The sequence below is a fragment of the Panthera leo genome (assembly GCF_018350215.1).
Source record: "Panthera leo isolate Ple1 chromosome Y unlocalized genomic scaffold, P.leo_Ple1_pat1.1 chrY_random_Un_scaffold_78, whole genome shotgun sequence".
In the NCBI taxonomy this organism is placed as follows: Eukaryota; Metazoa; Chordata; class Mammalia; order Carnivora; family Felidae; genus Panthera; species Panthera leo.
Window position 1 is genome coordinate 470,332 of NW_024962232.1, and position 72,089 is coordinate 542,420.

The window sequence follows — 72,089 nt, forward strand, 5'->3', positions numbered from 1 at the left end:
GGTGCCGTGAGTGTATTCCACACCCACACTTTGTCCGTACCTTGTCTTTGGGACAGGCCGGGCGGAAACGTCACCCTGGCCCCGAAGGAGGTATTGGCTGGAGATATTAACATGTGGGGGACCCTGTGTTCACCTGTCCCGTAAAGTGTTCCTGCTCGGCAAGACCTATCAAGTAACGGCCTGCTTGTGCAGAAAGATGCCCCAAAGGGCCCAGCCTCATGACCACTGAGGCCGTATTCCCACTGCACAATCACTGGCCATACTTTCTTTGGATGTTCACACCCAAAGACTCGGGTCAGCACTGGGAGCTTTTCCAGGGTACCCTGACATTTACCCATCAAGCAGCTGAGAAGACGTGCCTCTCCAGCCAGTGTGCAGACAGCAGCGAGAGAAAGGCCTGCCTTCCCTTCTAGAGAGTGCGACAGCCTCTGCCCTGGAAGAGGTAAGGCTTGGTCGCACAGATCCTCAACTCCACAGCGTGCTGACACCCCGCTGACCATGTTGTCTGCATATGATAGGGGCAAGAGGCCTCCATGCATTGGGACTGCCCACGCCTTCTCTGGAATAGACCCACTGCAGAGAAGGCTCTTGTACTGCAGAGCTGTGCAGTGGGGATCCTGGGGAGCTTGGGCAGCTTGGGAGACAGGAATATTAGTGTCGGGATGTCAGTGTCAGGCACGCTGTGCTGGGGGCCGTGTTACATGGGGATACAGAAGAGCCTGCGATGGACAAGGCTGAACTCTGTCTACTGCACTGCTCGCACGGTGGAGCTTTTGCCCCATCCCTAGCACAGACATCTCTGGCAAGCAGCCATCTGCTGTGTAAGGAGTATCCCAGCACTCACGTCTTCGCAGGTGAGGCTCGTCCCAGTCCTTTCTAAGCTCCAGGCCTGCCGGGGACCTCTGCACAGAATGCTAAGGCCTCACAAGTCCATCGTTCCCTATGTGGCTGAGGCAGCCTTTGTCCTGGCACTCAGGCAAAGGAACACAGGCTGCCTGGGACGAGGCGACCTCCCTGAGCGCCTGCTGGTGTTTGCACTTGGGAGTCTTCTCACAAGTCTCACATGGCGTGTTGGACACACGGCTTAAGCCTGTGGACACAGAGGAAGAGCATCACCCGACTCATCACGGCTGATGATGAGAGGGCAGAGGGCACACGGGAGAGGTTGGCGTGTTCGTGCCCTTGAAGAGCCCCACCTCCCCGCGACCCTCCCCTCTGTTGGCTTGCAATCTGGGCCACCCATTCGTAACCAGAGGTCTTTTCAGAAACAGCAAAGTTCACACAAGGGCATCAGCACTAGGACTCCTTCAGGAGTCTTGTGGGTGTGAGTGTGTGATCAAATTGTTTAATCAAAAAATTAGGTATTTTGTTTTGTTTACAATTTTATTTTCAACATTCATTCTCAAAATTGTTATGCTTTAATATATGATTAAAAAAAACTCCTTCAACGTATGATTTGATATTCGATCTTGCAAAAAAACCTCTTAAATTTTTATTTATTGAAAATTGGGATGACAAGTTTGATGTCAATATTTAAAAGTTTCTCAAATCATTCCATCTGACAATATTGCCGTAATTGCTGACATTGTATTTGATTTTAAAATGTCTCAACTTATCTTTCTAAAAGTGATTAATTTTGAAAGAGAGAGAGAGAGATAGAGACAGCAAGAGAGGGAGAGGGAGAAGAAAGAGGAGAGGCACAGATACGGTGAGATAGAATCTCAAACATAAATTAGTAATCCAAAAGCTCTGAAGAAACAAAAGTCCAGGACCAGATTAATTCTACTATAAACTTAAAGAAATGTTACTCCCTGTTCTTCTCAAAGGAATTCCAACTTCATTCTAGGAGACCAGCATTAACTTTATGTCAAAATCAGAATACTACTCCACTAAGAAAAAGAACTACAAGCCCATATGTTTAATGAACATAGATGCAAATATCCTCAAGAAAATACTTGCATACTGACTGTAATAATACATTATAAAAAAAGTATTCACCACAATTGAGGTAGATTTATTCCTAGTTTGCAAGTATAGTCCAATATTCACAAATCAATTAACATGTTACAGTGCACCAATAAGATAAAGGAGAAGAACCCAATTATCATTTCAATAGCTGCTGGAAAAGCATTTGAAGAAGTACAACATCGATTCATGATAAACACCCTCCACAAAATAGGTTTAGAGGAAAAATACCTCGACATAATAAAGGCCATCTATGAAAAACTCATAGCTAAAATCTTTTTTAATGGGGAAAACCTGAAAGCTTTTCCCATAAGCCTAGGAACAAGACAAGGATATCCACTCCCACCACTTTTTTATTCAGCACAGTACTAGAACTCCTAGCCACAGCAATTAGACACTAAAAAGAAGTAAAAGGCGATGGAATCAATAAAGAAGAAGAAAAATGGTCTCGATTTATAGAGGACATGATACTCTGCTGTAGAAAACCTGAAAGATTCCACGGACAAAACTGTGAGAACTGAAGAACGAATTCAGTAAAGTCATAAGATAAAATCAACATAAAGAAACCTGTTGCATTTCTATACACTAATAATGAAGCCGCAGAAAGACAAATTAAGAAAACAATCCCATTTATAATTGGACCAAAAAAATAAGATATCTAGGGGTAAACTTATACAAAGAGGTGAATAACCCATACTCTGAAACCTATTAAATAAGGTTGAAAGAAACTGAAGTCAACACAAAGAAATGGATAATTCCATGCTCATGGATTGAAAGGGCAAATAATGTTAAAATGTCTATGTTACCAAAGCAATCTACATATTTAATGTAACCCCAATGAAAACACCAACGGCATTTCTCACAGAACTAGAACAAACAGTCCTAAACTGTATATGGGACCACCAAGGAACCTGAAGAGCAAAGCAATCTTAAACAAACAAACAGACAGACCGACAGACAGACAGACAAACACTGGAGGCATCACAAACTCCAGATATCAAGTTATACTACAAAGCTGTAGTTATCAAAACTGCACGGTACTGGCACAAATTGGAACGTAGACCAATGGAACAGATAGAATACCTAGAAATATTTCGTTTAAAGCGTTTTTCAACTCCTCGTGACTGTTCCTTAGTCCCTCGATCTTTGTGGCAAGAGATTCTCTGCTGTCCTGTATACTGGTTTCAAGCCCAGCGATTAATTTTATGACTATTATTCTAAATTCACTTTCTGTTATATTATTTAAATCCTTTTTGATCAGTTCATTAGCTGTTGTTATTTCCTGGAGATTCTTCTGAGGGGAATTCTTCCGTTTGGTCATTTTGGAGAGTCCCTTGCGTGGTGAGGACCTGCAGTGCACTTCCCCTGTGCTGTGGTGTATAACTGGAGTTAGTGGGCGGGGCCGCAGTCCGACCAGATGTCTGCCCCCAGCCCACTGCTGGGGCCACAGTCAGACTGGTGTGTGCCTTCTCTTCCCCTCTCCTAGGGGCGGGATTCACTGTGGGGTGGCGTGTCCCGTCTGGGCTACTTGCACACTACCAGGCTTGTGTTGCTGGGGATCTGACGTATTAGCTGGGGTGGGTAGGCAAGGTGCACGGGGGGTGGAGGGGCAGGCTTAGCTCGCTTCTCCTTAGGTGATCCACTTCAGGAGGAGCCCTGTGGCAGCGGGAGGGAGTCAGATCCACTGCCGGAGGTTTGGCTCCGCAGAAGCACAGAGTTGGGTGTTTGCGCGGAGCTAGCAAGTTCCCTGGCAGGAACTGGTTCCCTTTGGGATTTTGGCTGGGGGATGGGCGGGGGAGATGGCGCTGGCAACTTTGTTCCCCGCCAAGCTGAGCTCTGCCTTCCGGGGGCTCAGCAGCTCTCCCTCCCTTTGTCCTCCAGCCTTCCCGCTTTCCGAGCAGAGCTGTTAACTTATGACCTCCCAGACGCTAAGTCGCGCTTGCTGTCGGAACACAGTCTGTCCGGCCCCTCCGCTTTTGCAAGCCAGACTCGGGGGCTCTGCTTGGCCGGCAAGCCGCCCCTCCGCCCCGGCTCCCTCCCGCCAGTCCGTGGAGCGCGCACCGCCTCGCCGCCCTTCCTACCCTCTTCCGTGGGCCTCTAGTCTGCTCTTGACTCCGGAGACTCCCTTCTGCTAATCCTCTGGCGGTTTTCTGGGTTCTGTAGGCAGGTGTAGGTAGAATCTAAGTGATCGGCAGGACACGCTGTGAGCCCCGCTTCCTCCTACGCCACCATCTTCCGGAACCCCCCTAGAAATAAACCCACAACTATCTGGTCTATTAATCTTTGACAGAGGAAGAAAGCATATAAAATGGGAAAAAGGTATTCTTTTCAGCAAATGGTGTTGGAAACCTGGACAGAAATATGGAAAAGAACGAAACTGGACCACTTTCTTACAAAACACATTAAAATAAGTCCAAAATGGATTAGAGACATAAATGCTGACCCTGATACCATAACAATTCTAGAAGAGAACACAGGCAGTAATTGTTTGACATTAGCCAAAGAAACGTTTTCTAGGTATATCTCCTGAGACAAGGGAAACAAAAGCAAAAATAACTATTGGGATTGCATCCACACAAAAAGCTTCTGCACAGCTAAGGAAAAAATCCACAAAAATGAACGGCAACCTACAGAACGGGACAAGATATTTGCAAATGACATATCCAGTAATGGATTAGTATCCACTACATAAAGAACTTACAAAACTCAATACTGAAAAACGAAATTATCCAATTAAATAATGGGCAGAAGACCTTAACAGACACTCCTCCATGAAGACATGCAGATGGCCAACAGACACGTGAAAAGATGTTTATCATCACTTACCATCAGGAAATTGCAAGTCAAAAGGACAATGAGATACCACCTCACTCTTGTTGGAATAGCTAAACTCAGCAACACAATGAACAACAGGTGTTGATGAGGATATGGAAAAAGAACTTTTGCACTGTTGATAGGAATGCAAAGTGGTGCAGTCAGTGTGGAAAACATAGTAGGTTCCTCAGAACGTGAAAAATACAACTGCAGCAATCACACTACTGTGTGTTTAGCCAAAGGATACAGAAACGATAATTCAAAGAGATACAAGAACCCTGATAATTTTGGCAGCATTATCTAAAATAGCAAAGATAAGGAACAGCCACGCGTCCATCAAATGATGAATGGATAAAGATTTAGTATGTATATATGATGTGGTATTATAATGTGGTATTATACACACATAATTATATGATGTGGTATATTATGTATAATACCCACACACAGTGGAATAGCACTCAGCCATGTAAAATAATGAAATCTTGCCATCTGCAACAGCATGAATGGAGCTAGAGAGTATAATGCTAGGCAAAAGAAGTCAGTCAGAGAAAGACAGATACCATATGATTTCATTCATAGGTGAAATTTAAGAAACTAAACAAATGATCAAAAGTTGGGGAAAAAGAGTAATAGACAAATCAAGAAACATACACTTAATTATAGATAACAAACTGATGGTTACCAGTGTTGGGGGGGGGGTGCAGATGTAGTGAGTGAAATATGTGATGGGGATTAAGGAGTGCACTTGTTGCCATGAGTACTGGGTATTGTAAGGGATTGCTGAATTAGTATATTGTACATCTGAAACTAATATAACACTATATGTGAAAAAAATAGGGGCTTCTAGGTGGCTCAGTTGGTTGACCATCCAACTTTGGCTCAGGTCATGATCTCGCAGTTCGTGGGTTCAAGCCCTACATTGGGTCACTGGTGTAGGCATCACGCCCACTTCAGATATGCTATTCCTCTCTCTCTGACCCTGCTTGCATTCTCTCAAAAATAAATAAGATATTGTTTAAAAAACGTAAAATATTTAAAAATAAATTCAATTTATAAGAAAAGAAAAAAAAAAACTTTAGAGCACCTAAATAAATTACTGGATTTTCTGATATTTTATGTATCAGGAAATTCATTTGTTTGCATATGTGTTATTATGTCTTTTTAGGTATTCTCTGTCCTGTCCTGTTTTAATAATAATAGCAGTAATAATAGGATTCTATATAAGGGGTGTTTGCTATGTTTCAGATATTGTTCTAAACTCTTTATATGATTATTATATTCATCTCTTGGTCTTACATATATGAGAACTAAAGCACAAAAGCATTAAAAAAAAACTGTGCCGATGATCATACACCTAGTACTGGTGAGACAGGATGTAAACTTGGGTACGCTGGCACTAGAGGACACTATTTCATGCCACCTCTCAGTTCCATCACATGCCACCTGTGTTGACCTTGGGAGCAGACAAGTTCCTTAACCTCTGAACTTCTTCAATTTGCTGATGTGTAAAAGGAGGTTAATAGTAACCCCTCCCTCCTAGGGCCCTTAGGAGAATGACATGAATTACTTGTGAAATGTTCAGAACCTCCCCTGGTATGAGTAAGAACTAAGTAAGTGTTGGCAAGAAACATCTCAGCCAGGCTAGCTGGTCCCCAAGTCTTACGCATTTGCTCCAGTGTTAGACTTATGGGGTTATTCTAGTTTTTCAAAGAAATGACTCGCATCGCTTTCATTCTCTTGCTGCTTTTTCTTAAACCAGTGTAGTCATTTACATTGCCTCCAAAACATTCATTGTCTATTTTATTGGCATATGTACATAGGATTTTTTCATAACAAAAAGCTCTATAATGTTACCATGTTTTACTTTAATAATTTGGTTTCCTTGAATTTTCTGTTTAAAAGAAAAATGCTTTAATTTTACTGATTTTATCTTGGGTAACTTTATAATTTCTTGGTTAAATACAAAAGTTTTTGTATTTAAGGAAAACATCTAACACTTTAAAGTGGCCCTTGTACAGCTTTGATCATATCTGACAATTACTGATTGGTGCTATTCCTAATCAACCTGCTTTTGGGGGGTTATCCCAATCACATTGTTCAGTGAGCTCCTCTCTGGGTCACATTTGTTCCCTCTCCAATTGCTCTCTCAGGCTACTCTCACCTCAGGGGCTTCTCTTCTAAGACTGAAATTCTCTTGACTCTGTTTATCTCCTTCCAACAAATGTCAATTATACATAACTGCGATGAAGGAAGGGAGATCAGATTTTTCATGAGTCTTCCTGATGAAGTTACATGATCCAGGCTCACAAGGTAAACAATTTATCATTCTCCCATACGAACAAGAAATAATTAGAATTATAGTCAGAGAATTGGCACCATTTGCCATAACAGAAGTAAAAGGAGAAGGAGGTGGAAGGGGGGAAGGAAGGACGGAAGGAAAGAAGGAAGGAAGGAAGGAAGGAAGGAAGGAAGGAAGGAAGGAAGGAAGGAAGGAAGGAAGGAAGGAAGGAAGGAAGGAAGGAGGAGGGAGGGAGGGAAGGAGGGAGGGAAGGAAGGAAGGAGGGAATTTAACAAGAAACATGAAAGAAATATGTGAATAAGCCATTCAGAAAACTTTAAACTCTTCTGAGAGATATTTTAAAAAAAGCTTGGGGCACCTGGGTGGCTCAGTTGGTTAAGCGTCTGACTTCAGCTCAGGTCACGATCTCGCGGTCCATGAGTTCAAGCCCCGCGTAAGGCTCTGGGCTGATGGCTCAGAGCCTGGAGCCTGCTTCCGATTCTGTGTCTCCCTCTCTCTCTGCCCCTCCCCCATTCATGCTCTGTCTCTCTCTGTCTCAAAAATAAATAAACGTTAAAAAAATTTTTTAAATAAAAAAAATTAAAAAAAGCTTAAATATAAACATTCCTTGTGTTGGAATAGGAAAAGTTATTATTGTAAGAATGCCAACCATCTCTAAATTACTATGTAAATTTGTTGCAAGCCCAATAAAATATGGATTTTTTAAATCAGATCAGCTGGTTCTAAGATTTTGTATAAATATCAAAATTCAAGCTGATCCAGAAAACATTTTCTGAAAAGGAAGCATATGAATTAGGTGAGTTCTACCAGATGATAAATTATGTTAGAAAGCAAATGTGGCTAAGCCCAATGAATGAATCGTCATAGAGAATCCAGAACTAGGTTCAAAGCATATGCAAATTTAGTATATAGCTAAGTGAACCTTTGAAAGCAAATGCATTATTCGAATAATAGTAACAATGATACTATTCATGAAGTTTCAGTACTTTTCTTATACGTGTCTTAATTTGTATAATTTCATATTATTATATGTTATAATATTGTTACCAATGTTATATGTTTTCTTATAAAAATGCATCTATAAAATCCTAGGAGAAAAGAAGAAAGTTATTTTTCTATTCTCTATTGGGATAAGCCTTCTTAATATTTACTGAGCACTTGTTGCTAAGATTTTTTAAGCACTTACGTATTTATTTATTTACTTATTTAATTTCCACACTGTGGTAATGTCCGTTTCACAAAAGAGAAAGCAAAGAACAAAAAAGGTAAGGGGACTTTATTTGTTTCCCTATAGCTCAAGATGGAAGTACATAGTCAGATAGTTTTACTCTAGAGCGTGTGTTCTCAACCGTGATGATCACAACTGACAAACACCAGAGAGAGCAGAAACAATGGTGGAGCCCAGTGGAAGGCCCTGGGCTCAATACCTCCTTGGCCTTAAAAGGTAGGCAGTATCTGCCTGCACTTGTCCACAGATGGGCCATTGGTAGCATAGGCATAAAAATGTCTTGGCATCATTACTTAACCTGTGAACAAGTGGCAGTATGGTCCTGGTTGCAGAGAAAGAAATGTTGCCTACTACCAGGAAGCGATGTGTGAGAGGCAGTCTTACAAACTGTAAATTAGTTAGGCTGTACCTGGCAGCACCTTAACCTGGAAATACAAAATTCCATTATAAACAACCGATGCGTTTCCCCCCAAGAGTAAAAAAAAAAATAAAAAAAATAAAATAAAATAAAAAAAAAAGCCCGGGAGGCAAGCTTACCCCATACCTGCAAGGAGGATGGCTTCCCACATGCTTTGTTTAAGAAGTATCTATTATGTGGATCAAAGGAAACTATAACTTTCTTAGGTAAGATTTATGTGTCAAAGCGTTCATTTTTGCCAACGCTCCAACACAGTCATCTGCAGAATCACTTTAAATCTCATCTCACTGCCTCCCCCAGTTTTATTACAAATGGAGAAGATATTTTTTTTTATGTAAGTCAATCTATGAAGACCTAGGAGAAAACATGGGGGAATTATTCTTATAATACAGAATGACAACGATCTTTCTAAAATAGGGGTGGATATTAAGCTCAGATGTAATGATAGTAGAGAAGGATCATTTTTATTATATTGAATATATATATTTTTTTAATTTTGTAAAGAAAAAATAAAGCCAAAAAAAAAAAAAAAGGGAAAAAGAAAAAATAAAGTGAGGTGCCTGGGTGGCTTGGTAGGTTAAGCGTCCAAATTCAACTCAGGTCACGATCTCATGGTTTGTGGGTTTGAGCCCTGCATCTAGCTCTTTGCTGACAGCTCAGAGTCTGGAGGCTGTTTCAGATTCTGTGTCTCCCTCTCTCTCTTCTCCTTCCCTGTTTGCACTCTCTCTCTCTCAAAAAATAAATAAACATTAACTTTAAAAAAAGAAAAAAAAAAAGAAAAGAAAGGCAAATGAAAATTGGTGGAAATATTTGCACCACCAATAGAAACACAGAAGACAAATTCCCATAATGCTTGTATTGCTTTTTTTTTTAAGCCACACTGTAAAACAAAACAAAAATCCAATAGAAGGAATAGAGGAAAGAAAAAGGAAGTTCACCAGAAAACAAGCATAAATGACTTTTAAACAATGTCAAGATGTACAACCACAATTTTAGAAAGCAATTGTAAATAAAAATGAAATACTACTACTCATCTATTGGACAAAAACTTTGGTAATGCACACTATAGATAAGGGAAGAGGAAAAAGGCATTTCAGAAATGTAATTGGCTAACTGGTACCTCTTGTTTGGAAGACAGTTAAACATGATAATGGTAAAAATAACAGTAATAACATTCATTGAGTGTTTGGCATGTTGGACAGACACTGACCTCTTTCACATATTTTAATTTAATTATTCCTCATAACAACCAAATGGAGTGCTTTATATTACTACCCCTCTGAGAAATCAGAGGCACAAGAAGATTAAGTCATGTGTTGTGAATGGAGTAGCTGAATTCAAAGTCAGTATTAAAAATTCAGTTCAAAATACCAAACTTGACAAAACCCATACAAATTCAAACTATTTATACCTGTTATCTGTATACCTTCATGAGGGTTAGGTTTTTCCCTACAACACAGAACAAGGAAGAACTATGATTTCAATAGGGTAAAAGTGGATTTCTCTCCAAAATAAGTGAAATTTGGAGGTATACAGCTCAAGTCTGACTGGGCAGCTATATTCTATGAAGTGCAAAGAAATCTAGTTCCTACCAGCTCTTGCTGGAAGAATCTCAGTTCACTTTCCATCCAAATGGTTTGGCCCTAGAGTTCAGGATCCAAGGCCGCATGTGAATGACATCAAAGAAAAAATAAAGGACACCAGGCACACAGCTGTCTCAACTTTCTCAGAAAAGCTGCCACATGACACTTCCTCTTATATTGCTTTGGCTGCAAGGGAAGCTGGGGTATGTAGTCCTAATTCCGAGTGCCCGTAGGCACAGCTAAGCGCTGGTAATAACCAGCAAACGAAGGAGGTGGAGGAATGGATGTGGAAGAGGTTCTTTCTGTCCTACTGATACCACAATTCCAGTTCTAGGAAATTTCCCAAGATTTTTCCATTACAAATCATCCTTGATTTAGGATGGAGTCACCTCTAGATAAAACCATTGTGAGTTGAAATTATGCTAAGTCAAAAATACATTTAACACACATAATGTGCTGAATATCATAGTTTAGTCTAGCCTCTATTATGTGTGTTCAGAATAGTTGCATTAGCTGAAACTATGAGACATCATCTAACACACAGCCTATGTTACATTAAAGTTTAACTGTCTCATGTATTTCAGTGAATACTGTGTTGAAAGCATAAACACAACGGTTGTGTGAGTACAGAATGGCTGTAAGCATATAGATTGTTCACTACCATGATCATGTGGTGGACTGGGAGCTGTGGCTGGTTGCTCTGCCAGGCATCACAGGAGAGGGTCGTATCGCGTCTCATTAGCAGTGGGAGAGGTCAAAAATTTAAACTTGAAGTACAATTTATCTTTTAAAACGTTTAATGTTTATTCAAGTTTTGGAGACAAAGAGAGACAGAAAGAGTGCGAGCAGGGGAGGGGCAGAGAGACAGAGAGAGACACAGAATCTCAAGTCAGCCCCAGGATGCAAGTTGTCAGCATAGCCTGAGGCAGGCTTGAACTCATGAACCGTGAGATCTTGACATGAACTAAAGTCAGATGCTTACACCACTGAGCCAGCCAGATGCTCTTGAAAGTACAATTTGTAAACAATGCTATCATTTTCACACCATTGTGAAGTCCAATAACTATAAGTCAAACAATATTAAGCCAGCGACTGCTAATCCTCCATTCATCCTTGCAGATATATTTTTGATCATCTTATGCCTGCCAGTAAGCTGACCTCCATGGACTGCATCGTTTAGGCTTTCTTGTCCTCTGGCTTCCATCCATCGTTGGCAGGTATACTAATAGGTAGCCAGAGAGCAAAAGAAAAGCAGTCATTATATGTACTGTGAACTCTGGAATTTTGGCAGTGGCTTATTCCTCAGTCTATGGCCACATCTCCTGTTAGGTGGCTTCTCTCCCAGCTGTGGGCTCATTGGCTTCTAGTAACACTTGTCCTTTCCTTGTCCCTTGGTGCCTGGGAGAGGTGAAGTCTTCCCTTGCTAGTCCCCAAGAACTCGACCACTTAGTTTTGAGCCCGTTTATCTCGCCAGCACCTGTGTTCACAGTTCCTCCATTAAACTCTTTCCAGGTAAGATTTTAGAGGCAACACCCACACTCTGCTGGACTCTGGCAGGCAAACATATGTACACTGCATATGTACACAAACATATGTTCACTGCAGCATATATAGTCTATAGTCGTAGACTAGAAACAAATTAAATACACATAAACAGGGGACAGATTAAATACCTCCAATGCAGCCAGGGTAGGAATACCATGAAGTATATTTAAAAAATAATGTCCCATTGGACCAGACACTTTAATTTTTAAGAGGGCAAATGGCATGTCATACCTTTTAACAATCACAAAAATCATGTATCTATAAAATGGAGAGCTGTAGATAATATCTTGGTATATATATATATATATATATATATATATATATGCCTAATATATATATATATTTTCATGTGAGGTATGCATATACCATAATATGCATATTATATACTTTGAGATTCTGGAAAAAAAACCCTACAAACTGTTAAAGGTGGTCTTCTTCTGGGGAAGGATAATGGAGGCCTAGAGAAGACATAGATTTACTTTCACTGAATAACTTTTTTTGCTACTATATGAATTTTTACCATGTGTATATTACCTTTAAAAAGCTCGTTAAAGAAAAAAAAAGTTTTCCTTAGGATACGTATAGGGAAGTTTATGAATATGACAATAACATTCCTCTGATATTTCAATATTGCAATTTGGATCCCAACTTCCTCCCCTCCCTACTCTGCCTGGTATCAGCAAGACAAGAAATAACAAGTATTGGTGAGAAGGTAAGAGAAAAAGTAACACCAATGCACTCTTGGTGGGGATGTAAATAGGTGCAGCCACTCTAGGGAACAGAATGCAGGTTCCTCAAGAAATTAAATCAGAAATACTACATCATCCAATAATTCCACTACTGGGTATTTACCCAAAGAAAAGGGAAACCCCAATTTGAAAAGACGCATGCACCTCTGTGTTTATTAAAGCATTATTTATGATAACCCAGCTATGGAAGCAGCCCCAGTGTCTGTCAACAGATGAATACATAAAGAAATGTAGTGTCCATAGAATGGAATATAATTTCATTGTAAAAAAAGGAATAAAACCTTGCCATTTGCAACAACATGTGGGAACCTAGAGGGTATTATGCTATGTGGGATTATTCCGATAAAAGGAAATACCATATAATTTCACTTTTATGTAGAAGCTAAAAGACAAAACAAAGAAAGAAACAGACAGATTCTTCAATACAGAGAACAAACTTGTGGTTACAAGAAGAGAAGTGGGTGGGGTGTGTAAGATAGGGAAAGGTGACTAAGAGTTACAAACTTCCTGTCATAAAGTACATAACTTACAGAGGTGAAAAGTACAGCACAGGAAATATAGTTCATATTATAACAACATGATATGGTGAAAAATGGTGATTACACTTACCATGGTGAGCACTGAATAATGTATAGAATTATCAAATCGCTATTTTACACACCTGAAACTAAAATAACACTGTATGTAATCTATACTTCAATAATAGAATTTTTAAAATGAAAAAAAAAAAGCATCTATTACCCTTGTTATCTGGGAAATTAAAAAAAAAAAAGAGAGAATAGGTTAGATATTTGATAGTTATTTTAGCCTGCATTAAAATATGTACCAATTAAGATGCTGCATCAAAACATACCCATGGTGATGGGGAAGACATCTAGGTATAAAACAATAGGGCATATTAAGGAATTTGCTGATAGTTGATCATGCGGGAGTCTAAGGGCATGAGCAATTGGCCCAGGACCAGTAAGGATGCAAAGGTGGGAGCAGGGTGTGGATGGGAAAGGTGTTTTCTATCATGCTGGAGTGTGGGGGAACCACAGCTTGGAAGGCAGTGATGTAATAACTTTTGCATGTTCCAAAGTCCACTCTAAGGGGAGTAGAGATATGAGCTCCATCATGAGGCTCCACTGATGCCAAGCAAAGATACAGAAGGGTGCGGCATAGAGGAAATGTGGTTGCCATAGTATCCACAGAAGTGAGTTACTAACAACTGAATCATACTGGTGAGGGAAGGAGAGGAATTACACTAGGATAAAGAATAAAAAATGCAGAAGGAAATGGTGGGAAAATGTGATCGTTTGAGGTTCTTTGTGAGATGACCTCTTTACAAAGTGTAGGACCCAGTCAAGAATCGGAATGACTCAATTTCCTATTTTTACCCTATTTATACCCTCTCCCTATATTCAGTGTGATTTTTCTCTACTGTGTAATGCCTGAACCTCTTGTGTCCTTCCTACTCCAACCTTGCCTAGTTAATACCTACTCACTCTTTAAGGATTAGTTCAAGATAGCACGCCACCTGAAAAGTCCCTTACAACACTTCATCTCCTTCCCCTGAAGGCTGAGTTACATGGATTTTCCCTTCACACTCTCCTAATGCTCCATGCATCTTGGGATCATTACACCATAATATCTGCCTCCCCTACATGATTGTAAGCTCCTTGTGATTGTAAGCGCCTTGTGAGTAGGGTCTGCCTCCTCATCTCTAATGTCCCAAGCATATAGCACAGTGCTTCGTAGGACTCAGTTGGCTCTCAGTGACTGCCGAATGAATTAATGAATCTAGAGTGGGAATAGGAACATTTTTGTCTCTCATACTGGGGTTGGGGTTGAAAGTTGTGTTGAAAGGTGTGATTATGAGGTCTGAGTGAGGGTTTGAAAGTGTCTACAATCTAAGTTCTATCTATGAAATAAGAGTCATTTCCCAGGGAAAGGTGAAAAAGATAGGTTGAGGGAAATGATGGAGGTATGGAATAGCTGCTGTGGGGAGAAGACCGCTTAAGATTGGCAAGAAGCTCTGGGGGTAGGTTGCCATCAGCAACCATAAAATCATAGTGAGTGACCCTAGTGACTGTGAGTCCCTGTAACAGTTCACTGGGCTGAGTGAGACAGAGGATTGGCTGACAGAGAGGAGGACTCATCCAAGCTTCAAGGCCACCAAAGCCGATGCAGCAGAGGACTAGGAGGTTCCAACACAAAGTGACATACTGAGGTGTATACACTGCATTAGGAAGGGAAGTGGAGCCACAAGGGATGATATACAGGGAAATGAGAGGGAGGAAGTAGGGACCACAAGTCTCTATCAGGCTGAAGAAGAGAAGTTGTGAAGTCAAGTAGTGAGACACCTGGTTAGGGGAGGTTATCTTCTGAGATATTGGCACGTTAAGTTTGACATTCTAGCAGGAGACATCTGGATGATCATAGAGCTCAGAGCACCATCACGGAAGTTAGCTACTGGAGGAAACTGACTCTTAAGGTTGTGGGAGCCAGAGAATTTAAAGAACACTGAAGCTACATTGCTAGAGCAATTTTACCAGGATTCTGAAATTGCCCACAACAGAGGCAGGAGCAACATGAGGAGAAAGAAGAGTAGGAAGGGATTCCAGAAATGTCCATGAAAAAAAGGGTGGCGCTCTGGGATTGAATAGATGGACTAAGGAGGTGAAGGCAGGAATTTCAGGGGAGTAGAAAGATCATGGCCTGGAGGTGGTAACAAGGGGCCTGAGGATCACTATCCAGCCTCTCCCTTAACCCTGAAGGAACTTTCTCTCTGCTGGAGCAATGTCTCCAACCTCTACAACCTAGACAGCATTTATCTTTGTTCCTCATTCTGGCATCTTGATTCTGCTTGCTGAGACGTCTCTTAAATGGAGTCCCCTGTCTGATTCTTTTTTTTTTTTTTTTCTCATGGGCATCACTACACGTCCCAGAATGTTATGACATCGAAACGAATATGGCCTGTTTTTCATTCCTTCATGTGACCAATAGGACCAACTCTACTGGACGTAGACGGAGTTTCACTCCAAATGATGATGGACTCAACATGCTACTTTGCCCAAGAAATATACTTGTATCTCAGAAGATCCTGCCAGAAGTAACAGTGATATCCAACCCACCCAACAGAGCTGGCAATTAAGGCAGCCTGCTAAGAACACATCAAAATGCAATCATGTTTTCTAGTGTTGCATCTTTTAGCATGTAGGCAGGTAGTCCAAAGCCAAAGAAGTAAAATATTTTAAGTTAGGGAATGAAAGGAAGGTAAACTGCCATAAACATATTTTAAACTGTTGGGAAAAAGGAGTAGAATATGAGTGTCATAAACTCACAATCATTCATACAGGACATCATACATATATTCCAGGAATTTTAAGATAATAACATGTGGTTCATATAGTAGAGAAAGCTCCACTATTGCCACTCTCTTGATGATCTGCCAATACGTGGTCACCATGAAAGCTGCCTGACACCTACTAAAAAACCCAATGAATAACAGATGATAACGGAACGCCCATGAAATACCATGGTAGACAAGTGTGGGCAGAGGTTATGAAGCCCAGAACATGGTCCCTGCCCTTAAGAAACCTGAAACTTAAGGGAAAGTGAAGTGAAACCAGTGAGAGTTATAACCTGTGTTAAAATAACTGGCTGACTTCTAGTCAGCATCAAGAATCAGACATGTGTTTTCTGTGGAACTGTCAACATTGCCTCTGTGTTAGAAAGTTCTCTTGAGTTGTATAATGTTGCGAAAAACTGGCCTTTTCTGAGCCTGGGCAATTCCCACACTGGTGCATTGTGACACAAGCCTGTCAGATCAGTGGGCTCCTTATATGCTGCTTCCTGCAGAATGAGCTGGCCGTTTTCTCTGTCTTCCACACCACCTGGCTTAGCAAATTAGATCATATTAGGGCTATTGTCTCAGAGACAAGAAGAGGCATCTGTAACTGAAAGAGACCAGGATGATATCTTCCAAAGAGACTTTGAAGAGTAGAAAGGTCAACAAGACGAGTATAACTATAATCATTTTTTTAAACCCATCCTTCTCTTCCTCTGTTATACACGCTATCCTTTAGTAAAATATATAAAATCAACACATTTCTTTAATCTTGGCACAGAGTGTTGTGAGAAAGAGTATCTTACATTATGCAGCACATTTTTATGTACAAAATCCTTCTGCATATATGAACTCTTTTGGTCCTCAACGCAAACACTATAGAAGTAAGAATTGTTGACACAATTTACAGAAGTCCATTTGGGGTTTCGGCTCCATTCACTCCACCACTACAGGTGAGTAAACAGTTACCTTTCCCACTCTCATGAGCAGGAGTTCCCCTCCTTATAGATCAGACAAGTCTTGTTCTAAATGTCACCACTCTTTCTAGGCTCTGCCCTTCCTACCTGCCAATTCCTTCTGCTAATTCTCTCCATGCAATTCAATTCAATTCAATTCAATTCAATTCAATTCAATTCAATTCAATTCAATACATTCGATTCAATTCAACTCAATTCAACTCAACTCAATTCAATTCAATTCAATTGGCAATTAACAAAGCCTAACCACAAGTCAAACTGTATACTAGGAAGTGCAATGACCAAATTGACACCCTCAAGGAGTGGCCAAATTATCTAGGGAGACAGGGACACAAATCATTACAATATGGCAAAAATTACAGTACAGGGTACTGCCCATGGTACCACAAGAGTTCCAAGAAGGGACTAATTCACTCTGCCTGGTGGGATTAAGTAAGTAATGGTTGAGGCAAATTTGAAATATGAGTGATTAGGGTAGAGAGGGCTTCTCAGGCAGATGCAAACTTACCTATGCAAAGGTAAAGAAGTGGGGAACCTCAGGGAGTTCAATCTACTTCCTACACATAGCAACATCCAATGTAATTGGAGAAAAGCAGCACAAAAGTTACTTGATGGCCACTGACCAAAGTGAGGTCAGAAGGCTACTTACTCACACCCCTAGACCTCTATTTCACAACTTCCTTCTCCGCAAACTTCCAACTGTTCCCAACCCTTCTTCACTCTGGTCTTATAACTTTGCCTATTACCGCACTGAGAAAACCAGGTCAGTGAAAAGAGAATTTGCAAAATCACCTATCGCATCTACCATTCCATCTACACCTATTCCCTTGTGCTCTGCTCTCACCAACATTAATATGAAGGATCTGTTCATTCCTCTCCGGGCCAATTATCTTTTGGACACTAGACTGAAGTCACTCTCGCCCTGTTAAGAACATTTCTGTCAGCAGTTCTCCCCCACTCTGCCATATCATCATTTCCATCAGCAATATGGAAATTACAAAAATGCTTTTATTTCTCAAATTTTAGAAAGAAAAACCAAAGCCCTCTCTTGACCCTGCTCCCTTCCCTTCCCACTGCTGCCTCATTTTTCTCCCACATTTTGTCACAATGCTCCTTGAAAGAATTGCCTTCCTCCCTGTCTACAGTCATTCTCCTCCAATTCTCTGTTGAATCCACTCCAATTCGGCTTTTCCCCGGTGCTACTGAAACGGTTCTCATCACAGGTCAATGACATCCGCTTTGCAAAACACAGTGATTATTTATATTTTAGTAGTTTTTAAAGTGTATGCATTCATTTTGAAAGAAAGGGAGAGTGAGCAGGAGAGGATATGAGACAGATGGAGGCATAGAGAGAATCCTAAGCAGACTCCACACTGTCAGCATGGAGTCCCACCTGGGGCTTGGACCCACAAATCATGAGATCATGACCTGAGGTGAAACCAAGAGTCAGACACTTAACCAAGTGACCCCCCCCCATGTGACCCTGATGATCATTTATTTGACCTCATCCTATTTGACTTGCCATCACCACTTGACCAATTTGATACCTCCTTCCTTGAAACACATTCCTTACCAGGCTTCCTGGACTCGAGACCCTCCTCATGTCTCGCCTACTCCTTCAGTGGGCACTGTGTCTAGTTTCCTTCGCTAGTTTTTCCACATCTTGCAGTACTTTAAGAGTTAGAGACCCCAGAGCTCAGTCCTTGCATGTCTTCTCTCTCATCCATTCTCACTCCCTCGCTGATCTCATGCGATCTCATACTAAGTAATCCAGCCTAGAGTCCACACGAAACTTCTTAGTTTAAACTCCAGATGCCTATATCTAACTGCATTCACAAAAATGCAGCTTGGATGTCTGATAAGCATCTCAAACTCACAATGTTAAAAAAAGCAAGTCCTGATGTTTCCCCTAAAACCCATGATCTCTAACAGACAACTTAAAACTACCACCAACCTGTGGTCCAGCCCAAAAAAACAAACAAACAAAAACAAAAACAAAAACAAAAACAAAAACAAACAAACTTGGTATCATGTTTTATATCTGTTTTTCTCATACCTTATATTCAAACCACAAGCAATCCTATTATATCCACATTTATAATATACACATGATCATAATTTTCTCACTATGTGCCCTTCTTGCATCCTTATTCAAGCTACAGTTATTTCAGGATTACTATAGTAACCTCCTTATTGTGTTGTTGTTGTTGCTTGTATGCTTGCTTCCCACTCCATCCTGCTCCCCAGACAGTAGTCAGAGTGATTTGTTTAACATATAAATTAGGGTCACCTGGGCGGCTCAGGTGGTTAGCCATCTGACTCTTGATTTTGGCTCAGGTCATGATCCAGAAATCATGAGCTCATGGGGTCAGAACGTGCATTAGGATCTGTGCTAGGCATGAATTAGGCATGAAGCCTGTTTGAGATTCCCTCTCTCACTCTCACTCTCTCTCTCTCTGTCTCTGTCTCTCTGTCTCTCTGTCTCTCTATCCCCCTGTGGGCACTCTCATTAAATAAATAAATAAATAAATAAATAAATAAATAAATAAATAAATAAATAAATAAATAAATAAATAAATAAGTAAATAAATAAGTAAGTAAGTAAGTAAATAAATAAGTAAGTAAGTAAGTAAGTAAGTAAGTAAGTAAGTAAGTAATGAATGAATGAATGAATGAATGAATGAATGAATAAATAAACAAATAAATAAAACTAAAATATGAACTTGGTCAGACTACTCAACTGACTTTCCATCTCATTGAAAATAAAAGTCAAAGTCCTTATAATGACTTTCACATTCTTCGTGATATGCACCCCACACATACCCTCTCTGACTGACTGAATAAATAAATGAGTAAATGAGTGAATGGTTGGTAGAGAAGAGGAACATAGGATGAGATTAACCTTATAGAATTAAACAGATGATGAGCAACCTTCTAACTAAGCCAAGAAGTGTCTTCAGGTTTATTTGAGTACAATGGGTAGTCATCAAAGTCATTCGGGCACAATAACTATCTCCTGTAAACTGTTTCTAGGATCCAATTCATATGTCACCTTCTACACCAATCCTCACTCTTTACCAACCTCCCATTCCCAAAAGAAATCCATCCAAAGGAAACTTTGCTACTCCTTTAATGTGTCACATTTTCAAACTTCTGTGTCTTGCTCTTTTTTTTTATTTTTATTTATTTATTTTTTTTCATGCCTGGAATGCCCTTCCTTACTCTGTCGATTTGAAATATGCCTTCTCTAGAAGACTCTCTTCAAGTGACTCTCATTTTTGCAAAGCACTCCCTGGGTGCCCCAGAGACTCATGTGTTTTCTTCTTTGCAATTCCAGGGTACATTTATCCACCTCTATTACAGATGTTATCAACTCAGTACAGTTAATTTGTTTGCACAGTGGCAAATCCCTGGATAACAAGGTCCATTATTAGTTCTAGATAAGACCTCTGTTCTTTGTATACAGTGCCTACAACCTAGTACGTGCTCAATGCATGCTTGATGAATGGAAATCAGGCAGGAAAATAGAATGAAAATTAGTAGAGGGAATATAAAAGAGAAACCAGGAGAGTCAAATGTTATCAAAAAGAAAAGAAGAGGTATTTTCAAGAAGTAAGGAGTGGCCCCTTCTTTAGAGTTTTTTGTTTTGCTTTACTTGAGTTCGAAATAAGCTACAGGTATCATTGCATTTAACTAGTAGGAGATATGTGGAAGTACAATCGTCAAATTTCAGTAGCATATGGCAGAAATTACCTTCTATCCAAGCAGTGACTTAATATGAGGAATTGTGTGTTCAAAACATCAGGAGAAGTGATAGTTAAGTGGGGTGTACACTGCACTCCCAGAATCCAAAGACAGCACTGCAGAATTGTCTTGCCAGAATAACCCCAGCAGACTCACTGGTCTGTCCAGGCAGACTCACTGGTGTTCTGAGCCTAGGATATCACTAGGTAAGAGTCAAGTGTCAGTAGGTGGGGTTCTTATCTGGAGAAATCTACTTCTGAGATTATTTGGGTTTTGGACAATTAAGTTCCTTGCAGTTATACAACTGAGGTCTTTATTTTCAGATTGTGGGATGGCCAGCCAGAGAAAACTCTCTGCTTTGCATGGGTGTATGATGCATGGGTTCATGATGATACTAGGTTGATCCAGAAAATCTCTCTCTATAATACAACACGACTATAGAAATGGTATCTCTTCATTTTCATGGGTTGTCAGCATTAAGGTATGGAACGTTGGGTGCTATTTTTTTTCTATTAGAATAATGTCTACCACATTGTGTTTGTAAACAACAACAACAAAAAACAGCTGTAGAACCAATAGATAATAGTTTTCACCTTCTGAATTAGTAAGATTCAACAGAGAAAACTTCTGTTTCTCATATATATATATATAATATATATTATAGCTTATAATATATTTATATATTTTTATTTATTTATATATTTATATTTATATTTATATTTATATATTCATATGAATATGAATTTATTAAATAAATATATATTTATATTTATGTATTTATATTTATTTGTTTGTTTGTTTGTTTATTTATTTATTTTGTTTGTTTGTTTGTTTCTTATAAGAAATTGGCTCCCATAAATGTGGACGGTGACAAGTCCCAAGATCTGCAGGATGAGTTGGCTAGCTGGAAACACACGACATCTGATGGCATAGTTCTTGTCCAATGGCTGGCAGGCTTGAATCTCAGGTAGAGCTGCTGTTTCAGTTTGAGTCTGGGGAAGAGGCCAATGTCTCAGTTTAAAGACATTCAGGCAGGCAAGAGTAATTCCCTAGTATCCATGGGAGAATCATCCTTATTCTATTCAGGCCTTCAATTGATTAGATAAGGCGCATTTACATTACGAAAATAATCTGTTTTACTCACTGTACAGACTCAAGTATTTCCCATCACAAAACACCAGAAAAATGTTTGACCAAGCATCTGGACCTCTGTGGCCCAGTAAAGTTGACACATAAAACTAGCCATCATATCTTCCAAATTTCATGCAAGCACATGAAGCGGATGAACCTAAGCCCTATCAAGAACCCAAGGTACAGAGGCACCAGGCAGCCTGATAAGGTGCATTAGCACAGCGTCTCTCAAATATTTTATCCCCAACCTACTGTAAGGAACACATATTTCACCACAACCCAGTATAAGCATACACATACATATAAATAAATGAAATAAACGACATTTCACGAATTTTGGTTATCCTTACTAAGTGTAAATGTCTTTTTATATTTTCTTATTGGTTCTATTTAATTTTAATCCATTCTTACCTTGATCCACACCTTCATGACCTTCCAAAAAACAAGGCATCATTAGTAAGGTGTACTGATTTTGAGGGTCAATCTTTGGGAAGTACTATTCCTTCAGTTATATGTTTCACAATGTCTGACATGAAATACCGTCTTTGTTAAGTTGAATTGAATACAGAAAACGGGCTTCCAATTCAGTCTTAAGACATACTAAGAAAATTCTGAATCCTTTTATAGGGGTAGGTCCATAACTATCGAACAAAATGAAACAACAGGTACCAAGAGATACCCTTTTGATGTCTCCAACCCTATTCAGGAAGGCTAAGTTTACAAGCCCACGGAAACACAGGGGACCATTTCTGTCATGGGGAAAATGACCAACAACGGAATGTTCACGTGCAAAGAGCAGACAGGATTAATTATTACCAAGAGGTGTTGAAGCATGTAGAAATTGTCCACGTCTATGCCACTTATATTTAGTGCTTGTCTCCCTTGGATTATCATGTCAATGCCTAAGGCACAGTTAGAGAACATTGTTACCCAACAATGGCAGCTCTCAGGTTTCATGTTTCTGTTATACACCCCCATAGGTTGAACTGAGTCTCTGCAATAGTTAAGGACCTAGACAAGAATTCACCCACTTTGCACCACTCACTCTCCCTGATTAAGCTGCTCTGCAGGGAAACGGCTTACTTTTTTAATGCTTGCTTTTTTTTCCTTGGATAAGCAGTAGACATATATCTGAGTGCAGCATTTCTGTTTAACTGTACTCATGCCCTAAAGAGATTATAGGGATCAGCTCAGGGAGTCAACTTGAGTTGATCTTCTTCATCTCTATTGCAACATTACTGGCAGATGTTCACAGTCAGATTTAATTCTGTCTGACTGAGAAAAACTGAGGAATTTGGCTTTCTGAACCAAGACCACATTATGGAATTGTCTGCACTCAGTTGCAAAAGACTGGGAATGAGGAGGAGACAGGGGCATTATATGATCCAGGATGAGAGGTTGTAGGGTTAGCTTATGGTGGTTATAAGGAAACCTTAATATTGTGTGAAGACTAGAAAACCTTGAAATCCCTATAATGTGATGGTCTGGGGACTCTTACCATATAGATTGTCAAAAATCTTGTTATATGTCCGATACAGAAGCAATAGAACTCATTCACTTAATAAGATGTAATGAGCATATACTATGTGATATTTAGAGCTCTACTCTTGTTGGAGAAGTGAATAAAGTACTCCAAAGATGGTCAACGGGGCTCAAACAGACTCTGGTCTCTAGCTTAGAGACCTCTCCTCTGGATTCTCCTTCCTTTGTTTGGTGCATGTGCGAAAACCCCCACAGATATGGAAGCTGACGACTATAAATTACCCTCCCCACTGGACTCCACGCCCAGACCTTTGGTGAGACAAACTTGAAATGCCCAGAGTCCAAGAGACCCCCAAAAACGAACCACCAGAGTCCAGAGTCAAAGCTAAGCAGCAAGGGTCATTTATTGCAGGTTTGAACCTGAACCTCTGTGCACTCATTGCCAGTGACGCTGAGAGGCCCCAAGAGAGGTTTTTACACCCCTTTTATAGACAGGTACAAACAAGTCATGGGGAAATCAGGAATTTTCCAGAGTTACAGAGCTGCAATTGGTTGGTGTTTAAAGTTGGACACTTAGCAGTATTCGATTGGTTCCTGCCTTTAGGTCAGACCACAACCGGGGGTACGGGTATCACAATGATTGATCACGAATACACGGATGTGCCAAGCAACAATGATTGATCAGGAATACACGGGCGCGCCAAGCAATTGTACAGAAGCGGAACAAGCTAGTTAGGCTTGGTTATTTTTCAGTTTCCCGTAACTTAAGCTTTTAAGTTTCAGTTTTCTCAGGCCTCTCAAACTCTCTGACCAAACTCTCTGAGTGCCACTTGGTTTTTCCTCCAGTGTTCCAGCCTGGTTCCGTAACATACTAGATTGCTGACTAGGAAACCCAACCGCACTGGCCCATTGTTGCCACTAGTTTGGGAGAACAGTGAGGTGGTGGCAAAGCAAAGGCTAGCAAGGGAGAAAGTGCATGCTCTGCCTGAATTTCAGCAGCCTCCTTCTCCGCTGTCTTGGGCAGGTCCTGCTCCATGGAACTGGTAAGGCCGGGGCCCCGAAGAAGCCAGGCATACCCAAAAGAGCGGAAGGGGGACATGATCAATCCCCAGAGGACTTAATAGGTGTCCCAGGTAGGAAATTTTGTGGAAGGAAATGTAATAGACTCTGGTGTGCATGTGTGTGCGTGTGTGTGTGTGTGTGTTTGTGTGTGTGTGTGTGTGTGTGTGTGTGTGTGAGAGAGAGAGAGAGAGAGAGAGAGAGAGAGAGAGAGAGAGAGAGAGATTGAGAGAGAGAGAGAGAGAGAGAGAGAGAGAGAGAGAGAGAGAGAGAGAATGTGCAGCTAAGCCAGGGTTACCAGTCGAGTTAGAGTTTGTGGCTTCATGGACGGGCACTCTTAAGGTCCCCAAGGTCTATGGAGTCTGAATGGGCTCCCCTGTGTCATTATGAGAGTATAAGGTCTAGGGAGGTATCGGATCAGATTCCCATTACAAGTCACAAAGCAGAGTCCACTATAGGCAAACCTCACCTAAACTTTCCCTCAGGAATGCGACCAGAGGAGTATGTGAATAGTCCTCTCATCTGGCGGTATACCCTAACTTTGTCTGTCTTTGTGACACCAAATATGAGAAAGAAATTAATAATGGGATGAAAACAGAGTAAGCCTATGATTTTTGAGGTCATGATGAAAAAATGTTAACAGGGGTTTTCAGGTTACCATGGGGTGACAATGACACCCAGGAAGTTAAGGAAATTTTGTGAACTAGAATGGCCCATATTCAATGCAGGATGGCCTCCAGAAGGGACATTAGATGCTCAAATAGTGCAGCAGGTTTGGCTAATAGTCACTGGGAACCCAGGCCACCCTGATCCATTTCTGTACATCAACTCCTGGCTTGAAATTGCCCCAGATTTCCTGCCTTGAAGGTGATTCATCATTAGCAAACAGAGCCAGGCAAAGGTTTTAGCCACTTTATCTGGAAGCTCACCAGGGAGTCAAAGAAGTGATCCACTGCTCTTCTAATATTTAAAGGAGATGTGGACGAAGATATTGTCTTTCCACCTCCTTATACATCTTCAAGCTCCCGCCTCCCTCCCTCTGAGCCTGAGACTCCTCCTGCATCTGTCTCTCCAGCCACAGCCAGAGTCAGTGCACTTGCCACTGCAGTCAGTGCTGCCCATCTCCCCGCCCCTCTCAGACCCAGATAACCCACCCCCACATGGGCCAGCAGCCAGACTGCGCCCCAGACCCATACCTAAAACTCTCCAAACGCATGTAACGGAGACAAGAGAGCCTGAAAGACAGAATGAGGATGGACCAGTCCAGACCAGCCATTCCATGATGGGTTATCTACCTTTCTCTACAACCGACCTCCTCAAGTGGAAACACAACATTCCACCATACTCCGAAAAGAAACAAGCAATGTTTGACTTGATGGAGTCCCTCTTCCAGACCTACTCACAGACTTGGGAAGATTGTCAACAGTTACTCCATACTTTGTTTAATTAAAAATAAGAATGACAGAAACATGACAGTACCTAGGAGATCACACATCTCCAGGAATCAATGACCCTACTGTCTGGGCTCAAGCTGCATGCCTGAAGAACACCCAACACGGGATTTCACCACAGAAGGAGGACAGGGCCACGTCTGATGATACCTGGAAGCCCTCCTTCAGGGAGTCTGAGCTAGAGTCAACAATCCCATGAACATGACTAAAATATCATCAGTCACACAGCACCCTGGGGAGTCTCCCGGAGACTACTATGAAAGATTATGTGAAGTGTACCGTGTATACGCACCGTTTGACCCCAAGGGACCAGAGTCAACAGATGGTACATATCTCTTTTGTGGCACAGGCTACCCAGATATCCGACGAAAGCTCCAGAAGTTGGAGGGCTTGCCAGATGAATATCACTCAGCTGTTAGAGGTCATCAGTACAGTTTTCACGAACAGAAATTTGCAGCTGAAAGAGAAGTGAAGACTAAAACAGAAGGCCACCTTTCTCACAGCAGAACTAAAGAACAGATGCTGCACAGATGGGAAAACCCCAACCACAAAAAGGGGGGAAGCCCATAGCCCCTTAGCAAGGGACCAGTGTGCATACTGCAAAGGTAAGGGAAATTGTAAGAATGTCCGAATTGGATGGGGACCTCAAAACCCAGCCAATATCTGGAGGAACCTCGAGGTGAGAACCCTCTTGATCTGGCTGGGGTAGAATTGGACGGAGGGGGACCGGACTCTTTGTTTCTTGGCCCCCATGAACCCACGGTTGAAATGAGGTGGTGGGCTGAACAATAACTTTCATGGTTGACACTGGGGCTGAATACTCCTTTGTTACTTCCCTGGTAGCGCCCTTAGGCCAAAAGACAGCAACCATACTTGGGGCTACTGGTACACAGGCAATGCAACGGCCCTTCTGTCAAGCTCAACAAGGTGCACTTGGGGGTCACAAGGCCCGGCATGAGTTCCTCTACTTACGTGACTGCCCGATTCCTCTCCTGGGCCGGGATCTACTCTCCAAACTTGGGGCACAGATCCCTTTTGAACCCACTGGACACACTAGCCTCCAATGAAACCCAAGGCAGAAGGAAACCTTGGTCTTGGCGATACCCCTGCCAAGGGAAGAAGAATGGAGACTGTTCTGTGCCCAGGCCTTACCTGGTAACCCCTAAGAATTCAGGCTTACATCAGCTCGCTATGGGCTGATGATAACTCGCCTGAAAATAGCTTGGAATTGGGTCCCAATCATTGTTGACCTGATCCCTGAAGCTCAACCTCAGACACCAAGGCAGTACCCCGTTCCACTAGAGGCTAGAATGGGCATACAAGAGCACCTGACCAAGCTCAGAGAGAGAGGTATTCTAACTGAGTGCCAATCAGTTTGGAATACCTCACTCTTGCCAGGCAAGAAGCCAGGAGGACACCAACCAGTACAGGATTTGAGGGCCATTAGCAAAGTGAAGGTTTCCTTACACCCAGTCATTCCGAACCCTCAGTATACTCTCCTCAGCCAAATTCCGTGGTCAGCCAGAAGGGTTGCGTGCTTTGACCTAAAGGATGCTTTCTGCTGCCACTGCCTGGCTCCACAAAGTCTATCATTGTTTGCCTTTGAATGCACTAAGCCCGTTACAGAGTGTCAGATGCAGCTGACCTGGACAATACTTTCCCAAGGTTACAAAAACTCACCCATTCTTCTGGGGGAAGCCCTAGGTTCAGATCTCGCTGACTTTCCGAAGGAAACCACAGGGTATATCCTTCTCCAATATGTAGACCTCCTCCTTTCCAGTGACACCCAGAAAGACTGTATGAAAGGTACACAGGCCCTCCTACAGCTCTGATCCTACTTGGGGTACCACCCTCATGGAAAAGGGCACAGATTTGTCCGCCGCAGGTCCAATACTTAGGCTCCCTACTCACAAAAGGAAAAAGAGAACGAGGACCGGAAAGGAAGAAAGTGTGGCACCACACTGCCACAGCCCCAAACAAAATGAGGCTTGTGTGAATGTTTAGGGGCTGGAGGGTTCTTTCGCATTGGGAATCCTCAGATGCTCAGCCATTGTGAGGTCCCTCTATGACCTGTTGGGAGGACCAAACTGGGAGTCCCTCGCATGGACTGAGGAGGCGAGGGCCGCTTTCACAGAAATAAAGTTGGCTCTGGGACAAGCCCCAGCCCTTGGTTTGCCTGACATAGAAAGGCCTTTAACTTCTTCCTACATGAAAAGGAGTGCTCACTCACAGCATGGTTCCTTGGCAATGGCCAGTGTTCTAATGGTCAAAAAAAAAAAATAAATAAATAAATAAAAAAACTTGATCCTGTGCCTGCAGGATGGCCCCTGTGCCTCAGAGATCAGAGCCACAGTCCTGCTCATGAAGGATGCAGACAAGCTCACACTTGGCCAAACATTTAATGTTAAGGTCCCACACACGGTCGTGTGGCTCACAAGCACCCAAGGATATCGTTTCCTCTCCATTTCTCAGCTGACACAAACCCAAGGCCTTCTCTATGAGAACCCAAGTCTCACTCTCGAAACAGTATAAGAACACTAAACCTGGCCACCTTCCTTCCCACAGAGGAGGGAGAACCTGACAGACTGTTCTGGAGTAGTGGATGAAGTCTACGCCAACTTCCCAGACCTCCAAGACCAGGGTATAACAAGCCCAGAGATGACCCTGTTCAGCGATGGGAGCAGCTATTTAGAGGAGTGCAGCCAAAGAGCAGGGTATGCGGTAATCACAACCACGGGAGTTCAGGAAGCCAAGGCCTTGTCGGAAGGATGGTCGGCACAATGGGCTGGACTCAGTACACCTTAACCTGAGCCATCATCCTTCGCAAAGGTAAATGAGTTAACATCTACATCGATTCCTGGTATGGCTTCGCTACTGTGCATGTACATGGGGCCATCTATAAAGAAAAAGGCCTCCTTACTGCTTCAGAGAAAACTATCAAAAAAGAGGAAGAAACACTAAAGCTTCTTGAGACCATATGGCTACCAGACAAAGTAGCTATCCTACACTGTAAGGGACCTCAGAAATGAGATGCCCCCATAAATCAAGGAAATCACCTGGCCGACAAAACAGCCAGAGTGGCTGCCTCAGGTGACCTAGGTGAAGCTCCTACCTACACTCTGACTCTTGCGCCCCAGAAGGAAGCCTCCCCCCCCCGTACACGAGTGAAGAAAGAAGTTGGGCCTCGACAGAAGTGGGCACACTAAGCAAAGACGGATGGTGAGTCTTGTCCCGTCATCAATGTGAAAGCACCTAGTGAAGGAATATCACTAACTCACCCTCTTAGGGAAAACTGCTCTAGAGGTCCTCTTCAAAAAGAACTACGCTGCTGGCATTATGCCAGGCTGTCAGTGAATAATGTGTAACATGTGCCAAAAACAATGCTTGCTCTGCCCCACAGCCCCTGCCTGGCTCACAAAGGATGGACTTAGGGGTGGACTTTACCAACATACAACCAAATAAAGGGTTTAGGTACCTTCTTGGAACAATCTGCACCAATTTGGGATACCTCCAAGCATTCCAGACCAGAATGGAATGAAGTCACGAGGTGGCCAAAGCTCTTCTACGGGACATTGGGCTTAATCACACACAGTAAAAATGGACCTGCATTTGGAGCGGACATTATACAAACCCTAACAAAGTCCCTTAACATTGCCTGGAAACTGCACACTACTTAACGCCCCCAGAGCTCAGGGAAAGGTAGAGCGGATGAATTGCACCCTCAAGGAAACCCTGGCCAAGTGCCACCAAGAGACTCACCCCCTATGGCCAGATTTACTTCGGCTGGCCCTCGTGTGTGCACAATGCCCGCCTGGGGCACTGGATTCTCCCCTTTTGAGTTATTGTATGGGCGACCCTCTCCCCCCCCCCCACACACACACACGTTTAGGAAAGCTCCCAGGAGACCTACACCAGATTGCAGACAAGGAAATACGTTGCACCCTTGGGGTGTTCTATCTGTGTTCTAATTCAGCCTATCGATGCTTAGAGGCCAACTGGACTCAGAAATGTTATTCCATCTTCCGGACCCCAGGGATATTTGTATACACTGAAGATCAGTTCCTAACAACATTTAGCCCCAAGTCTCAGGCTAAACGGGCAGTCCTGCTACCCATTCGGATAGGCTCAGAAATTGTGACAGGAATAGGAACTGGATAAGGGGGCATAGGTTTATGCATAGGACTGTACCATAGACTATCTCAACAGCTAAATGAAGACATGGAATGGGTGGCCAATTCTCTGGTAACCTTAGAAAACCAAAAAACTCTCTGGTGCCAGTAACCCCAAAATAGACAAGCCCCCGACCTCCTCACTTCAGAAAATGGAGGGACTTGCATCTTTTCGGGGGAGGAATGTTGCTATTTTTTAAACCAGTCAGAAATACTTACAACTAAGATTAAGGAACTAAAAATAATAATAATAATAATAATAATAATAATAATAATAATAATAATAATTAATAATAATAATTCAACATTGACAACAGTAAAGTACCAATCAATGGAACAAATGAGATCTCACAGATTGGGATCCTGGCTTCCTGCCCTGGCAGAGCCCCTCTTCTCCCTAATTTTACTTGTATCCATTGTGCCCTGTATACTGAATACCATGGTACATTTTATTGAAAACACTGTTGCTCGCCAAACTACTGCAGGCATCTTAGCCTTCTGAGGGTACCAACCTAAAAAACTAAAAGGTGATACCTACTAAAAAGGTGTTTTAAAAGGCAAAAAATAGGATAACGTTGGAGAAGTGAAAGATGGCCAGTGGGACTAAAACGAACTCTGGTCTGTATCTTAGAGACCCCTCCTCCTGATTCTTCTTCCTTTGTTTTCTGTGTGCTGGAAAACCCCCACAGATATGGGTTCGAGCCCCGCGTCGGGCTCTGTGCTGACAGCTCAGAGCCTGGAGCCTGTTTCAGATTCTGTGTCTCCCTCTGTCTCTGCTCCTCACCTGTCCATGCTCTGTCTCTCTCTGTCTCAAAAATAAATAAACGTTAAAAAAATTTTAAAAAGCCCTAATAAATAAATTACTTAATTAATAATTAATAATTAATACTAATACTAATAAGTACAATTACATAATTTGGTAAATTTTGGTTACATATACACCAATGTATACATAACAACAAGGAAAAGAATATGTGTGTCACCACTAAAAATGTCCTCGTATCCTTTAGATATCCCTCCGTCCCCCACGTCTTCCAGATTCCCATTCCTAGGCAATCTCTGGTCTGTTTTCTGTCCCTACATATTATCTTGCACTTTCTAGAATAGTATACAAATAAAATTATAGAAGACATACTCCTTATTTTTTAGGGGTGGGGAGTTGACTTCTTTCACTTGGTATTTTGAATATTATCCATAGTGTTGTGTGTTCCAATAGTCTGTTACTACTTGTTTATCCGTTCACATTTCAGTGGACATTTGTATTATTTCCACATTTGGCGTATTTATTTCTTTTTATTAGAGAGAGAGGGGGGGAGAAGGAGAGGGGAGGGTGGAAGGAGAGGTGGGGGAGAGATAGGGAAAGGGAGATGGAGAAGGAGAGGGAGATAGAGAGGGAGAGGGAGAGGGGGAGGGAGAGAGAAAGAGAAAGAGAGAGCAGAGGGAAAGAGAAAAAGAATCTTAAGCAGACTCCATGCTTAGTGTGGAGCTCAATGTGAGTCTCAATAACACGACCCTGGGATGATGACCCAAGCAGAAATCAAGAAATCAAGAAATCTACCAACTGAAGCACCAGCTGCTCCTTAGCCTATTAAAAACAAAGCTTCTATAGGGGCGCCTGGGTGGCGCAGTCGGTTAAGCGTCCGACTTCAGCCAGGTCAAGATCTCGCGGTCTGTGAGTTCGAGCCCCGCGTCGGGCTCTGGGCTGATGGCTCGGAGCCTGGACCTGTTTCCGATTCTGTGTCTCCCTCTCTTTCTGCCCCTCCCCCGTTCATGCTCTGTCTCTCTCTGTCCCAAAAATAAATTAAAAAAAAAAAAAAAAAAAAAACCGTTGAAAAAAAAAAAACAAAGCTTCTATAAACATTCATTTTTTTCTTTTCTTTTCTCTCTCTCTCTCTCTCTCTCTCTTTTTGTTTTGTTTTGTTTTGTTTTGTTTTTATTTCTATGATCGTAGACTTTATTCTCTCTAGGGAAAATATTTGAGAGTAGATTTGGCTGAATCATAGAATAGGTTGCATGTTTAGCTTTTTAGGATACAGTCAAACTGTTTGCCAGGGTAGTTTTATCACTTTTACATTCTCATCAGCAGTATGTGAAAATTCCAGTTCTTTCATATCCTAGCTAACACTTCGGAGCCCTGTCTTTTGATTTTAGACATCTCGTAGGTATGAAGTAGTAGTTGATCTCATTGTATCTCATTTATCTCATTGTAGTTTATATTTGCATTTCCCCTCATGATGCTCAACACATTTGCATGTGTGTATCTGCTGTACATATGTCTTTTTTGGTAATGTGTCTTTTCAAATATTTTGCCTTTTTTTGGATTATTTCGCTTCAGAATGTTGAATCTTGCGGATGGCCCATATGTTCTAGATACAAGTCCCATTTCACATAGGTGATTTGTAAATATATTCTCCCAGCTTCAGTCTTCTATTTCAAACTCTTTGAACTTTGAAAAGCAAAAGTTTTAGTTTGATAAAATCCAATCAATCATATTTTTTTCTTGTAATGAATCATATTGTTGGTGGTTTAGCTAAGAAATGTTTGCCTAATCCAAGATCATAATGGTCTCCTACTTTAGGTACTTTAAAAAAGTTATCGTACTGTATTCTAGATTGCATTGGTTCTGATGAGAAATCTTTTTCCTCCCTTTCTCTGGATTAAAGCAATTTGATTGTGGGGTGCCTTGGTGTAGTTTTCCTCCTATTTCCTGTCCTTGAGGTTCATTGAATTTATTGGAACTATATATTTTTAGTTTGCATCAACCTTAACAACTATAAATTCAAATTAGTTTCATTATTTACTGAAACTAGTTTTCTTGTCTGTGTTCCTTGGAGATACAATTACATGTATATTGGATGATTTGCAGTCACATTTTCTCTGTGTGTTTCATTTCAGATGATTTCCATTGCTATGTCTTTAGGTTCATCAAACTTTTTTTTTTTTTTCCTGCACTGTCTATATGCCTTTAATTCCATTCAGTAATCATAGACCAGATTTCTTATCTTAGTCATTGCTTTTGCCATGAGAAGTTTGGTTTAGGTCTTACATATCACTTGCATGTCTCTATGTAACATGCTCATTCTGCCCTATAATTTCTTGGATATACTGATAATAGTTATAATAACTATTTGACTGTTCTTATGTATGAATTATATCATTTGTGTAATTTCTGGGTCAGTGTCAGTTCAGTTCCCCTTCCTTACGTGTCTTAGTTTCCTGCTTCTTTGCATGCCTGATAATTTTTATGGGTTGCCAAACATGGTCAGTTTTAGCCTGTCAGAGGCTGGATACTTCTAGATTCCTAAAAATATTCTTGGTTTTTGTTTTGGGACATAGTTTAGTTACTTACAAATAGCTTGATCCTTTCAGGTCTTTCTTTAAATATACTTTGGGCAAGGCACAGGCAGCACTTAGTTTAGGGATAATTTTTGTCCAGTACTGACACAAAAACTCAAGTATTTTCCAAATGGCATGTAAATTGTGAGGTCTTCCACACTGGCTGTCAGGCATTATTCCTGACCCTGTATGGCAGTGGGTATTGTTCCTTCCCCTGGTCTCAGTTTCCTCATACACAAGAGTTTATCAATATCCAATTGAATACTCAAGGCAGGCAATCTGTTGAACTCTGGAGTTCTCTCTGTGAACAACTTTCTCTTCTTTGGTACTCTGCTCTGTGAAACATAGCAGTCTTCCTGAATCAGTGACTACCTCCTCCACAATTCAGGGAAACTGTTGGGCTATGCCAGCTTCCTCCTCTCTAAACCACAGACTCAAATCCCCACCTAGTCAATAAGCTAGGGCACTATAGGTACCATTTCATTTATTTGCCAATATCAGGGATCACTGCCCTTCACTGTCTGATGTCTGATGTTTTGAGAACAGCTTCTTACATATTTTGTCTACGCTTTTAACTGCTTCCATAAGGAGTATAAATCTAGTTTTTGTTATTACATTTGGCTGGAAGTAGAAGTGTTAACACCAATTTACATTTTAGTATTGAGTCTTACTTCTCTGGCTTTGTTCTTTTATCTTTTTATTCTTCTTTGATGATAGATTTAATGTGGACATATGGAGAATGGCCATTGCTAGACATAGGGAGAAACTAGGGATGAGCTGGCAGATTGGAAGTATAGTTAAAAAAGAAAAAAAAGGAAAGAATGAAAATATGCAGTCAAATCTTGAAGAAAGGAATTGATGGCGATTGTCAAAGCCATGTGAAATCCCAGCTTCCACTTTAAAACCCACAATATGAGAATTCAAAGTAATGTCTTCAACTTGGAAACCTTAATCTGCCAGTGAGTTTTACTAATTTCTACTGGTCTTCATAACTCCGTAACAAAGGCCGAGGTTTGGAATTTCTCACCTTTGTTTCTCAGAGAGAAACCACACCAAAGTCACCCAGAAAGCAGTGTTTGGGTGAAAAGTAGACGTCTTAAATCATTTTTTTTTTTTTTTTACTGCTATGCTCAAGTGATTCTTTATCAGTGTTCGCCTTGGAAGAGAACAAACTGTGGCACAGAAGAAAACACACTGGACATGGAGTAGGAGTCTAGGGTTGTTGTCTAACACAGTCATAAACAAGTTATGGGGAAGGCACTTGACTTTCCTAGGTCTCAATTTCCTCACCTGGAAATTGGAATAAGGACTCCCATATGAAGGGCCATTGTGAGATTAAATGAGATGATGCATGTGCCAGTTTTACAGAGCCTAACACTTAATATTACATGCAAGCGTCTGTGTATTATTTCTTCTAGAGGGAGGGATTTGCATTTCTTTTAGTGGAAGGAAAGGGATGAATATACAACTGGACTATCAAATAAGAGGTGGATAGAGGACTGGCTTACTGGTGTACCTCCTTGTACTCATTCAGCCATCCTGGCCCTGGGATCCCTCCAAATTAAAGAATCAGTGTCAGAAGACCTGAGATCCACCCGTAGGTATCTGACCCCACACAGAATATTAGCCTGTCTTAGCTGTTCAAATGAGGATAATGATGGCTATCATCGGTGGAGCACTTGTTCCGTGTTGTCAGGTGTTGGATTAAGCACCTTGCCAATACTGTCATTTAAACTTTTTGACCCTTTGTTATTATTTCCTTTTTATAAATTAGGCAGCTGACTCTCAGATATGTTAAGTAATTGGTCCAAGATAACACAAACACAAGTGGTGTGGCTGGGATGGGCACCAGCTCTGCTCCTATGCCAACATGCATGCTCTTCCTCCCATGTTACACTGCCTTCCCATTAGCATGTTAAGGGTTTGGAAAGCTGAGGGCCAACCCTGATAAAGTACCATGGAGTATGTTGGTGCCCTACCTAAGATCTTTTTCCCTTACCTGACCGGAAACATTTTCATATTAACTGAAACACTAGTCCCTGCACAAGACAACTTTCCTCAAATTTCTCTTAACGCTATACACTGGTCAGAATATAAAAAGCAACGACTTCAGAACTTGAAAGTTAGCAATAGGAGGTGAATGAGGGAAGGGAAGCAAAACAGGAATGACCCTGTGATGGTTATTATTACGTGTCTACTTGAGTTGGCCGTGGGGTGCCCCAGACTAAACATTTTTTCTCGGGATATTTGTAGAGTGTTTCTGGGTGAGATTAGCATTTGATTTGGTGGACTCAGTAAAGCAGACTATCATCGCCAGTGAGTGTGGGCAGCATTCAATGTCCTGAGGTCCTGAAGAGAACACAGGGTAGAAAAAGGAGGAATCCATGCCCCACCGCTTCTTTTCTCAGCCTTAGAAGGTGATCCCGCTTAGAGGCAGAGTAGTGGGTAGGGTTAGGTTTGGTTCTCCGGAAGTGCCTTTGCTCCAACACCCCACAGTGATGTGATTTCCCTGCAGGACTGAAATGAGGGCCATGTGCAGTTATGGGTCAGGGGTAGCGTTGGAAGAGCGGAGCCAAACATATGGGTGGGCCAGACTGAAACTGTCTCAGGATCTCCTCCTGCATCTCCATCAGGGCCATGGAAATGTCATGGAGAGAGTGTGACTTCCACACAGGAGTTTCCCCAATGGTAATTGGCCCCAATCCGTTATTTCTTTCAGACGTCCATGCTAGGTCCCTTTAGGGCCAGAGCCCAGGCCAGCATTAGGGTTAGGTCCTAGCTACCTGCATGTAGATCTCCTGGTTTCCCAATACCATTGTTGAAGAGACTGTCTTTCCCCCATAATTTATTCTTGCCTCCTCTGTTATAGGTTAATTTACCACATAAGCCTGGGTTTATTTCCTGGCTTTCTATTCTGTCCCATCGATCTATGTGTCTGTGTTTGTGCCACTACCCATACTAATTGCTTTACTTGAAGCTTTGTACTACATCTTGAAATCTGGGATTTTGATACCTCCAGGTATGGTTTTGTCTTTCAAGATTATTTTCACTCTTCAGGGTCTTTTGCGGTTCCATACATATTTCAGTATTAGTTGTTTCAGTTCTGTGAAAAGTGCCTTTGGTATCTGGATAGGGATTGCATTGAAACTGTAGTTAGTTAAGAGTAATATGGACATTTTAATGATATTGATTCTTCCAATCCATGATCATGGGATAGCTTTCCATTTGTTTGTGTCGTCCTCAATTTCATTATTGACTTATGGTTTTCACACTACAGGTCTTTCACTTCTTTGGATAAGTTTAGTCCTAGCTATTTTACTCTCTCTCTCTTTTTTTTTTTTTTTTTTTTTTTTTTTTGGTGCAATTAGGAACGGTGTTGTTTTCTTAATTTCTCTTTCTGTGACTTCATTATTATTATATAGAAACCCTACCAATTTCTGTGTATCAAATCCATATCTGCAACTTTACCTAATTTGTTTATTACTTCTAGTAGTTTTTGGGGGAAAGTTTTAGGGTTTTCTAGCATATTCTTATGTCATCTGTAGATAGTGACAGTTCAGCTTCTTTACAAAGGTAGATAACTTTAATTTCTTTTTTCTTATCTGATTCCTGTGGCTAGGACTTCTAGTGTTATATTAAACAAGAGTGGCAAAAGTAGACATATTTATCTTGTTCTTGATCTTAGAGGGAAAGCTCTCAGTTTTTCACCATTGAGATGTTAGGTGTGAACTTAATATAAACAATATATAAAATAATATCTTTATGTGTTGAGGCATGTCCACCCCCCCGACTTTTTGAGAACTTTTACCATGAATACATGTTAAATTTTGTCATATGCTTTTTCTGCATTTATTGGTATAATCATATGATTTTTACCCTTCGTTTTGTTGAGGTGGGATATTATGTTGATTGATTGGATGAGCCATCTTTGTTTCCCTGGAATAAAAGCCACTTAATCATTTTAGTGTGTTGTTGAGAGGAGTTTGCTAATATTTTATTGAGGATTTTAAAGTCTATTTGGTTTGATATAGGTGTTGCTACCTGGTTCTGAGGTGTTGTTGTTGTTTGATGTTGTTGTTGTTGTCCTTGTTGTTGTTTGCTTTCATTTGCACGGGAAATGTATCTCCATCCCTTCACTTTCAGTCTGTATGTGTCTAGGTCTGAAGTGAGTCTGTGCTAGGCAGCATACGGATGAGGGTTGTTTTTTGTCCATCCTGTTACCCTATGTATTTGGACTGGAGCACTTCAGCCATTTATATTTAAAGTAATTGTTGACCGTTATGTACTAATTGTAATTTTGTTCTTTGTTTTCTGGTTGCTTTTGAAAGTCTTTGTTTCTTTTTTTCCGTACTCTCTTTCTTTCTCATAGATGGATTTGTGTTGTGCTTTACTTGGCTTTCTTTTTCTTTATTTTTCATGTATTTTGTGTTTTGAGTTTATTATCACAAGGCTTACATATAACATCTCAAGGAAACAGCAGTCTATGTTAATTTGGTGGTCACTTAAATATAAACACATTCGAGAAATTTAAAAAGATTAACCTTTGGGGCAAGTGGGTGGCTCAGAGAGTTAAGTGTGTGATTTCGAGCTCAGGTCATGGTCTCACAATATGTGAGTTTGAACTGCACGTTGGACTCTGTACTGACAGCTCAGAGCCGGGAGCCTGCTTCAGATTCTGTGCCTCCCCCTCTCTCTGTCCCTCCCTGTTAACACTCTGTCTCTCTCTCTCAAACATGAAATAAAACATATTATTTTAGTAAAATAAAATACAAAGAGTAACTTTTTTTAAGTCCCTCCTCCAAATTTTATGTGTATGTTGTCATATTTTACATCTTTTTATTCATAATTCTGTAATATCTTATTATGATTCCCCCCCCCCCCCGTTAACATTTCTTGCATTGCTGATTAGTGGTGATAAACTTCTTTATCTTCTGTCTGAGAAACTCTTTATCTCTTTTTTTTCAAATCTTAATGATAATCTTTCCAGGTGAAGTTTTCTTGGTCTTGGGATTATCCTTTCAGGCCTTTGAAGATATCATGTCACTCTTTCCCAGCATGCCAACTTTCTCCTGAAATATCAGCTGACAGCTTTAGGTGTTTGTTTGTTGTGAATTGTTTTTCAAATCATAGGTAACTTTTGCATCTCTCTTACAACTTTTGAAATTCTTTATTAATCTTTAAACATTGACGTTTTAATTCTGATGTGTCATAGTGTGGGGCTCCTTGGTTTCATCATGTTTGGAACTCGGTGCTTCTTGTCCTAGATGTCTGTTTTCTTCTCCAGTTTTGGAAAGTCTTCAGTTATCTTTTCTTCAAATAATTTTGGTACCCCTTTTCCTTCTTGTGGAATCCCTATTATGTGGATTTTTGCTCACTTAATATTTCCAAAGTATCCCTTAACCTATCCTCATTAAAAAAAAAAAAAGTCTTTCTGCTCTTTGTTTTGGGTGCTTTCCCTTAATCTGTCTTCCATATCACTGATATGTCCTTCTGCATGCAGTCTTCTACTGTTGATTCCCTCTAGTGTTTTTTTTTTTCTTTTACTTTTCACCTATTATCTTCCTGAACTCTGATTTTGTGTGTGTTTGCTATCTCTTAATTAAAGGTCTCACTTAGTTCTTCCTTTTCTCTGCAGCTCGGCGAGCATCTTGACCATTATTAATTTATATTCTTTATTTAATTGAGGCACAATGCTTACCTGTGTTTCCGCTCTTTTCTGGGTTTTTTATTGTTCTTTCTTTTGGAGCATAATTCCCTTTCTCTCCTTTTGCTTACCTTTCTGCATTTGTCTCTATAGATGAGGCAGAGCAGCTACTTCTCCTACACTTGAAGGAATTGTCTTATATATGATTGTCCCCCTGGGTAGACTCTGTGTGCTAGTTGGTGACATTGGCTGGCTGGCTGAAGCCGTGGCTTGCATTGACTGGGGATCCTGGGGCTTTCTACATAGCAGGCACCCTGTCAGGATACTTAAAGCTGAAGTGAACGCAGACTGGGGTGTCCCAGGATTCTGTGTGTTGAGGGTACCCTGGCAGGACAGCTGAAGCTGAAATGATTGCAAGTTGAGGCATGCTGGGGTGCTGTGTATAGGTGCCCTGTACAGGGTGGCTAAAACATAAGCAGTCTGGGGGACAGGTTGTCCTTGATCTCTCTATGCAGACGGTTCCTGGGCAAGATAGGTGAAGCTAACGTGGGCACAAGCTGAAGGCAGAGGGATTTGTACATGCAGAGGATACCTTGCCAATATAGTTGAAGCTGAAGTGGATATAAACTAGGGTGTACCAGGACTTTCCACTGAGAGGGTGCCCTGAAGGGGCCGTGGGAGCTGAGGTGGGGTACAGTCCAGGAATGGCTCTTTTTATATGCTAGTTCCTCTTTAAAGTGCATTGTTTAAGGGGGGAAAGCATGTCATGGGTGTGTGTGTGTCCAGTGCAATTGGGGCTGGTGTGTATTGTGTGCCTGGAACTTACTGAGGCACCAGGCCAGCTACAGCAACTGGACCCTGCTGTGGTCTATACTTTTAAGGAGATGGAGAATGTGGGGCAGCTGGGGCTCAGTGGATGGAGTATCTGACTTCAGCCCAGGTCATGATTTCACAGTTCATGAATTTGAGAACCACATTGGGCTTGATGGTTTCAGTGTAGAGCCTTTCCTGAATCTTCTGTCCCCCTCTTTCTGTCCCTGCTCTGCGTGTATTCTCTGCTTCTCAAAAATAAGTAAACATTAAAAAATGTGGATGTAAAATGTACCCTGCCATTCTCCCGTCTTTATGACCCAGAGAGAACTCCTGTGTCTCCTCTGTCATTGACAGAGTTCTAATGCTTTCTTTTATATGACAGTTGCTCTTTTCAAACTGCAGTGTTGTGTTTTTTTTTCTTTCTTTCTTTTTTCTGCCCAAAGACAGCGGAGTCTCTTCCTGGATCTTAACCAACTGCCCTTGGCAACGTTAGGGGTGAGTGTTCCCTTTGTTACTGTCTCTCTGTCTTGCTGTTTTATTTCTTTTCTGTCTTTTGATTTGCTATGTTTTGTTAGGCACAATCTGTGCAGTCAGTCCTCAGCTCCTCAGGAGGAATTGTTATATCAATGGGTGCAATCCCCAGGGAGCTGGACAAATTGGAAGTACACCTTCTGGCTGGTTCACCAGAAACGTAGTCAGGGAGTTCAGGCACAAGAGCACCTAGGTCCAGGGGACCCAAAAAAGGTGAGGTTTGGCTACCCATTACTGACAAGATCGCAATTCAAAGAAATAGTGGAGGTGAAACAAATGGGAAATGTATTCAGAGGCCGACACCAGAAATGCAGCAGACTCACATCAAAGACTCCCTCTAATGTGCTGAAAATACTTCCAGGTTTATGTAAGGAAAATGTGGGACAAAAAGAGGTAGGTATACACAGGTGGTCACTAAGGTCAGGTTGGTCACTGCCTTGGGCTTGAGGGTGGAGTCTTATTGGCTCAGGCAGTCCTTATTGCTAGAGGGGTAGATTCAGTTACCATCAGGTGATACTTTGCTTTCAGGATCCTGAATTAAGAGATAAGCAAAGGGTGGGGAGGGGGCGCATGTGTGGCTTGGCTGATTAATCATCCTACTTCCGTACAGGTCATGATCTCATGGTTCATGGGTTCATGTTCCGCATTGGGCTCTGTGCTGACAGCTCAGAGCCTGGAGCCTGTTTCAGATTCTATGTTCCCTGCTATTCCTGCCCATCCCCCACTTGCACTCTGTCTCCCTCTGTCTCAAAATTAAAGAATCATAAAGAAGGAGAGAAGCTGGAAAGAAAAAGTTAATCAATTGGAAAGTTTGAGGTCAATCTGGAGGTAGTTAGAATCTTCTTTCACTTTGCACGAGTTGAGTTCAAGGCCTTCCTACACAGCCATCTTGAACCGAAACTAGAATAGGGTCCCTCTGAATCCTATTTTGATTGGGGAAAGTTTGAGAGAAATCCAAGGAAGGAGACAATACAAGCAAGGAATCTGCCAGTTCTGTGTACAAATCGACATAAACACCAGTACCTCCCCTGATTACAAGTGTGGCATGTACAGAAAAAGGCATAGAAAAGGTCTTCAGATTGGAAAAAGTAAAAATAAAAATCTCAATTCTTTTATGTATTTATTTTTCAATTTGTATTTTGGAAAGAGAGAATGAGCAGAGACGGGGAGAGAAAGAGACAGAGAGAAAGACAGAGAGAGAAGCTTAAGCAGGCTCCATGCTTAGCACAGAGCCCCACACGGGGCTCAATCCCCTGACCATGGGACCATGACCTGAGCTGCTGAACCCAGCAGTCTGGTAGTCAACTGATGGAGCCATCAAGGTGCCCTGAAAACTGCCGCGACTCTTTCAACGTTTTTTTTTTTTTTTTTTTTAATTTATTTTTGGGACAGAGAGAGACAGAGCATGAACGGGAGAGGGGCAGAGAGAGGGAGGCACAGAATCGGAAACAGGCTCCAGGCTCCGAGCCATCAGCCCAGAGCCTGACGCGGGGCTCGAACTCACGGACCGCGAGATCGTGACCTGGCTGAAGTCGGACGCTTAACCGACTGCGCCACCCAGGCGCCCCAACGACTCTTAAATCATGGGGTTATCAACATGAAACAAATTCTAAGGGGTATACATCAGGTTTCTAGAACTCAAACATAATTAAATAAGCCCCAGAATACACGGTCAATATATACAACTCAGTTTTATTTTTATACATATGCAATGAACAATTAGAATATGAAAAGCTTTTAAAGAACCATTTAATATCAAACCAAACATTGAAATACTTACATTTAAATCTAACAGCCATGCACAGGATCTGTATGCTAAAAGCCACAGAAGGCTGATTGGATCAATCAAGGAAGATATAAATAAATGGAGACATAGGCCATATCTACCCATGGAAGCTTCGCTAGTAAGATGTCAATTATCAACTTGATCTAGAGATTCAACATAATCCCAGTCGAAATCCCAGGATTGTTTTGTGGATATCAGCAAGCTGATCCTAAAATGTGTGTGAAAAGACAAAGGAACTAGAACAGCCAAACAGCTCTGAAAAATAACCAATTTGGAGAACTCATGTTGCACAATTTTAAGACTTAATATAAACCTCCCGTAATCAAGGCAGTGTGATAGTGAAGAAAGATGGAGACACAGGTCAAAAGATAGAACAGAGAATCCAGAAACTGACCCCATACACAAGCATCCTCACACAACTTCTGATAATGACATATAGCCAACCTAACAGAAAAAGGGATATAGTCTTTCATCAAGTGTTACTGGAACAATTAAGTGTTCATATGCAATAGTAATCAATGAACTAAGTAATTAATTAATTAGTCGGTTCATTGATTAATTAATTAAGAGAAGCCTTGACCTAAATTCATAACTTATACCAAAATTCACTCAAATGGATCATAGATGTAAGTGTAAAGTACAAAATTATAAACTTTCATAAGAAAGAAGGAGGGATGTTGATTCATTGAATCATTCAATAAAAATCTTTGGAGCATTTAGAGTGAGACAACACAGTCTACACCCTGAGGATCCACTAGTGAACAAAAAGAGCAAGGATCACTGTGATCTTGGTGCTTAATAGTCCAGTTGGGGGACTGACAAAGGAAATGGAAATAGAAACTATGGTAGAGAATAATGAATGGGGAAAAAAAGGAAATACATCTTGGAGAGGATAGAAGAATTGGGGGAGGGGGTGTGAAATACTAGACAGGGTGAAATAGGAGACACAGAAGGTCCTGCTGAAAAAGGTGTCAGTTGAATAAATAAATACCTCAAGGAAATGAAAGAACTACCTGCTGACAGGAAGGTGATCTAGGCAGAAGGACCCATGAATTCCCCAAGGCAGGAGTGTGAACGTGTGTACTGATGGGAAGCAAGGAGGCCAGTATAGACAGAGAAACGAGGATGAGAAGAAGGAGGAATAAAGAGGTGGAGGTTGTGGGTCTAGGAGGAGAAAAAGAGGATGAGGGAGAGAAGGATGTAAAGACTGCCAGCAATAGACAAGGTGAAGCCACATCTGGTCATACCTGTTCCTCCGCCTCACATTACCGGCTGCAGTTCTTTTTATTTTTTAATTGACATTTACTAAACTGTGTCTAGACCATGAAAAGCTAATTCTACTTGTAGCAACTAATTGAAGCAAGAAAATGGAACACCCTCAATGATCAATAGCAGTGTTTAAATAGGTTATGGCATGCTATGTGGCCTTTAAAATTCATAGCCCTGCAGAACATTTATGACCTAGCAAATGCTCGTATCACTAGATGACCAGAAATGGGATTCACAGCTACATAGCTAATTTTGGTTAATGCATGTACATATACCTCTTCCCTGGCGATTATACCACAGTGTTAGAGGTGCTTACCTCCAGGGGCACCTGAATGGCTCAGTCGGTTAAGCATCTGGCTCTAGATTCCAGCTCAGTTATGATTCCACAGTGTGTGGGACCAAGCTGCATATTAGGCTCTGCACTGACAGCGTGGAGCCTGCTTATGATTCTATCTCTCTCTCTCCTCCCATCCCTCACTCTTGCTCATCTGTCTCTCATTCTCTCTCTCTGCCAAAAATACGTAAACATAAAAAAAGGTGTTTAGATATGCTTATCTCCAGGTGTTTGACTTATGACCATTTTTCTTTCTTTTTTATTTTTAATTTTCTAACTTTTCTGCAAAAAACTTTAAGACTACCATAATCATAAAATAACATTTCAAATAAATGATTCAGTCTAGTATCATTTAAATAAATAAAGTGTTTCAATTTTATAAATTTATTAGGTACATTCAACATATCAAGGATAGTTTCAAATAGTCCAGTGTTAACGTTGCTAACGTCTAGATTACAATGGGAGTCAAGGGATACCTGGGTAGCTGAGTCAGCTGAGTGTCAAACCTCTGCTCAGGTCATGATCTCACAATTTGTGAATACAAGCACCACACCAGACTCAGTGCTATCAGCATAAAACGCACTTTGGATCATCTGTCCCCTCTGTTTGCCCCTTCTCTGTTTGTGCGCTCTCTGTCTCAAAATCAACATTATTTTTTATTTTTCATTGTTTTAATTTTTTAAATGTTGATCTATATTTAAGAGAGAGAGAGAAAGAGTAAAAGCTGGGCCAGAGAGAGAGAGAGAGAGAGAGAGAGAGAGAGAGAGAATCCAAAATCCAAAACTGATTCCGGGCTCAAACTGACAGACTGTGAGATCATGACCTGACCTGAAGTCAGATGCTTGACCAATTGAGCCACACAGGAGTCCATAAAAACTGTGAGTTTATAAGATATTACATTTGTTTGAAAATCATATAATTGGCTTTACACCATATGCTATTGGCTTTAGGAATGACTTTAGTGAACAGATTCATCAACCCACTTACTCTAATTAATATATTAACTTCCATAATATCACCTTCAGTGGGTCTGCTCCAGGACCACATCATATTAAACACGAACAAATAAGCAATCAAGCAAACAAACAGACAGACAAAGAAAGAAACAAAACAAGAACTAGTAGCAAATCATGACGCATAGTGATCCATCCCACTGTCAACTTTTGTTACTATTTTTTTGGCCAAAGAGCTTATTTCAAAGGATTCTATTGCTTTTAATACAGATGAACTTCAGCAATTAGTTCAGCATATAGGTTTGAGGACATACTGAAATGTAAAGGAAATACATAAGTTTATATTGTATAACCTTAGGCCTCTAACTTCCATGAAACTCCAAAAGGAGAACATTACTAGCACCATGAATTCTCTCCCTGCAATCACTCCCCATTCCTGCTCCATCTCCCTTCCCCAACGTAATCAATATCCTGACTTTGGGCAACAGAGATTAAATTAGTCCATGTTTGAATTTTATAAAAATGTAATGGAATAATATGCATTTCTTTAGACCTGGCTTCTTCCGTTCAACATTATAAGGCTCATCGATGTTGTTTTGCATAGGTGTAACTCAGAGATTTCTACTTCCACATTGTATTCCCTTAGATGATTATTTAACAATTTGCTTATCAATTCTACTGTTGATTCACGTTTGGAATGTATGTTTCCATACTGTACTTATTATACGGAAGACTGCTATGAACATTTCCCTTTTACTGTGCTCAGCATGAAGCGTATCTACTACAGCGCATTAATGTTTAGTTAGCTGCCATAGCCTTAAACCCTGGCTGTACATCAGAATCACCCTGATGTCTGGATGTCAGTTCCACAGATCATTCTAATTTGACCTTGGGCTAAGAACCACTAGGGTAGATGTTGAAATCCCCAGACAAAAGGAGGAGATGAATCCAGTTTAAGGAATTCTCAATGGGTTCCTCTTTCTGGACAATAAAATGCAATGTAAAAATTATTTTGTGGGCATATTGACATCACTTTCCTCCCCATCACCCTCCCCCTACCCCTCGTTCTTCCCCTCCTCCCCCTCCTTCTTCTCCTCCCTCCTCCTCCTCCTCCTCCTCCTCCTCCTCCTCCTCCTCCTCCTCCTCCTCCTCCTCCTCCTCCTCCTCCTTCTTCTTCTTCTTCTTCTTCTTCTTCTTCTTCTTCTTCTTCTTCTTCTTCTTCTTCTTCTTCTTCTTCTTCTTTCATAAATCTCCTAGACAAAAAGACTACATATAGATTTTAAGAGACTCTGCATAGCTTCCATAATATGTGGAAAATTCCCCAAATTCTCAAAGGAAACGTCTTTAGACATGTTCTAAAAATATGTGTTCCATAATACGGCACACTTGAGTGGGAGATTAGGGTATCAAATATGTAGACATACCCTAGTTTGGTATCCCAGCTCCATAAATACTGAGACTGGAAAAGGCAAGAGTTAATTTTCCACGGTACAGATAAACACAGAATTAAATGAGATCTCCTTAGTAGTAACTGTTACAACTGAAAATTTAGTTGGTGCTATTTAATTTTCTAGTTTCCTGAAACTGTTTTTTGGATTCATGCCCAGAATCTGTCTTGATGAATATATGTCTGAGAATGAAAGCCAAAAACGAACAATGTGACTCTAGAAAGTACTGCAACAGTTAACATTGAGGTCTCACAAAACTCTGAAAACACGTTCTTCATTTTCAGTCTCCAATATGCATTGAGAGGAAGGAGAAAACAGAGGTCATGATATAACTCTTTTGTGAAACGTGAAGTTATGTGCAGTAACTTATTATTTTTGTGAAGTTATGTAATTGCCTCTGGTTTGTGATGTAAACCTTGTTTCAAGGTTGCACTTGAATCCGAAAATTCTTTCAGCAGACTCCCCTCCCACCTGATATGACGTTGACTCCAACACTTCACCAAGAAAGATTTCTAAACTTTGACCATGTTTGAGTGTTTATAGAAGTTTCTGGAAGCATGGAAGACCTCATCTTTGCCTTCAAGAAACTTACAATATTTGAGGGTAGGAAAAACCCAAACACCATACAAAGCACAGTAAGACTTCAAGGTCAAGTTTCATGTATCAGGAGAAGTCCACTGAGCTGAGTTGATCAGTAAAGGCATCTCAGAGGCATAGCACAAAGAATCTTAAAGGATAACCAAATTTCTAGCTGGCAGGCAGAAAGGAGAAGGACAAAGGAGACAAAACCAAATGTGTGGGGAAAAAGGAGGGGCGGCCATTCCAAGAACAGTGAGAACAACCCTGATGGAGTTTGAGGTTCTTCTACAACAGTGGCCATTGAGTATTTGTGACGATGACCAAGACTGGGTAGAAGATGAGGTACCTACATCACCCATCAATTCCATAATCTTATGTAAGAAGGTCTTGTTGACAGCGAAGAATTGGAGACCATCAGTTAGAACCTCCAGATGGTAATAACGAAGCAATTCGGTAGAAACAAAACAACGAAAAGTTAAAATTCTAAGCAAACTTCTGTAAGTATGTGAATTAAATCCCAATGAATAAGCAATTGAAATCCATGACCAACTTAAGACCCCTCTTGTGTCTCTCTGTTAATGGGACATTGTCTTCAGTTGCTCAAGAGGGAAAGAGCCTCATTGTCGGTCGTCCCCTCCTCAACGTCTTTCCTGTGATCCATTCAGCAGCAGGGGTTCTCAACTCCAACTCCAACGTATGCCAAGCCACCTAGTTTCTCACCACCTGCTTACTCTCCATTTTCGTTCTTAGCCCCATGCTGCCTTTCCCTTCCAACCAAAATCCCAGTTCATTCTTTTCACTGCATCAGGAATGCAATCCAAAAATCCTGAATCTGAGCAGTTCATTCCTCTGCTTAAAACAACCCTCTAATCTCCACTCTACTCAAAATGACACATAGAATCTGTAACGTGACCACCAGATTTGGCAGTCTTGCCTTGTCACCCCTCTAATGCCATCTTTCCTCATTCTCCTTTCATTAGGTGATTGGGACCGTCTCTTCTCCTGGTTTCTCAAATTAGACCCACGTAGGTTCCGCTTAGGATGCATTTTGTGTTCGCTAGTTTCCTTACCGTTCTTGCTACGGGTCCAAGTTTGAATAAAGGACTTTTCTCCCCAAGAAACCTTTGTTGGCCAATCCTCTAATCGACATTTTGTCCCCTGTGTCATTCCTTCTCATAACATTTAGTCTTTTATTTAACAGCATTTGCCACAAGTTGTAATTATACATGTACATTTTGTAGCTGAGGTTTGAAACATCCTGAATATATGGAGCGTGCATGTTTGATTATCACTGTGTACTTGAACCTAATAGCACCTGACACCTAAGGTGTTCAATATGTATATCCACAGTGCCTGAAATAGGGGACTTTTAACTATCTCCTGGTGTGCTGGACTGCAATATATATTCAAGTCTTTAATAATCTCTACCACCAAATTTAGTATTCATATACAAAAAAGGGAAGGGTCACCTCCTCAAGAATAGGAAAAAGAGTTTGCCTTGTTGATAGCTTCTATGGTGTAGCTTACATTTTGACCTTCGAAAGACCCCACCCTGGAGATATAGTTTGCATGGATGTAGTGACAACTATGAGGAAATTAAAAAAATACAGTGTTTATTGAGTGTAATGTGCCAGTATTTTTTCCACACTTTTTACAGCATTACCAATAATCTCACAACTATACTGAACATAGGCGGTATACGTCCCCTTTACAAATTGGAAAAGCAAACTGTGAGGTATCATTTGCCTACAGTCTAAGATCTGGCTGGTAGACGAATTTTATGGGGCCAGGTAATTTAAAAAATCCACAATTTTGTCCAAGGTAACCTCTGGGAAATCAGAAAATGAGCGGCTTTCATAAGTGCAGCTGCCCAGAGCCTTTCAGAGGAGCCGTCTGTGTAGAGCCTGGGCTTTGGCGCCACCACGTCTCCAGGATCTCACTACCAGGAGAAACCCCCATTGTAGGGAAGGGAAAGAACATCCATCTATGGCAACTTAAGGTGTTTTAACCCCTGTCAAGAGAGTGCAAACCTCCAATTACTTCATTCAGTACTTCAAGGAGCAAATCAAAGCACACCTCGTGTGATTTTCAAACATCACTCTGAGATGAGAAATCAAACAACGAAAGTCATAGCAACACAAAGCAAGTAACACTTTCCAAAACACACCTCCAGAAGGGCCAGGCCATGGAGAGGGGATGAGTCCACTTTAATATAGCAGTGCTCTCAGGTGCAGAGCACATAAAACAAAACAAAACAAAACAAAACAACACAACACAACACAACACAACAACAACAACAACAACAACAACAACTATAACAACAGCAACAACAAAAACGTTAACACACATAAGGAATAGAAAACTATCCACAATGATGAAACGGAAGAATTCCCCTCAGACGAAATTCCAGGAGAAGTAACCGTTAAAGAATTGATCAAAATAGATAAAAGCAGTATAACAGCAAGAATTTAGAATAATTGTCATAAGAATAATCACTTGGTTTCAAAAAAGGCATAGAAGACAACAGAGAATTTAGTATTGCAGTGATAAAAGAACTAAAACATAGCCATGGTTAATTAAAAAGGCAATGACATAGGGATTGATTTTAATCACTGATACAAAAACAGATAAGCTGGAAACTTGGATGTCTATCACCCAAGTTAATAGTTACGCTATTGTAGCAAAAGCTAATTCTAAAAAAAAACTATTGAATAATGAAAAACAGAAAGCTAAAGTATGTCAAGGTTTAAATACCTAGCATGAGTCGTGCAGCTGTATAGTTGTTTAAAATTCTAGGATATCAAATAATATTATGTGATAGCCATTGGAACAAATGCAAAGTTCACCAGTTCTACCTTTGCTCTTCTACATGTGGAGTAATACGTTATTGGGCCTTATAGAATATCTGAAAAAATGAATACTAAAAATTAAAAAGTTTTTGAAAGTATATGTTGCTAGTGAGTTTGTCATGTCAAACAAAGTAATAAATAGGTGTTATTTCCAAACCCTATTCACGTGCACTCTTATTATGGCTAGAGTGCATAAAAAGTAATTGCACAATTGCAATACACATGATTACCAGTGCAATCTATTTTTTTTAATTCCATTGTTCATTTATTTGAAAGCCAGAATAGAGCATGAAGAATGTACCCTGTAGGTTCTGGATTCTCTCCTTGATTCCAAATGTCTTATTTAGGATGCTACCATAAAGACGGTAAAACAATATTATCTGTACAATGAACGTGTAAAATTTGGTACACCTTACTAGTATTACAATTTTGCTGATTACCATATGTGATTACAAATACACACGTGTGCACTGGGTGAAGTTAGATGTTTCATACTTCTATCCATAACATGAGGAATTCAATATATTTTAAAGAGTTAGATTCCAGTTACCAATTCTAATGTGGGATAACATGCACAGTTCTTGCTTATTTCTCACTTATTGTGCAATTATGAAGTTACCATAGAGCCCTAAGGGTAAATTCTTTTTAACTACACTTAACTGAACATATATCACTGAAAGTCAAACTTTGGCCTTTCAAAGATGACATGAGACTGAACGCAGAAAAACCAAAAGACTCCATGAAAACGCTGCTAGATCTGATACATGAATTGACCAAACATACAGGATACAAAATCAGTGTAAAGAACCTGGTTGCATTTCTATACACCAATAAGGAAGCAACAGAAAGAGAAGTCAAGAAATCAATGCCAATTACAATTTCAACAATAACCCTAAAATACCAAGCAAGAAACCAAACCAAAAATGTAGAAGATCTGTACGGTGAAAGTATAGAAAATGTATGAAGGAAAATGATGAAGACACAACAAAATCAGGAAAAAAACCAAACAAACAAACAATCCATGCCTATAGAGTGGAAGAATGAATAGTGTTAAAATGTCAATACTACCCAAAGCAATCTACACATTTAATGCAATACCAATCAAAATTGTACCAACATTCTTCTCCAGACTGGAGCAAGCAATCTGAAAATTGGCACGGAACAACCAAAGAACCTGAGTAGCCAAAGTTATGTTGAGAAAAGGAAGCCAAAGTGGGAGGAAGCCCAGACTTTCGACTCTCCTACGAAGCTGTAATCATCAAGATAGTATGACATTGGCACAGAAACTGGCACATTAACCAAGGAAACAGAATAGAGAACCCAGAAGGGGCCCCACAAATGCATGGTGAACTAATCTTTGACAAAGCTGGAAAGAGAATCCAATGGATAGAAGACAGTCTCTTTCCAAATGGTGCTGGGAGAACTGAACAGCAACATGATGAAGAATCAACTAGATGACTTTCTTACAACGTGCACAAAAATAAATGCAAAATGGATGAAAGACTTAAATGTAGACAGGAAACCATCAAAACACTAGAGGAGAAAAGAGGAAAAAAAAACCCTTTGACCTCAACTGCAGCAATTTCTTCCTTGGCAAGTCTCAAAAGCCAAGGGAATGAAAAGCAAAAATGAATTATCAGGACCTGGTCTAGATAAAAATCTTCTGCACTGCAAAGGAAACAATCAGCCAAATTAAAAGGCAACCGATGGAAGGAGTGAAGATATTTGCGAATGACATATTGGTAAAGGGTTAGTATACAAAATGTATAAAGAACTTACCCAAGTCACACCTGGAAAATGTAATACAGTGAAAAAATGGGCAGAAGACATGAATAGACACTTTTCCAAAGGAGACATCCAGATGGCCCACAGACACATGAAAAGATGCTCAACATCACTCATCATCAGGAAAATACAAATCAAAGCCACACTGAGACACCACCTCACACTAGTCAGTGTGGCTAAAATGAGCAACTCAGGAAACCACAGATGCTGGCGAGCATATGGAGAAAGAGTAATCCTCTCTCACTGTTGGTGGGAAAGGAAACTGCTGCACCACTGTAAGCATGAAACCTACGGACATCACAATGACTCTGAACGCATATCTTTCCCTGATAACACTGAATTTCAATGGACTAAATGCTCCAACCAAACAACAGAGCGTATCAGAATGGATAGAAAAAACAAAAACAAAAAAACAAAACAAGACCCACCTATTTGCTGTCTACAAGAGACTGATTTTAGACATGAGGACACCTTCAGATTGAAAGGGAGGGGATGGAGAACTATCTATCATGCTACTGGAGGTCAAAAGAAACCTAGAGGAGCCAACTTATATCATGCAAAGTAGAGTTTAAGTTGAAAGCTGTAACAAGAGATGATGAAGGGCTTTCTATATTAATTCCAGGGTCTCTCCATCAGGAAGAGCTACACATTTTAAATGTCTACACACCAAATTCGGAGACACACAAGTATATAAAACAATTAATTAAAAACATACAGAACCTTATTGATAAGAATGTGGTAATTGCAGGGACATTAAATTAACCAGAGAAAAAAAGATGGAAAGTCTCCAAAAGCATGGAGGTTATAAAACATCCCACTAACGAATAAATGGGTCAACCAGGCAACTTGAGAAGAAATTAAAAGATATAAGGAAACAAATGAAAACGAAATACAACAATGCAAACCCTTTGGGATGCAGCAAGGGCAGTCCTGACAGGGAACAACAAAACAAAACAAAACAAAACAAAACAAAACAAAACAAAACAACAACAACAGCAACAACAACAAACATTGCTATCCAGGCCTATCTCAAGAAACAAGAAAAATCCCCAATACAAAATCTAACAGCACACCTACAGGAACTAGCAGCAGAACAGCAAGGCACGCCAAACCGAGCAGAAGAAGAGAAATAATAAAGATCAGAGCAGAAATAAACAATATGGAGTCTAAAGGAAAACAGTAGAGCACATCAATGAAACCAAGAGTTGTGTTTTTGAGAATATACACAAAAGGGATAAACGTCTAGCCTGGCTTCTCAAAAAGAAAAGAGAGGGGACCCATATAGGTAAAATCACGAATGAAAATGGAATTATGACAACGAATCCCTCAGAAATTCAAGCAATCATCATGAAACACTATAAAATCTTCTATGCCAACAAACTGCACAACCTGGAAGAAATGGACAAATGCCTCCATACCCACACACTTGCAAAACTCAAACCGGAAGAAATAGAAAATGTGTACGGACCCATAACTAGTGAGGAAATTGAATCAGTTATCAAAAATATCCCAATAAATAAGAGTCCTAGACCAGGTGGCTTCCCTGGCGAATTCTAGCAGACATTTAAAGTAGAGATAATAGCTATCCTTCCCAAGCTGTTCCAAAAAATGGAAATGAAAGGAAAACTTCCAGACTCATTGTATGACCCAGCATTACTTTGATTCCCAAATGAGAGACACAGAAAAAAAAGGAGATTTACAGGCCAATATCTCTGATGAATAGGGGTGCAAAAATTCTCAACAAGATACTAACAAATCACATTCAATAGCATATAGAAAGTATTATTCAACACGATCAAGTGGGATTCATTCCTGGCCTGCAGGGCTAGTGCAATATTCACAAATCAATCAATGTGCTACATCACATTAATAAAAGAAAAGATAGGAAGCATAGTACACTGTCAATAGATGCAGAAAAAGTATTTGAGAAAATACAGCTTCCTTACTTGATACAAACCCTCAAGAAAGTTAGGATAGAAGGAACATACCTTAAACATCATAAAAGCCATTTATGAGAAGCCCACAGTAAATATCGTCCTCAATGGGGAAAAACTGAAACCATTCCCCCTGAGATCAGGAACAAGACAGAGATGTCCACTCTCACTCCGGTTGTTGAACATAGTGTTGGAAGTTTTAGCATCAGTAATCAGACAGTAAGTGAAATTAAAGGTATCATCATTTGCAAAGATGAAGTCAAACTTCCACTTTTTGCAGATGACATGACACTATACATGGAAAATCCGACAAACTCCGCCAAAAGTCCTCTAGCACTGATACATGAATTTAGCAATGTTGCATGGTACAAAATCAATGTACAGAAATTGGTTGCGTTTTATACACCAATAATGAAGCAACAGAAAGAGAAATAAAGAAATGGATCCAATTTACAATGCTACAAGAGTCAAAAAATACCTAGGAATAAAACTAACCAAAGATGTAAAAGATCTTTATGCTGAAAACTATAGAAAGCTTGTGAAGGAAATTGAAGAAGATACAGAGAAAGGAAAAACATCCCATGCTTGTGGATTGGAAGAATAAATATTGACGAAATATCAATATGACCCAACACAGTCCTCACATTATATGCAGCCCCAAACACATTGCACCAGAATTCTTCTCCAAGCTGGAACAAGCAATCATAAAATGTGTATGGAAACACAAAAGATCCTGAATAGCCAAAGTAATTCTGAAGAAGAAAACCAAAGTGAGAGGCACCACAATGCCAGACTTTAGCCACTACCACAAAGCTGTAACCATCAAGACAGCATGGTATTGGCACAGAAACAAATACATAGACTTAATGCCATAGAATAGACACCCCAGAACTGGACCCACATACGTATGGCCAACTAATCTTTGACATAGCAGGAAAGAATATCCAATGGAAAAAAAGACAGTGTCTTTAACAAATGGTGTTGAGAGAAGTGGACAGCAACATGCAGAAGAATGAAACTAGACCACTTTCTTACACCACTCACAAAAATAAACTCACAATGGATGAAGGACGTGAATGTGAGACAGTAAACCATCACACCCTGGAGGAGAAAGCAGGAAAATAGTCACTGTCCTCAGCGTCAGCAAGTTCTTAGTTGACACATCTCCGAAGGCAAGGGAACTAAAAGCAAAAATGAACCATCGAGACCTCATCGAAATAAAAACTTCTCCACAGTGAAGGAAACAATCAACAAAACTAAAAGGCAACTGACTGAATGGGAAAAGATGTGTGCAAAAGTCATACTGGATAATTGGCTAGTATCCAAAACCTTTAAAAAGAACTCACCAACTCCACACCGGGAAACAAATAATCCAGGAAGAAACGGGCAGAAGACTTGAACAGACACTGTTCTAAAAAAGACATCCAGATTGTCAAGGGACACATGAAAAAATGCTCAACAGCACTCCTCGTCAGGGAAATCCAAATCAAAACCGCACTGAGATACCACCTCATGCCAGTCAGAGTGGCTGATGTGAGCAAATTAGAAGACTATAGATGCTGGTGAGGATATGGAAGAACAGGAACCCAACCCTCTTGCACTGTTGGTGGTAATGCAACCTGGTGCAGCCGCTCTGGAAAACAGTGTGGAGGTTCCTCAAATCATTAAAAATTGTCTACCCTAAGACCCAGCAATAGCACTGCTAGGAATTTACCCAAGGGGTACAGGAGTGCTGAGACATAGGGGCACATGTACCCCAATGTTTATAGCACTACTTTCAACAACAGCCAAACTATGGAAAGAGCCTAGCTGTCCATCAACTGACAAGTGGATAAAGAAGTTGTGGTTTATGTATATACAATGGAATACTACTTGGCCATGAGAAAGAATGAAATCTGGCCATTTGTGGCAACGTGGATGGAACTGGGGGGTATTATGCTACGTGAAATAAGTCAGGCAGAGAAAGACAGATATCATATGTTTTCATCCATGTGTGGATCCTGAGAAACTTAGCAGAAGACCATGGGGGAGATGATGGGGGGAAAAAGTTATAGAGAGGGAGGGAGGCAAACCATAAGAGACTCTTCAATACTGATAACAGACTGAGGGTTCACGTGGGGTTGGGGAGAGGGGAAAGTGGGTGACGGGCATTGAGGAGGGCACCTGTTGGGATGAACACTGGCTGTTGCGTGGAAACCAATTTGAAAATAAATTACATTGAATGAAAAAGGAAATCCAGGGGTTGCTCTTACTGTATATGAGATTGCTTTCCATTTTCAGCACTTTATGAGCGTGAGGTAGTAGTAGCTTAAGCTGCGTAGATGAAAGCTTTGTGTGTTTAAGAAAAGGAGTTGAATAAAGACAGAGGCCTGTCACATGTATCACATTGACCTTGGCAAGTTTCTCTTCTGATTGTTACCATGACTTATCACTCTTAGTGATTCACCTAGTTTGGAGTCATCCTTTCATGGGGAAGTGGATTTCAGTTGATCATGGTAGGTGGTCTTTGTAGTATTTTGTGAATGAATTGTGTATGTGGTGATGATGGATGGACTATGCTGGTTGCTTTCAAAAGCACTTACACGGACGGTGTAACACGTTTTCTACCCTTGGAATCCCATACGGTCTTACTACCTTGTGTATGCCTTACCTGAAATATTCATGAATTGGTAGATAGTGAATAGGTTTTAGTGGCACTGAATGCCCTACTGGCCACTCACACAGAATTCGTTGACCTTTGCTCTTAAGCACACAATGACTCGGTCTTCCCTAAGCTGCATGAAAGTAAGCATGGATACTAACTAGGCAAACTGTTTGCTGCTGCTGTGAAGAACAGCTTCCTGAACTGTGAGCTGTAGCAACACACGTATGGAACCCTAAGCAAGGCACAGTATATCGGTATTCTTTGAAAGGGTAGAGTAGTTATTTCAATTTGGCTTTCAGTGCGTTGCATGACAAGGCATTTAATTAGCTAAAACCCTCTTAGAGTCGTGTTTGATTGCAAGGTGTGTGTACTGTCCACCGCTAAGTGTCATTTCATGTTAGATGGAATTAATGGAGGCTGAAGCACCCGTGCATTCACCTCTAGGACAACCCTCTTGAACTCGTGAAGAATTATGGGCCTTCTCAGGTAAGATTAGGTACAGGTCTTTCTCAAGGGCATAATCTTAAACACAGCCAAACCTAAGGCAGCTTTGGGCAGCCCACCGTGATAAGATATGCAGACATTGTGACCTCACAAAGCGCCTGGTCTCCTAGCAACTGCGATGTAACTCTCACAGCCTGCCTCCTGATTTGGCTTCATGGTAGAAAATTCATCAGGGCCCTGCGGCGGCCGCGAGACCTGGCAAGCGCGGGCGGCCCCTAGTGGCCTCACATCCTGAGCAGCAAGAAGAAGCTGGGGGCGCTGGCCCCAGGAGGCCCTGGCCCTGGCAGCAGGGGAAGGAGCCTCTAGCGCTGCAGGAGGGGCCGCCCTGGAGGCGCCTGAGGAGAAGATGGTGTACACGCGGAGGCAGCAGCCCCCGGAGGCCTGCCTCCAGACGGGCCGGCCAGCTGCCAGGCGGAGGCGCCACGGAGCCCGGACGGTGGCGGTCGGCCAGAGGAAGATGCCGCCCCCGCCGCCGCCCTCCCGCGAAGACAGCAGCCACCGCAAGCCCATGGCCCCCGGGCCCTCCTCCGGGGGCTGCACCCTGGAGGAGAGTGGGAGGGCGGCCACCCCGACGCTGACCACCTGCCCCACCATTCGCGGAGTGGGCGACGTGTGGGTCCAGAGCAGCCTGGCAGAAGCGCGGCGCCAGGCGCGCCAAGTCCTGGGAGTGAACCTGGAACCCGTGGTGAGACTCCGCCGCTTCCCAGTGCCTGGGCGTGAGATGCAGGCCACCGCCGCGCGACCTCTCAGCCCCGGGACGGGTTGTGCCTGGAGGGATGAACCAGGGACAGCCGGGACCGCGTCCCCTAGTGCACTTTATGGGCGAAGAAGCACCAGATGGTCCCGGCCAGCGCCCTCGAGATGCGGCGCCGCCTTCTGGGACTCCGGGGCAGCTGTGCCCTCTGCTGCCTCCCAGCACCGGGTCTGCGGAGGGAGGGGACCCCTGGACCGCAAGGGAGGTCCCCTTTCTTCCTAACCCCAGATTGAGATGTCTCCAGGACTGTAGGGGCAGATCCATGTGCTCTCTTGTTCCCTCATTGGTCTGAAGTCGTCAGAAGAAGCCATTCCACCCCCACCCCCTCCAAAGGAATTTGGTTCCATGCTTGTGTAATAAAGCTAGAATTTCCTTGCTGTTCTCCCACCTCTGGCTCCTACCACCTCATTTTCTTTCTTTCTTTCCTTTTTTGACTGCCACTCTTTCTGGACGAAAGATCGAATATGTGTGGAGAGTTGTTGCAATAGTTGGTATTCTCAACACCAATTGCAATAGTGGGTATTCTCAATCCCACACCTTTCTGAGTTTTAACTGGATTCCAACGCTTTGACCAAGGATACTGTCTAAGAAATTCAAGCGTATCACTGTTAATAATGTAAGGATTTGTATGGCTTTGAATGTCATGGGCTCGGTGATTACAAACCAAAAGATTCAAAGTTCAACTGTGTACACATTCTTCAGACGTTTCTAAAGATTTTATACTGAAATGTAATGTTGATGTTTACTGAACTCCTAAAGGAAATGGTAGACACTCGGAAGGTTTTGTTTAGTAAAATTAACTTGGGAAATTCTTTATAAGTGGGTAAAATTGAAAATGCATTGAGAAACCTCACGGTTTCTATTAAAAACCAATGAGTGAATTTCAAAAAATAATAAATAAATAAATAAATAAATAAATAAATAAATAAATAAATAAATAAATAAATAACTGGTGCTGGTTATGGACATGGATGGATTCCACCCGGAAATGACTTGGCCTTGTACCAATCTCACATACTGATCTGGGAATCTTTCCAGGAGAATTTATTTTAAAATGGAAATCACATAGTGTAAATGAGTAGGGGTAAGCGTGGTGACTAAACCTGCATACATAATAGCCGTTGGATTTCTCTGAAGTATTACTGATCTAGAGCGGTGGTACATTTTTTTTGGCACCAAATAACTGGTGGAGGTTATCTTTGGGCAAAATAGATTTTCCTCACTTGTGTTTGTCGTTGTTGTTGGATAACAGGAAATATCCACATTACCATGCATCACTCTTATAAATATCATGGCAGTTGGTTAACAGTTTTGCTCCAGGACTTTCCTTTATTATCTTATGTCCATGCACAGTTGTGTTAGCAGGTATTGGTCTTTTGTTTGACAATCAAAGACCACAGGGATCAAACAGGAGAGCCACACAGAGTACTTTTCACTTTTATGATAGTGTTTATGTCCTGTGGTCCAGCATGGAATTCTTGATTATCCAAGTGACCTCAGTTATTGGTGGCAGCAAGACTTAATGGTGTTTAGTCAGTGGTGCCGCAGCCAGATTTTACTGCGATATCGGAAGGGCCAAGGAGTGATTTTGTACCACTATTCTTTCAAGTTTAAGTATTGTGCAATAGAACCATCCATCCCAGGCTGAAACATGACATATTAAATCTTCCATATTACGGTTTCTCTCTGCTTGGCAGCTTTTTAGGGGAATAATGAGAGTTGTGATTTTTTTTAAATTTTCTTTTAATGTTTATTTATTTTTGAGACAGAGAGAGACAGAGCATGAATGGGGGAGGGTCAGAGAGAGAGGGAGACACAGAATCTGAAGCAGGCTCCAGGCTCCAAGCTGTCAGCACAGAGCCCGACGCGGGGCTCGAACCCACGGACCGTGAGATCATGACCTGAGCCAAAGTCGGACGCTTAACCAACTGAGCCACCCAGGCACCCCGAGAGTTGTGATTTTGACTCTTGAGCTTGTAGAGTTCAAATGGCATAGCTTCCTAATATACAGTTTCCCAGTAAGCCTCATATTCTTTTTTTCACTACTCAATGATAATGTGTTGTCACAAATACTGCCACATGAGTAAATAAAAGTGAATAATTATTTAAAAGATGCAGAGGGTTAAATTATACTCGTTTCATAGGAAGCTTATATAAATTTTCGTTACTAGCTTCCATTGCCAATGGTATTTCAAATACAGAGGTTTTTCTCCCCCACCCTTCCCAAAGTAACTGTTTTAGCTAATTAGCCCCTGAGGAAAAGATACATATTTGTACAACTTCCCTATTGTATATAATTGTATAGTAATTAAAAATGAATCCAATGACCATATTAGAATGTAATTTCAACATATAGCTTATCGAGGTAGCTTCCCAGAGGGTTTTGAAATTAGATGTAGCTGGGAGGATAACTTTGCTCAGCACAGCTTTGAATCACAACCATTGACACCATGCAGTTATTTGAACTTAACTGAGAATCTTAGTTTTTCCCTGCTATACCTTGTTACTTTATTGCACTTGAACTTGCATTCATGCTTTGTGTTATCTGGGCTATCTGAATTCGGTTTGGATCTGAATGTCCATCCTAAATTCAATATGTTGTTTAGCTTGTCCCTTAAAAAATTTTGGCATTTCTAGTTTAAAAAACAGGATGTAAAAAAAAAAAAATCTTTGTTTTTTCCAAGTTTTTACCAAAACCTTGCTGAAGTTTTGTTTTAAAACATATAAAATGTGAAGACACAACTAATATAGTTGATTCATATATTAATAGGAAAATGAAAGTATTTTATGTATTCTTTTGGGCAGACCGTGAAAAGGAACTTGACAAGGTGGCCTTTCTGGTGAGGCATTCATTTACTGTCTTCTAAAACGAGTCTGCGCTTAGGTTGTACAGATTTTTGAAATAAATCCCATAATCTTTATTCATTCTCATAATGTTATATCTCATATGGCACAACTAAGGAGGAAGTTTATGACCTTGCTATGCTTGAGTGCCTATTGTGGTGACTGGCACCTCAAATAAGCCTTTGAATTCCTGATGTCAGTTTTATCCCCCTTCTACTTGTCATCCAGCAACTTAATTTTCCTTACAGAACCAGTAATGTTATAATTATGGAGAGCAAGCTTCATTGTTGTTTACTGTCACTGTTGTGCTGTGTGTTTTGTCCAAGTTTGAGTACACAATTGATCCAGTATAATTTAAACCGGTGGCTGACACATATTGATTTGCTGTGTGCAAACAATAGTACTAGTGTTCTGAACACTGTTGAATAAAAATGCATGAAACATATTTGGATACAAAGATATCTGAGCAATTTTGAACTCATAGTTTTTTGGTGTTCCAAGGATTGCCATGGAGCTCTTAAAATCAGTGTTTTTAGTGCATATATAATTTATATATATAATATTTATATTATTTAGTGGGTATAATATTATATATTTGCTTTATTGGTGGGCTTAAAATATTTTTGGCAGATTGTCATGTCTTATGGGAATTAGAACTCAGTTGTTTGCCATGGAACTGAATTGTGTATTTGGACAGTTTAATGTGCACTTATGATTAAGATTTACGATCTGGTTGTAGTTTTCTTTTTAATGTATTAACTGTAAATATGTATTAGAGATTATACAGTGTCTGGCGCTTCTAATGATGTTGGAAAGTTTTTGAAATGGAATCTTATGTTTGCATGTGAATCGCAAAGCAATGTGAGAAATTTTTATTTCTTTTGTTAACGTCAACATCCTGGAAGCCTGGAGATATGGTTTTTACGCTATTTTGGGAGTCAACCGTATATCAATATCAAGTCTGATGATCTAGTGAATCTCTGAGACAATGCTTCATGTCAGAGTCCAAACCATTACCCAGTTTGCCACAATAAACACTTTAAAACTGCATCAAAGTTCATTTTGAGTCCTGACTCTTACCCCCTTCTAGTAGTGATGGAAAGCCTAACACTCACGTGTGTTTATATTATAAAAGAACATAACTGTGCTGCATAAGAGTAGAAGCAGTAAAGGCTGTCCTAGAGAATAAAGTAAAGCCAGAATTTTCATTACAGCCTACCGGGTAGACATAGAGTGCTAGCAAGGGCAGGATTCATAGTATTATGTGCCCTGGATTTGTCTTTGTGTCTGAGTTCCTATCAATAATTGGAGGCAGCAGCGTACTAACTGTGGATCACATTGCCTGCGGTGGGATGAAAGATTGACCACTGGAAACCATTAGAACTATATGTAAGTTACAGAAATGCTCTGTGCTTTAGCTTCCTGAAGAATCACATGTGGTTAGTAAAATAAACTATTGGACTACTGAAAGGATTAAAAAAGGATGTTAATGGGTGAACACAGAAAATTCTTCATAAATGCTATTAATTGGAGGAATGTGGGCTGAAAATAAATATATATGCTGAGAGGTACTTGCGAGTTTAACATCCTGAAAATAGAGTGTGGTCTGAGAAAGCCAAAAGACAAATGATGAGAAGGTAAAGTATGAGTGGGTTTAGTTGAAGAGAGAGACAGCAGGTGGTGAGGTTAAGTTGATTTATTAGGTAGTTTTCACTGTTGGAGGTTTTCTAGACTTCCTTAGATATTTGGGGTCTTTTTGTCCTTTGTTCTGAAATATATTTAAAATATACTGTTATGTATATTAAACTATCTGAGAATTTATACAAATAATAAGAGTTACCGATCACGAACACAACATATTCATTTTGGGTAAGCTTGGTAATGTTTGCTTTAAATCCGTGTGAGTTTACATGTACAACACTAAATTTGAAGCAATATGTGTGAGTTTTGTACTTCCTGTGTTAAAGGAGACAAGTAAGTGCAGTAGTTAGATTTGAAATAGCAGAACGTTGTTACCATAGGGAAAAGATAGCCTCACAGTTGAAGCATGGACACACTCATCTTTAGATTTGGGTCTAATGCCTGTGAATTAGCTCTGATTCCACTCCCACCTGCAGAAGGAATAACAACATATTCTAGGTTGCAGAGCAAGTCAAAGTTACAGTAGCTGAAATTAACAATAAAAGAATTTCCCTAGGTGGAATTTATCTGGTGGTAAGAAGATCAAAACTGAGCCTGGCTGCAGATTTTGCAAGAGCAATGATTTATCGTCAGCACTCCCTTGTCTTGGCAATGTCACCTTACACTGAAATTTATAACATGCGGAACATATCCAGAGCCCAAAAGGAAAGCAGTGCTCAGAAAAGATGGGACAGTATGGCTCCCAAGCAAATTTGAATAAATATTCTAGGGGACTCAAAACTGAACTTCTCTTGCTTTGAAACGTATTCATAGAAATGTTAACGTTGAGATTCTTCCAACTACTGAAATAGGTTATGTAAAATGTGTATAAAGTACCTATATTTATATGTTTATATTTAGATTTATTTTTTATATAATTTAAATATATTTATGTTTAAAGTACATATTCTTTAAATGTTTAGTAGAGACAGTAGAGAAAAAAGCGTGTATTTTATGGGTCTGCACTCAGATGAAAATAAGATTACTGAAGTATAGTATACATTCAAAAGGACATATATTATTTTTTCATGTTTGTTTATTTTTGAGAGAGAGACACCGTGTGAGCAGGGGAGGGCCAGATAGGAAGCCACAGGATCGAAGCATGCTCCAGGCTCTGAGCTGTCAGCACACAACCTGATGTGGGGCTCGAACTCACAAACCGTGAGATCATGACCTGAGCCAAAGTTGGACACTTAACGACTGAGCCACACAGGAACCCAAAAAGAACATATATTATTAAAAGTATTCTGAGCACAGCTTGATGAAGTTAAGTTCAATATACTTGTGGAAGCTGCACTCATTAAATAAGGTATCAGTATCCCAAGGGACCACCTGTGCCTCTTTCAGTCACGGTCTATCTCTCCTTTAGGACAGCAATTATTCTGACTTCTTACAGAATATACAACTTTTGCTTGTTTTGGGACTATATAGAAATGGAATTATGTGTCCTACACCTAGCTTCTTTCATTCAAACTTATGTTAGTGATATTCATGTTATTGTATGTATAGATCCTTTATGCTCATTGGTGTATAGAATTTCCTTATGTGAATAGTTTACAATATTTCTGCAACTCTTGGTGGACATTTAGGTAAGTTCTGGCTTAGGGTAATTATGAATGAAACTTCAGTGAATATTATAGGACATGTCGTTTGGTGAACATGTTTTAGAATAGTATTTATTTATCTAGGAGGGAATTTGCTGGGTCACATGTCATCCAAATTATCAGCTTTGGTAAGATTCCCCCAAACTGTTTCCAAAATGGTTATACCAATTTACATGAACTTCTTTCTATAGTAGTGCCTGCATAGTGTCTGTGAGCTCTGAATACTTGATACCCTTGCCAACACTTGCTAATATGGTCTTTTTCATGTTATCTATGCTGGCAGGTGTACAGAATTTTTTTTTGAGAAATTTCAATCAAAGTATTGTCTACAAATAGTTAAAACAAAACAAAAAAAAACAAACAAACAAACAAACAAAAAAAAAACCCACAACATCCAAATTGCAGATCAGGACTTGCAATAAACAAAACAAAAGCTTTGTTTCCCCCACGAACACCTCTTCCCCAGAGACAACACTGTCTTTTGTTTTCTTTTTTATTTTTTTTTAAATCAGGGTTTTTTTTTAAACAGACGATTTTGTATGAACATTTTTAGATTTAGAGACAAATTGCACAAAAAATACAGTTTCCTCACCCCCACTAGTTTCTATAGTACCTTGCACTAATGTGGATACATTAATTATAAGTGGTGGATGAGCCATTATTGATTGACATATTATCATTAGACACATTATCATTACTAACAGTTAGGGTTTATTTTGTGTTATATAGATTCATAAGTTTTGAGAAATGTAAAATGGTACGTACCTACTATTGCAGTATCATACAGAATAGTTACACCACCCTAAAGTGCCCTGTGCTCCACCTATTACCACTTCCTCTCTCCCCCTAAACCCTCATAGCCACTGGTCTTTTTACTGTCTCTGAAGGTGTTTTGTTGTTGCTGTTGTTGTTGTTGTTGTTGTTGTTGTTGTTGTCGTTTTGTTTTGATTTGTTTTGTTTTTCCAGAATGTTATCATAGTTGGAAACGTAAAGCATATGGCTTTTCGGATTGGATCCCTTCACTTAGTAATCCACTTTTAAGTTTCCTCCATGACTTTTAAGTAACTCCCTTTCTCCCTCTTTTCTTCCCTCCTCTTCTGTCTCTCTGCCTTCCTTTCATTAAGGGAGTTTATTTTTTAAAACAGCTTTTGGTTTACAGAAGAAGACTGGAAAGTACAGAGTTCCCCTGTTCTCCCTCCTACCCCCCAAAACATAGTGTTCCCTATTGTAAACTTCTTGTGTCAGTGAAGTGCATTTGTTACAATGGATGAGCCAATGTGGAAACTATTATTAACGAAAGTTCCAAGTTTACCTTAGCATTCACTGTGGTGTGCAGTTCTGTGAGTTTTGACAAATGCACAATGCCATGATTCAAAGCATTTCACTGTCTTACAAGATGTTTCACTGCCATAAATATTCCCTGTGCTTCATCTATTATTCATCTCTCCCTTCCCCCCTGAGTTCCTGGCAACCACAGTTCTCTTTACTGCCTCCATTATTTGAAGCAACACTTTTAACTATTCCAAGTTTATATTCTTTTCTTAGGTATCTTCATGAATATAAGTAATATAGCATACTGCTGCTTATTGATTTGTCAGTTTTAAGCACTGTCTACTGACTTCCTATGTGAAGATGACGTATATAGGTCGCTTCAGCCACCTGTCTTCTCTCTCCTCACCTTCCCATATATTCCTGAACTTCTACCTTTATACTGTTTCAGTCAGGTCCAGCCAGCCGGGTGAGTCACTATCGGTATTTTAAAGAGTTACACACGTGATGGGAAATCCCAGAAGCCAAACAAAGGATGGCGAAGCAATCAGGAATTAGTATCATCAGAAAGCTGTTTCTACCCCCAGGGCTAGAGAAACTCAGAACCATACTTAGCAGGAACTGAGAACATGGGGGAAGAGGCTCTTGGAAAGAAGCTAGAATTTGGAGGAGATAAAATCACTGGTAGGAAATGGAGCGGGAGAGAGAAAAACCTCTGGGCTTATACCTTCCTCCCTTTCTCCCATCAAACACCCATTGGTCAAACCCCTCTGGAAGCCAGGTGGCAAGGAACCAGGAAACACAGTCTGTAGGAGAAGTGCAGGAACTGGATCTGAGGGCAAAAAGACATAATGGCTGAAGTTACATATATGTCCCAGTTAGGGTTCTCCAGAGACTCAGTATCAATAGGAATTGGTTCACAGGATTACGGAGGCTGAGAAGGGCAGACCCAGGAGATCCAGTAGTTTAGTGCCAGGCAGACTCCAAAAGCCTAAGAATCAGGAGAGCTGATGATGTATGTTCCACTCCAAGTCTGAGTCTGAAGTCAGGAGACCAATATCGCAGCTTGAAGACACTCAGATACACAACAGTGGATTCTCTCTTACTCTGCATTTTGTTCCATTCAGGTCTTCAATCGATTAGTTGAGGCCACCCAGTGTTTGTCAAGGCAATATGTTTTGCTTAGTCTCCTGATATACAGATGTTCATTGTAATAGGAAATGTCCTCACAGACTCACTAGAAATAATATTTAACCATATATCTGGGTACCCTGTGGCTTATCCCAGTTAAAACATGAAATTAACCATCACAAGATATAATTTTATGTGTGTATGTATGTATGTATGTATGTATGTATGTATGTATGTATGCATGTGTGAATGAATATATGTTATTTGAGAGAGAGAGAGAGAGAGAGAGAGAGAGAGAGAGAGAGCGCGCATATGCTCAAGCAGGATAGGGGCAGAGAGAAGAATTGTGAGCTGTCAGTGCAGAACCTAATGCTCATCATAGTCTTATGAACTGTGAGATCATAATCTGAGCCAAAATCAAGAGTTGGATTCTGAACTCACCGAGCCACTCCACACAAAGCCTGACGCAGAGCGGAGCTCACAAACCATGAGATCATTACCCGAGTCGAAAGCAATATAGTCACATGCCTAACTGACTGAGCCACCCAGGTCCTCTCACCTTTGTTAAGATGGAAATTCCCAGGTTTTTATGTAGACAAATGACAGATCTTACAAACAACAACAAAACAGATTAGAAGGATGGTTCAAAACCAAGGATTGCAAGATTGCAGTAAGGACATAATATGTGGGAGTAATCGGGGTGGGTGTGAGGAAGAAAGGGCCAGGGGGCAGATGGAGGATCTGAAAATGGAAGCTGACCTTCTAGCAAAGGTGGAGCCTTGTTATTTCCACTCTTTTACTCCAGAACTTGTTGTCCCCAGCATGTGGTGTCCACTTACCATATGCTTCAGAGCTGGAGGATGGATAAGCTGCCCATTGTAATCAGGGGAAAACATTCCACCCACAGAATTCACTAATGGCCTGTTCTATAATGTTTACCCTCTTACTGGCATTGCTAAAAGCACCTACTTTCTCTATACCACCATAGAACAGGCGGATTTTCCCTTGTCAGCCTTTGCTCGCTTGCTTGTCAGTTTATTGGTCCACCTGTGGCTTTATTCACCACTCACCGAAAACTGACTGAGGGACTCTGTGTGCCAGGCTCTGTTCTCGAGGTATACCCCTGCCTCCATGGTGGTTGTGGGTAATTCTTGACTTCTGGGCTTCCAGCTACTACATCAGGTGGGGGTCTCCATCACCTTCTGTTGCTTTTTCATTGTTATTGGGCAGGTTTCTGCCTGCTTCTTCTCTCTAATTATGTACACGGTAGAAATCAGTGCTTTGGGGATATGGATGAGTGCAGTGAACAGACTCCTGGATGTGTCTTTTCCCTTGGGGAATTTGCATATTTGTGTATATTTGTGTCTCAAAATCTAGTTTATCCTAGATGTAGACATTTTTAAACAAAGTAAACACAGTCCAGAAGGGGCTCAAGAAACAAAATCGTTGGATGTGTCCCCGAGCCTGGTAGCAATGCAGGTGGGCTAGAGGTCTACAGATGTGGAGCTAGACTGTTGTTGGAAGACAGCTTCACTGGGTATCTTCATCCAGGAAGTGGTACAGCTGGAATGAGAATTCTCCTAGTGTGATTCTTGGCCTGGTGTTTTCCTGCTGACTCATTGGCCTGGGAGGGCTGAGACCTTTTGGAACTTTGTTGCGTTTTGCTGCAGAATCAAACACTAGCTAGGTTTCTCAGGTAGTTATAGAATGGGCTTTGACAGCAAGGTGTGGTGGGGGTCAGGGTGACCTGGCAGGAGGGAGGAAACTGAACAGGCAGGAGAGTGGGACTGACAGAGGCTGTTTTCTTCCAGTTTGTTCTGTGCAGACCTAAGTGAGGATGTCTAGTCCTGAATACTGGTGAAGTTTATGTACTGGCCATGGAGTTGGGCGGGCACCTTAGAGAGATTCCCACAGTCTGGGGGAAGTGTGTGTGTGTGTGTGTGTGTGTGTGTGTGTGTGTGTGTCAAAGAGAGAGTGAGAGAGAAAGAAAGAGAGAGACAGAGACAGAGACAGAGACAGAGACAGAGACAGAGACAGACATGGAGATATAGAAGTCCCAGTAAGGGAATGTGATATTTATTCGGATTGCCTGTTCAATTCATTTTCAAAGGATTCAAATCACAGGGAATTTTTCTTAACACTAAAAGTATGTACTGAGTTTAATCCTAATAACATTAATAAGAAAATAAGATCTAGAATTTGATGTCCATCAATTTATAAATAAATCCTTCTGGGGCAGAGGGTCACAAGATGGAGAAGTAGGGGGATCTGTACATCCCATGTCTCTCAAACAAAGTGCTGAAGCCAAAGTATTTTGAACCCCAAAAGTCTGCGAGGAAAGCAGACTGAATACTCCTGAAGGAAATGAGACAACTTAAGAAATGACAGGTGGCTGATTGTGACCTGGGGTACATAAATTGGGCCGAGTAGGAATGGAGGCAAGAGATCCCCTTCTGCGGAGAGACAAAAGTAAGAGAAAGAGTGGCTCCGGTAGTGTAGGGCTGTATGTGGATAAGAGGAGAACCTCGGACTGGGACCGAGAGGGATCTTATCTCTAACTGTGGGGCTTTCTTGGGTCTGGGGCTAGGCTCCCTGTTTGCCCACCTGGGGAGGAGAGGAGCCAGCATTGGTTTCAGGGGTAGATCAGGGGCACAGTCCACAGAAGGAGACAGTAGCCCCTCCCTGGAGGACTGTGCAATAGAACAAAGCCTGCCTGAATCCACCACCCCCCGGATCAGTGGCTGGGTCTAGGGCGCAGTCTGCAGTAGGAGAAATTGGCCCCCTCCCTGGGGGCGTCGCTGTGGGACAAAACAATGCCTGCCTGCATCCACCATGCCCAAGCTCAGCAGTGAGGTCAGCAGCGCAGTCCACGGCAGGAAAAGGCGGGGCTCCCTGAAGCACAGCAGCACAAAGATAGCCAGGAAGACATTTGTAGCAGCACAGAGAGGCACTTCCCCAGTGCCAGAGCACACGGAACAGGTCTGCGAAACCTAGACAAGCGCTATGCCAAAGGAGTCAGCGGAGCAAGAAGGACCACCCTGCGTGTGCCCTGGGCACAATGAGGACAACTGGAACGGAGTACACCAGGTCATGGAGAAGAGGCTGGACATCACCATTTCCTCACCACCACCACCACCACCGCCACCACCACCAGCACCAAGGCGGGGCCTCAGGGATCAGTCCGAGGGTCCACAGCGGAGGTGGGACCAGCCTACCCCAAACCACGCCCCTCTGTGCTGGGTACCTGCTTATCTGATGGAGCAGGGTAGGCGCTGTGGAACCAGGCAGGTCCATCATCCGGACCAATGATGCTGCATAGACTGGATTAATTCTGGGACAACTCTTGTTATTTAGACATATTCTCCCTTCCTATCTCTTCCCTCTTTTAGGTTGATAACTCTGCTTGTTGGTTCGTTTAAGCGGACATTTATAATCCATTCCCTTGATACATTTCTTACCTATATTTCTATACTTTCCTTTCTCTCTCTCTGGAATAATCAAGAGATCTAGTTTCTCTGCCTGGGTAAACTTATCTTCCTTTTGTTCCCACACCTCCTTCCTTATTTTCCTTTCTCTCTCTCTGCATTAAGCCATTTAGCCTCCCAGTCTGGTCAATATATATATATATATATATATATATATATTTTTTTTTTTTTTCCTTTTCCCCACTCCTGTCATTTCTCTCTTTATATGTGTTCTTCCAACAGCAACACCTCTACCGTGTTCTTTACTTGTAGCTGGTGTTTCTGGTTTGTTTGTTTTGTTTCGTTTTTGATTTCAGACTGTTTTTCTGTGTGTGTGAGTGTGTGTGTCCATTTATTTATTTTAGTTGCTCGTTTCCTTCCATGTCTCTGTTTCCTGTGTGTTGGTTTGTTTGTTTTCCTTTCCAGGGCTACTTCAAGGGACAAATAAAAGCACACCTTGTGGAGGATCAAAACATCATGACGAGTAGAGAACTCAAAGAGCCAATGCCACAACAACAGAGAGCCAGTAACACTCTCCAGGAAACACTACCAGCAGGGCTAGAACCTGCACAGGGAGTGACCCCCATTTCATATACCAATTCTTGCAGGTGCAGAGCAAATAACAAGCTTGTAAACCTCATAAGAGAGAGAAAACTAGCCAAAATAATGAAACAGAAGCATTCCCCTCAAAAGAAGTTCTGGGAAGATGTGGACAGCTAATGACTTGATCAAAACAGATATAAGCTATATATCAGAATTTAGCATAACAGTCAAAAGATGAATCGTTGGGATTGGCAAAGGCGTAGAAGACAGCATGGAATCCATTGTTGCAGAGATCAAGGAAATAAAAAGTAGTCATGATGAATTCAAATGGTATAAATGAGGTGCAATTTAAAATGGAGGCAGCCACAGCGCGGATTGAAGAGACAGAGGGGAGAATAAATGAATTAGAAGATAAAAATATGGGGAAAAGGAGGTGAGAAAAAGAAAGAGAAAAAATTGAGGATCGAGAGGGGAGAATAAGAGAACTAAGTGATGCAATCAAATGGAACAATATCCATAGCACAGGATTTCAGAACAGAGCAAAAAGTGGTGTGAAGATGACTTTGAACAAATCATAGCTGAGAACTTCCACAATCTGGGGAAGGAAACCGGCATTGAAACCAAACGGGCACAGAGAACTCCCTTCAGATGTAACTTGAGTTGATCTTCTGCACAACATATAATAGTGAAACTGGCAAAATGCAAGCATGAAGAGAGAATTCTGAAAGCAGCTAGGGATGAAAGGACGTTAACGTACAAAGGTAGAAGTATTGGGATAGGAGCAGACCCATCTACTGAAATCAGACAAGCCATAAAGGAATAGGGGAATCTTCAATGTGATGAATAGGAAAAATATGCAACCAAGAATCCTTTATCCAGCCAGCCTGCCATTCAGAATCGAAGGAGAGGTAAAGGTCTTCCCAAACAAACCAAAACTGAAGGAATTCATCACCGCTAAACCATCCCTGCAAGAGATCCTAACAGGGATTCTATGAGGGAAATGTCGCAAGTATCACAAAGTGCCACAGACACCAGTACAAGCATGAAAAGTACAGACATCACACTGCCTTGGAACCATAGCTTTCCATAATAACACTGCATGGAAGTGGAATAAATGCTCCAACCAAAAGACATAGGGTATCAGAATGGATAATACAAAACAAGACCCATCTATTTTCTGTCTTACAAGAGACTCATTTCCACCTGAGGACACCTTACTATTGAAAGTGGGGGGATGGAGAACAACCTTTCATGCTACTGGGAGTCAAAAGGAAGCTGTATTAGCCATACTTATATCAGACAAACTTGACCTTAAATTAAAGTGTGTAGCAAGAGATGTTTAAGGGCATTATTAAATAATTACAGGGTCTGTCCATCAGGAGGAGCTATAATTATAATGAGTATGCAGTGAATTCGGAAGCACACAAAGATTTAAAACATTTAATCACAAACATTAACAATCTCATTGATAAGAATGTGGTAATTGCAGGGGGCTTTAATACTCAACTTACAACAATGGACAGAAAATCTAGACAGAATCAGGAAAGAAACAATGGTCCTGAATGATACATTGGACCAGAAGGAAGTGTCAGATATTTTAGAACTCTACATCCCAAAGCAGCAGAGCATACTTGCTTCTGGAGTGCACATGGAACATTCTCCAAGAGAGACCACATACTGGGTCACAAAAAACCTTCAGTAAATATAACAGAATTGAGATGACACCATGCACACTTTCAGATCACAATGTTTTGAACTTGAAATAAACTACAGGAAAAAGTCTGCTAAACCTCTAAAAGCATACGGGTTAAAAAACATCTTACTAAAGAACGAATCAGTCAACCAGACAGAGAAGAAATTAAAAGACATAAGGAAACAAATAAAAATGAAAATACAACAATCAAAACTTTTTGAAAAAAAATTTACTTAAAAAGATGGTAAAAGGGTTACTGAAGCTGAGTTTTGCATACTTGAGACAGCATGTAATGCACTAAGGAGTCAGAGTGCTTGGGGTAACGGCCATTTCCATAACTTTCTTAGTTCTGTGACCTTGAGCAATTATAACATCTCCTTCGGCCTCAATTACTTCTTCTGTACACAGGGTCAATTGAGATGCTTTATCAGGTAACGTGCTTGCCAAAGGGAAGTGATTGGTAGCTGTAACTTCATTGCTTTTGCCCCTGGTATTCCCAGGACTCCTGCCAGGGAGCCTGGAGGCCTGTGTGCTGGCCTGAATCTGCCGCATTTTCAGGCAAATTGTTCACTTTGTGATTAAATCTTCCCGTTTCACTGAGCCCCCAATTCACCCCATGTGTTCTGGCATCTGCCGCCCTGCGTGAGTTCTCTACTCCTTTTTAACACCTTTACTTGGTTTTGTGTGATACAGTGATCACACCACCTGAGCATCAGTTATTAGCAATAAGTGTGACTCCTCTGAGTAGCT

General features: G+C 41.0%; 1 protein-coding gene across 1 annotated transcript; it reads left to right on the top strand.

The window, feature by feature from the left end:
- The first annotated feature begins 43,183 nt into the window (after window positions 1-43,183).
- Window positions 43,184-57,498, top strand: LOC122212823. The gene is made up of 2 exons (XM_042926799.1): window positions 43,184-43,283; window positions 56,597-57,498. The coding sequence occupies exons 1-2, from the start codon at window positions 43,184-43,186 to the stop codon at window positions 57,331-57,333; spliced, it is 837 nt and encodes a 278-aa protein (XP_042782733.1). The 3' UTR covers window positions 57,334-57,498.
- The last annotated feature ends 14,591 nt before the right edge of the window (window positions 57,499-72,089 follow it).

Excerpts from the sequence above, each read along its gene's own strand:
- LOC122212823 (XM_042926799.1), top strand. The coding sequence starts at position 43,184 with ATGAGAAGAAGGAGGAATAAAGAGGTGGAGGTTGTGGGTCTAGGAGGA. Across the intron at positions 43,284-56,596 it reads GACTGCCAGCAATAGACAAG|CAAGAAGAAGCTGGGGGCGC; the intron begins GTGAAGCCACAT and ends CATCCTGAGCAG.